The sequence below is a fragment of the Capsicum annuum genome, unplaced genomic scaffold (genome assembly GCF_002878395.1).
Source record: "Capsicum annuum cultivar UCD-10X-F1 unplaced genomic scaffold, UCD10Xv1.1 ctg81929, whole genome shotgun sequence".
NCBI lineage: Eukaryota > Viridiplantae > Streptophyta > Magnoliopsida > Solanales > Solanaceae > Capsicum > Capsicum annuum.
The window spans coordinates 277721-349809 of NW_025892684.1; the positions used below are offsets into that span (position 1 = coordinate 277721).

At 36.1% G+C, this 72089-nt stretch overlaps 1 pseudogene; it reads right to left on the reverse strand.

The window, feature by feature from the left end:
* Positions 1-11603: 11603 nt before the first annotated feature.
* LOC107849375 lies at positions 11604-44195 on the reverse strand (annotated as a pseudogene).
* Between the last annotated feature and the right edge of the window lie 27894 nt (positions 44196-72089).

The window sequence follows — 72089 nt, forward strand, 5'->3', positions numbered from 1 at the left end:
GTACACAACAAAACCCTATGTACCCTCAGGAAGTGTCAAAAAAGGTGAAGTAGTCAACTTGTCCTTCAATCTTTCAAAGCTATTCTCACAAGAGTAAATCCACACAAATTAACCTTTTTCTATGTCAACCTAGTAAGTGGAGTAGCTATCAAAGAAAACCTCTCTACGAACCTCCTATAATATCTTACTAAACCTAAAAAGCTCCGAATGTTGGTTGGAGTCATGGGTCTGGGCCATTTTCTCACTGCCTCAATCTTTTGGGGATCAACCTTAATTCCCTCACTAGACACAATATGCCCCAAGAAAGCTATAGTATTAAGCTTGAATTCACACTTGGAAAATTTTTGCATACAACCTATGATTTTTGAGGGTCTGAACAATAATTCAGAGATGATTGGCATGATCCTCCTCATTCTTAGAATAAATCAAGTTGTCATCAATGAAGACTATGACAAACAGATCTAGAAACTGATGGAACACTCTATTAGATCCATGAAAGCTGCAGGGGCATTAGTCAATCTGAAGGACATGACTAAGAATTCATAATGGACATATCGGGTTCAGAAAGCTATTTTGGGAATGTCAGCCTCCCTAACCTTCAACTGATGATACCCCGAGTAAAGGTCCATCTTTAAAAAACACTTAGCACCCTGAAGTTGGTCAAAGAGATCATCAATTTAGGAAAGGATATTTATTTTTTACAATGACCTTATTCAATTGATGACGTCTATACACATTCAGAGGGAACCATCTTTCTTACGCACAAAGAGTACAGGTGCACCCCAGGGAGAGACACTAGAATGAATTAAGCCTTTATCAAGAAGATCTGCTAGTTGCTCTTTTAACTCTTTCAATTCAACAGGAACTATTCTATATGACGGAATAGAAATGGGATGGGTTTCTGGAAATAAATCAATACCAAAATCTATCTCCCAATTAGGCGGTAAACCTGAGAGATATTTGGGAAAGACTTCTGGAAATTCATTTACTATGGGGACGGACTGAAGAGAAGGACTTTCAGTATTTGAATCTTTTACTTGAAAGATTTTCTCCATCCCATTTACAAACTCTTATGGATCCTCCTCCACCTTTGTACCAGTAAACTTAGGCGGGTTCATCCTCATAAACTGACCTATCGATGAAGCTTCAGATGTGATAGACGCAGGCCCAACTTTCTTTGACCGTTCAGCCTATGAAGCCACCAACTGTGTAGTCATATGCATCGACTATCTGAACTCAGCATTTGATATCTCTATTAGGGGAGGTTGGGTGTGGTTAGTCCCAAACCGGGGAGTCCAAGGTGCTCTGGGTGGATTGGTCTGAATAGGAGGGACTCCCAGAGCAGCAACAAAATCAAGAGTGTGAGCCCTATTACGTGTCCTCATCCTATGGGTGGGGCAGACATCTTCAGTCCAGGTATTCTAATCATTGGAGCAACGAGGAGGCATGATTGCTTTTCTGAAATACAAGAGACATCGATTAGGGGACATTTCAGACTCCACAACACAAACTAAATCATAAATAAGGGAAATATTCCTAAACGTTAGTAGCCTCCTGCCTATAAGTATGGCGCGCTACACATCCATAAATAAGAGTCTACCCGATGTAATTTTGCAGACACCCTGGGACCATGAACCGTGTTTTGATACCAAGTTTACCACGATCCGAACAAGGCCCTGATTGTGATAAGCATCCCGAGTTGTGAAGGCCCAAGCGCCCCTTTGTTAATTGGTAATGATATACACGTTCATACAATTATAAAGAGAATGTAGAAATGGATTCATAGGGAAACATGGTCAATAACATCATACGACTGAAAAGTCAAAGAATTCAATAAAACCTTCAACATCATCTAATATTTGTCTACGAAATCTCTAGTACATCAAAACCAGTCATCACAACTAAGACAGGGACAAAGCCCCCAGTGGACCTAAACCAAAATAAATAACATATGACAGTAAGAAATAGTCCTTTTGAAATAAAGAAGGCTCACCAACTGCACACACACTTTACTTCTGGCTGAAAACTCTACGGCTTTGCAGGACCTCTAAACTGAGCATCAGAACCTAGAATATAGGGGGTTAAAACAATTGTACTGGTATGCAGAGTAATCCAAAAATAAAATATAATTTTTATATAACATAGAGGAGAGCTATTTAAAATACCTTAATGCAAAATCATTTGAAAACACATGAGAATAGTATAGTGAGTTTTCAAAAAAATGCAGCACTCTACAATTTCATATTTTCACCAACTGGCAAGTCTTAGTTGCCGCCAAGATTAGAGTATTAGTGAGGAAAGGACACAGAAGATCACACGGGAGGGTGCCACAACCCTAATCAAGTAAATATATCGTGGTTGGGCTCAAGATCATAAAGCAGGGTTCCTAACCATTGGTCCCAATTTGGGATGACATAGTACTAGGTACACGAGAGCACATAGCTAGGTACACGAGAGCATATAGCAGGGTACCAAGTTCTCGTGTCGGCAATTCACAATTTCCAGCATAGAGTCATCTGACTCGTGCTTTCTTTGGATAACCATCTAACTCACATCAATTTAAGCTTCAAGTTTGATATAAGACAAAACGTGCATCATACTCACAAAATTCTCTTCCTTTTTTCATTCGAGGTAATTCCTCCACACGTTTTATGCAAGTCATTATATGAACACCAACAAGACTCTCATACACCTAACATATGCATATCGATTCCCCAACACGAAAAAGTCAAGAAACTTCAACATTTACCAAGTAGTACAACATTAGCCAAACATACATTTTTCATGATAGAAAAGGATTTTAAAACTCATACTCTCAATACTTTAACAATAGTATTATGTGGGGTTCATAAACATCATCATGGGGAATAAAGGATTCACAGCTCATGTTCATAACACCTTTTAAAATTCAAGTCACATGTCCACAAATTCAACAATTGAGATATATAAGCAAACAACCCCATGATCTTTCAATATTCTTCTCAAATCATATCACAATGAATGTTTTTTGTGTTAAAACGAAACCCCACTTATAATGACATACATACTTATATAATTATTAAAAAATCTTGTTTAAATTCGTATCAAAATCATGCCCATGAGATTTAGGATAATCCCACGTACTTTAGATTAATTAGTTTAGAGAGAAGAACTCGAATCTTGATTCGTTCCTTGGAAATCTTGAACTCAGAGGTTGGTTCTTGGAAATACCCCTAATTTTAATGCTATGGATGAATGAGGAGTTATGTCCTTTAATTTGATAAAAAAGTGGAAAAGACCCAAAAATCCCTTTAAAAACGGCTTTAGATCACTAAAGGGAGGTCCGACATGGTTTGGGCGACGGACCGTTACCCCAGGGATGGACCATCCACCAAACCATCGCTTTTTAGCCAGAAAACAAACTTACTACCTCAGTTGTGATGGTTTGAGCGATAGTCCATCGCTGGTGTGATGGTCCGTCGGCATTCCCATCATACTTTGGCTGTGCAGATAGCTCACTGTAAAATAGCCATAACCTTTTACCCCAAGATTGGATTTAGGCAAAATTAGTGGAGTTGGAAAAAGGACTCAAATACCTTTGATTTGATACATAGTAGGCCCTATAGTTAGATATACAAAAAAATTTATGTTCGGGTACCTCGCAAGCATATCTTCTACTGACTCCCAAGTAGCCTCCTTGGCTTTTTGATTTCTCCACATCACCTTGACCGAAGCTATTTCCTTACTCCTTAATTTTCTAACTTGGCGATCTAGGATTGCAATTGGTTTTTCCTCATATGACAAAGATTATTTCACATTGATCTCCTCTACATGCAACACTAGGGAATGATCTCTAATACACTTTTTCAACATGGACATATGAAATACGGATTAGACAAAAGCTAAACTTGTGGGCAAATCCAATTCATAGGCTACCCCACCTATTCTCCTCAAAATCTAGTATGGTCCTATATAATAAGGACTAATTTTCCCTTTCTTCCTAAATTGCATGATCCCCTTCATAGGAGAAACCTTTAGGAATACCAAATCATCCTCCTCAAACTCTAAATCTCTTCTCAGAATATCGACATAGGATTTTTGGCGACTCTGGGCTGTCGTAAGTCATTCTCTAATGATACTCACCTTCTCCATTGATTGATGAACAAGATCAGGACCAAATAACTAGGTTTCACCTATCTCATGCCACCCAATCGATGATTTACATCTTCTCCCATAAAGTGCCTCAAAAGGAGTCATCTTAATGCTAACATGGTAGCTATTATTGTAAGCAAACTCTATCAATGGAAAGTGATCTACCCAACTACCTTCGAAGTCAATTACACAAGCCCTCCACATGTCCTCAAGGGTCTGAATGGTGCGCTTATCATACCCATTCATCTGAGGGTGGAATGCAGTACTCAGGTTCACTTGGGTACCTAAACCCCTCTAAAAAATCTTAAAAATTGCTAAGAGAATTGTGTACCTCTATCGGATATAATGGATACCGGTGCCCTATGAAAACAAACTATTTCCTTAATGTACAGCTTGATATAATCATCTCCCGAATAGTTAGTCCTTACTAGAAAAAGTGGGTTGACTTGGTCAACCGGTCTACAATTACCCAAATGGAATCATACTGGTTTTGGGACCTCGAAAGTCCATTTATGAAGTACATATTGATCATCTCCCACATCCACATAGGCAAAGCTATCTCTTGGGAAGTACCACATGGCCTCAAATGTTCCACTTTAACTTGTTGGCAATTCAAACACTTGGAAACAATATCATCCACATCACGCTTCATATTATTCCACCAATATATGTTTTTAAGATCATGGTACATCTTATTAGATCCTGGTTGAGCAACATACATAGAAGTATGTGACTCATTAAGGATTCTTTTCCACAATCCATCTACATCTGGCACACATAACCTACCATGATATTTTAAAATCTCATCACCACTAATTTCAAAAGACATCATCTTCTATTGACCCACATCTTGCTTAATCTATATAAAGATGGGATCCTCAACCTTCTTTCCTTAAACTCTGTACAAAGGGAAGATTTAGCTATTTCATGTACAACAACCCCCCCATCTTCAAAATCCAGAAGTAGCACCCCTAGATTTGAGAGCCGGTGAATATCTTTTACTATCTCTCTTTTTTCTTCCTCTACATGTGCAAGATTGCCCATAGATAGTCTGCTGAGGGCATCGGCCACCACATTCACCTTGCCCGAATGATAGTGCAGGCTCATGTCATAATCCTTCAACAGTTCCAACCAACGCCTTTGCTTGAGATTTATCTCTTTCTGCGAGAAAACATACTATACACTTTTGTCGTTAGTAAATATATCAACAAGTACCCCATACGGATAATGCTGCCATATCTTAAGTGCAAAAACCACATCCGCTAACTCCAAGTCATGGGTAGGGTAATTTTGCTTGTGCACCTTCAACTGCCTAGATGCATAAGCTACCACTTTAGCATGCTGCATAAGTACACATCCCAGTCCCACTCAAAATGCATCACATTACACAACAAAACCCAATATACTCTTAGGAAGGGTCAAAACAGGTGTAGTAGTCAACTTGTCCTTCAATCTTTCAAAATTTTCATAAGAGTTAGCCCACACAAATTTAACCTTTTTCAATGTCAACCTAGTAAGTGGAGAAGCTATCAAAGAAAACCTCTTTACGAACCTCCTATAATATCTCGCTAAACCCAAGAAGCTCCAAATGTCGGTTGGAGTCACGGGTCTGGGCCATTTTCTCACTGCCTCAATCTTTTGGGGATCAACCTTAATTCCCTCACTAGACACAATTTGCCCAAAGAAAGAAATAGCATTAAGCTAGAATTCACACTTGGAAAATTTTACATACAACCTATGATCTTTGAGGGTCAAACTATAATTCAGAGGTGATTGGCATGATCCTCCTTACTCTTAGAATAAATCAAGATGTCTTCAATGAAGACTATGACAAAAAGATCTAAAAACTGATGAAACACCCTATTCATTAGATCCATGAAAGCTGCAGGGGCATTAGTCAATCTGAAGGACATGACTAAGAATTCATAATGGCCATATTGGGTTCAGAAAGCTATTTTGGGAATGTCAACCTCCCTAACCTTCAACTGATGATACCCCGAGTGAAGGTCAGTCTATAAAAACACTTAGTACCCTGAAGTTAGTCAAAGAGATCTTTAATTTTAAGAAGGGGATATTTATTTTTTATAGTGACCTTATTCAACTGACGGTAGTCTATACACATACGGAGGGAACCATCTTTCTTACGCACAAAGAGTACAGATGCACCCTAGGGGCGACACTAAAATAGATGAAGCCTTTATTAAGAAGATCTGCTTATTTCTCTTTCAACTCTTTCAATTCACCAGGAGCCATTTTATATGGTGGAATAGAAATTGGACGGGTGTCTGGAAATAAATCAATACCAAAATCTATCTCCCTATCGAGTGGTACCCCTGGGAGATCTTCGAGAAAGACTTCTGGAAATTTATTTACTATAGGGATAGACTGAAGAGAAGGACTTTCAGTATTTGAATCTTTTACTCGACAAATTTCCTCCATCTCATTTACAAACTCTTATGGATCCTCCTCCACCTTTGTACCATTAAACTTAGGCGGGTTCATCCTCATAAATTGACCCACTCGTGAAGCTTCAGATGTGACAGACGCAGACCCAACATCCTTCGACCGTCAATCTTAAGATGCCACCAATTGTGCAGTTATATGTATCGATTATCTGAACTCAACATTTGATATCTCTCTTTGGGGAGGTTGGGTGCGGTTAGTCCCAGACCGAGGAGCACTAGGTGCTCTGGGTGGACTGTTCTAAATAGGAGGGATTCCCGGAGTAGTAAAAAAATCAGGAGTTTGAGCCCTATTACGTGTACTCATCCCATGGGTGGGACGAACATCTTCAGTCTGGGTATTCTGACCATTAGAGCGACGTGGAGGCATGATTGCTTTTTTGAAATACAAGAGACATTGATTAGGGGACATTTCAGACTCTATAGCACGAACTAAATCACGAAGAAGGGAAATATTCCTAAATATTAGTAGCCTCTTGCCTATAAGTATGGCACGCTATACACCCATAAACAAAAATCTACCCGGCATAATTTCTCAGACACCCTGGGACTATGAACCATGCTTTGATACCAAGTTTGTCATGACCCAAACAAGGACCTGGCTGTGATGAGCATCCCGAGCTATAAAGGCCCGAGCACCCCTTTGTTAACAGGAAATTGTACACGTGTTCAAACAGTCATAAAGATAATGCAAAAATAGATTCATAGGAAACATGGTCAATACCATCATACAACTGAAAAGTCAAAGAATTCAATAAAACCTTCAACATCATCTGACATCTGTCTGCAAAATCTCATGTATATCAAAAGCAGTCATCACAACTAAAACTGGGACAAGGCCCCCAGTGGACCTAAACCAAAATAAATAACATATGACAGAAAGAAATAGGCCTTTTTGGAATAAAGAAGGCTCACCAACTGCACACACACTTCACTTTTGGCTGAAAACTCTATGGCTTTGTAGGACCTCTAGACTGAGCCTCAGACCCTGGAATATAGGGGGTTAGTGAAATTGTACTAGTACGCAGAGTAATTCAAAAATAAAATAGAATTCTTATATAACATAGATGAGAGCTATTATAAAATACTTTAATGCAAAATCATTCAAAAACAGATGGGCATAGTATAATGATTTTTCAACAAAAAGGCAACACTATTGAGCTAGATGGTACACCCTAAAATTTCACATTTTCACCAACTGCCAAGTTTCAGTTGCCGCCAATATTGGAGTATTAGTAAGGAAAGGACACACAAGATCACACAGCAGGGTGCCATAACCCCAATCAAGTCAATATATCCTGGTTGAGCTCAAGATCACAAAGCAGGGCTCCTAACTATTTATCCAAATTTGGGATGACATAGTACTAGGTACATGAGATCATAGAGCAGGGTACCAAGTTCCTATGTTGGCAATTCATGGTTTCCCGCATAGAGTCATCTAACACATGCTTTCTCTGGGTAACCATCTAACTCACATCAATTTAAGCTTTAAGTTTGATATAAGACAAAAAATGTATCATACTCACAATACTCTTCCTTTTTTCATTCGAGGCAATTCCTCCACACATTTTATGCAAATCATTATATGAACACCAATAAGACTCCCATACACCAAACATATGCATATCGATTCCCCAACAAGAAATAGTCAAGAAACTTCAACATTTACCAAGTAGTAGAAAATTATCCAAACACATTTTTTCTTGATAAAAAGGGATTTTAAAACTCAAGCTCTCAATACTTTAACAATAGCATTATGTGGAGTTCATAAACATCATCATGAGGAATAATGGATTCACAAATCATGTTCATAACACCTTTTAAAATTAAAGTCATATGTCCACAAATTCAACAATTGAGATATATAAGCAAACAACCCTATGATCTTTCAATATTCTTCTCAAAACCATATCACAATGCATGCTTTTTGTGTTAAAATGAAACCCCACTTATAATGGCATACATACTTACATAATTATTAAAAATTATTGTTTAAATTCGTATCAAAATCATGCCCATGCGATTTAGGACAACGCCACGTAGTTTAGATTAATTATTTTAGAGAGAAGAACCTGAATCTCGATTCGTTCCTTAGAAATCTTGAACTTAGAGGTTGGTTCTTGATTCTTTGTTCTTGAGGAAAATCCTAATTTTGATGATATGGATGAATGAGGAGTTATGTCCTTTGATTTGATGTAATTATGCATTAAAAAAAGTGTAAAAGACCCAAAAATCCCTTTAAAAACGGCTTTAGATCGCTAAACGGAGGTTCAGGACAGTTTGGGCGATGGACCATCACCCCAGGGATAGACCATTCCCCAAACCATCAGTTTTTTGCCAGAAAATGGACTTATTGCCTTAGTTAGGACAGTTGGGGTGACGGTCTGTCACTGGCCGACGGTCCGTCGGCCTTCCCGTCGCACTTTGGCATTTCGGATAGCTCACTGTAAAAGGGCCATAACTTTTTAATTCGATATTGGATTTAGGCAAAATTGGTGGCGTTCGAAAGAGGACTCATAGAACTTTCATTTGATATATAGTAGACACTCTAATTCGATATATACAAAAAGTTATGGTTGATTGAAATTTATCCAAGTTTAAACGCTCACCAAAACTCAATCGATAGGAAGGCTTTCAACTCGTCCTTGAGTTAAGAGACCTCTATGATCTTAATTCTTGCTCAACTAGATTCCCACACTTTATAGTTGATTAAAACATTACATTCACATTGGATTTATGGATTTTGGATTATTTACACATAGAAATAACGGTTTACGTCCAAGCCCGAAATATGGGGTGTTACAACTTTGTAGCTAATAGAAGAAAAGAGAACACAAATAGCAGAATTGTCCCAACCCGAACTAGGGCCTGGCCATGATGAATATCCAACCCATGAAGGCTCGGATGTCCCACTCTATCTGGTAATCGTGCACAACATTCATATAATAAAAGAAAAATGTGGAATTATAAATCGAATACGAAAACATTGTGATACTATGAAATTAGTTTAACAATGAAGGAAAACTCCAACAAAATCTAAAAAACATCTGACTCAGTCTGCGAGATCTCTACTAAATCTTGAAACAATACTATCTGAAGTCTGGGACAAGGCCCCCAGTAGACCAAAAATGTAGAATGATGAATATCTGTATGACATTAGGCCTTCTGGAATATAGAAGGCTCACCGTTGCACAATCTCTTCTGTTGTCTGAATTATCTACTTCTTATCTTGACCCCTAGACTATGCCTCAAAACCTGAGAGGTTGGAGGAGGGGTCAATACAAATGTACTGGTACGTAGAGCGAATCCAAAATACTCATTTATAATCAACATATATGAGAGCAATTTAAAACATTTCTTAAACATATCATATAGTAAGAAATCACAGGGGTATTTTAAAGACTTTGAAACATTTCTTTGAAACCATGACTCACTCTTTGTCTTACTTTTTAGCTAGATGGTACACCCTATAATCTATAATTCCACGGGCTATATGGAATCTGCCCTTGACTCGGCGGCCTAGCCCCCAATCCAAGTTTGCAGCAAGAATTGGAGTATCTATAAGGGGGACACGCAAGATCACACAACAGGGTGCCAAAATCCCTAATCAAGTCAATATGTCATGGTAGTGCACAAGACCACAAAGCAGGGCACCTAACCATAGTCCCAATTTTCGATAACATGAATCAAGGTACACAAGATCACAAAGCATGGTACCATAATCCCGTGTTAGCAAATCACGATTTCTAGCAAAGAGTCTTTCAACTCGTACTTTCTTTGGGTAACCATCTAAGTCTCTTAAATCAAACTCTAACTCTATTATGGCATACATTTATATGGTATCGTCATACCATTGGCTTGCAAGTCATAGTACCACATTAATTCTCTAACTTTTCATGCCATTTACAACATGCACATATATAAAACTTTCACACACATCAAACACATGCACCATGGTTCTCAACATGTAATAGTTTCAAGAAACCTTATCATTTATAAGTAATATCATGTCAATTGCAAAAACTCATGCTCTCGATGGTTTAAAACAAATATAGTGTGGGGTATAAAATATTATCATGGGGGATTTAAAGAATTCACAATTCATATACATCGCACCTTTTTGAAATTCAGATCACATGTTCACAATTCAACAATTGAAATATATGCAAGCGAACAACCCCATGATATTTCAATATTTCTTTCAAACCATATCACAAAACATGTTATTGATATTAAAACAAAATCCCACTTGTAAAAAGATATGTATACAGATAGATAGTAAGGTCTTGTGTAAATTCTTTTAAAAAATCATGCCCATGAAATTTGGGACAACACCACGTACCTCTATTTCGGAAAGTAAATGGATGATTCTTGGAGCCTACGATGCAAGGACTCAAATCTCCAATTATCTTCTAAAACCCACGGTTAAATCTTGAGCTATGAGGATTTTTAGTCTGAAATCTTAATGGAGTTTCTTGGGAGATTTTGATAAAAATAAACTTACTTTGGTGTTCTTGGGATTAAATCCCGTGTTAGAGATGAAAAGGGGTTGGAGAAGTACCATTTCAAACCTTAATGAGATGGAGTAAAAATATAACTGGTGCCCAATTTTATGGGCCACTGCGACACACCACAATCGCGGTGGCTCACTGGAAATCGCCAATTGGAAAATTGTCTCACTCCGTGATGTACCATGATCGCGTAGTCTCACTGGAAAATGATGAATACGAAATTGGGATCCTCCGCGATGCGCTAAACACCTGAATGATGATGTTTTACGACTAACATATAAAATAGCCATAACTCCCTCATCGGGTGTTCGTTTTGGATGAATCTTATATCAGCGGAAAGCTTATTCAGTCACCTACGTATATCAAAGAAAATTTAAAATTTAACAAATTCCACATGGAGTTGAGTATAATTAACTCTAGAAGCGCATGCTTGATACTTTTAGGGACAAATTTTAGCTTTGAAACTTTTGGGGCATTACAAGAATATTACCTATAGTAATTAAGATAAATTCCTGGGTTTGCAAGAAAGTACTGAAAAGTTTGGGAAGAACCTGGCCACTCTCCCACTAATATTAGATTGTTTGTTAGAAGAGGAGCAACTGGCTTCGAGCTTAGGATTATCTTTATACAACAAACGTAATCCATAATGCTTCTTTCCTCCCGAGAAGGTTAATGTAATGACCCCATAGTCATTTGGTGTTTTTCTATTTGCCTTAGATCTATCCCATAAGCTAGCAAAAGGTACCAAGAAAAAATTAAACTTGGGATAACTTTCTGAATGGTTGAATAAGGCAAGTTTTTGGGTGATACAAGACATCCCATCATCACATATTGGAGTCAAGTGAGCTGTGATGTCAATTAAGGGGCCAGGGCAACATACAACAAATCCCAAGAAGTTATCACCTACGTACCAATTTCCAGGCAAATTGATTGATACACTTGTACTAGTTCCCCGATGATAGAACCAACTTGGGCTGTCCTCCTCCCAACTTAAAAACACTCTTAACGACAAAGAATCTGAAGCACATATGTCATGTTGCAGTGATGAGATATTTTGAAACAACGAATTACATATCCAATCATTGGTCCAATCTGCATATATTGTATCTAACCACTTTGGAAATTCTAGCAACTGTGTAAGCCTCGTGCAATCTAATAATTTTAAGGATCGAAGAGCACCAAGTTGGTCTATGCTTCAAGGCAAATGTTCAAAATCATTTCATCTGAGATACAACTCTTTCAAAGAGTATAAGCATCCAATGTCTTCGAGAAGTCCTCTATCTATTAAATTGCAGTAACCAAGATTTTATAATTTAAGTTTTTTCAATAGGACAATGGAGGGCGGAAGCTATGAGATTAGAGTAAAGCTGGCATTAAGTTCCTTCAACATTCGTAAATCACCTATATTTTCTGGGAAGCTTTCAAGTGTTGAGCAGAATGACACATTAAGCTTCACCAAACCTGTCAACTTATAAATGCTGTTTGGAAGAGCTACAAGGTTATCCATAGAATTCAAATCAAGATCTGTACCACAAGATTGGTACTGCTGAATAATAGATAATGACAGTTCCCTTATCCAAGAGTCTCTCATCTTAATCTTTAACTTAGGATTCATTCTTTTGAGGATTTCTGGAAATTTCTCTAATCTAAAGCATTTCTCAAGATTCAGATATTCAAGAGACTTTGCTTTAACACATGGAAACCTCTCAAGGTTTCTAAAACCATACAAATTTAACTAAATGAGTTTTTTACCCTTAATGAGACGGAATAAAAATATAACTAGTGCCTGATTTTATGGGCCACCGCGATGCGCCATAATCGCGGTGGCTCACTACAAATTGTCAATCGGGAAATTATCTCACTCTGTGATGTGCCACTATCGAGGAGTCTCACTGGAAATTGACAAATGCAAAATTGGGATCCTCCACGATGCGCTAAACACCTGAATGACAATGTTTTACAACTAGCACATAAAATAGCCATAACCCCCTCACCGGGTGTTTGTTTTGGACGAATCTTATATCAACGGAAAGCTTATTCAGTCACCTAAGTAATGAAAAGTTAAAATTTAAATAATTCCATAGGGAGTTAAGTATAATTCACTCTAGAATCCCATGCTTGATACTTTTAGAGACAAATTTTAGCTTGGAAACTTTTTGGGCGTTACAATATTCCCCCTTGGGAACATTCGTCCCCGAATGTTTATGCGAAACACAAACAAGCATGACTTTAAGCATACTAAGGCATAGAAAGAATAAGGAAAGGATTGTACCTTCCATTTCTTCATCCATTGGGTCAAAAAGGTTTGTGTACCTAGTACTTATGTCAACTTCGGGTTCCCAAGTTGCTTCTTCAATTTTCTAGTTTCTCCATAACACTTTAACTGAGGCAATCTCTTTGTTTCTCAATTTTTTAACTTGGCGATCCAAAATTTCTATAGGCTCTTCTTTATAGGATAAGGAGTCTGTCACTTTGATTTCTTCGACAGGCAATACTAAAGAATGGTCTCCAATACAATTCTTCAACATAGATATATGAAAATCGGATGAACGGAGCCCAAACTGGCAGGCAATTCTAACTCATACGCGACTGTACCTACCCTTCTCAAAATTTGATATGGTCCTATGTAGCGAGGACTGAACTTACCTTTCTTCCCAAACCGCATGACTCCCTTCATGGGAGAAATTTTGAGAAACACCCAATCTCCAACCTCAAACTTTAAACCTCTTCTCCTAACATCGGCGTAGGACTTTTGATGACTTTGGGCTATCTTAAGTCATTCTCTAATGACTTTCACATCCTCCATTGTCTGATGAACAAGATCAGGCCCAAACATCTGCGTCTTACCCACTTCATACCACCTTATTGGTGACCTACATCTTCTTCCATACAACGCCTCAAATGGTGCCATCTTAATACTGGAATGGAAACTGTTATTATACGCAAACTCTATTAGGGGTAAGTGCTCCACCCAACTTCCTTTAAAATCAATCACACAGGCCCTCAACATGTCCTTAAGTATTTTAATGGTGCACTTAGCCTACCCATCAGTTTGAGGGTGGAAAACAGTGCTTAGGTTTACTTAGGTACCTAAGCCTCTCTGAAAAGACCTCTAAAATTGAGAAGAATACTGTGTACCTTGGTCGGATATGATGGACACAGGTTCCCCATGCAAATGAACTATTTTGGCAATAAACAACTTGGCCTAATCCTCTCCCGAGTAGTTAGTCCTGACAGGTAGAAAGTGGGCTTACTTGGTTAGCCTATCTACAATTACCCAAATGAAATCATACTAGTTTCGGGACCTCGGAAGCCCTGTAATGAAGTCCATATTAATTATCTCCCACTTCCACAAGGGTAAAGCTATCTCTTGGGAAGAACCACTTGGCCTCAAATGCTCTAGTTTAACTTGTTGGTAATTTAAATAGTTGGAAATAAAGTCAGCCACATCATGCTTCATATTATTCCACCAATACATAGATTTCATATCATGGTACATCTTAGTAGAGCCTGGGTGAACAACATACCTCAAAGTGTGAGCTTTATCAAGGATTCTCTTCCTCAGACCATCTATATCTGGCACTCACAACCTACCTTGATATCTCAAAATTCCATCACCGCCAATATGAAACGACATCACCTTCTGCTGACCCACATCACTCTTTATCTACATCAAGATAGGATCTTCAGCCTGCTTTTCTTTAACTTCTGCACAAAAGGATGATTTAGCTATCTTATGCACCATCACCCCTCCATCTTTTAAATCTAAGAGTCGCACTCCAAGATTTGCAAGTCAATGAACATCCTTCATCATTTCTCTCTTTCCTTCCTCAACTTGAGAGAGGCTATCCATAGACAATCTACTAGGGGCATCGGGTACCACATTTTCCTTACCTGGATGCTAGTGTAGGCTTATGTCATAGTCTTTTGAAAGTTCCAACTATCGTCTCTGCCTGAGATTCAACTCTTTCTGTAAGAAAGCATACTATAAACTCTTATGGTCATTAAATATATCAACATGCACCCCATACAAATAGTATCGCCAGATCTTAAGTACAAAAACCACAACCGCTAATTCCAAGTCCTGAGTAGGGTAGTTCCGCTCATGCACCTTCAACTGCTTAGATGCATAAGCCACTACATTACCGTGTTGCATAAGAACACACCCAAGTTCTACTCGGAATGCATCACAGTATACAACAAAACCTTTTGTACCCTCTGGAAGAGTCAAAATAGGAGCAGTAGTCAACTTGTCTTTCAGCTTCTCAAAACTATCCTCACAAGAGTCAGACCAAAATACTTCACCTTTTTTTGAGTCAACTTAGTAAGTGGTGCAGCTATGGAAGAAAAACTCTCTACGAATCTTCTATAATAACCCGCCAAACCCAAGAAGCTTTGAATATTGGTTGGAGTCGTGGGTCTGGTCCATTTCCTCATTACCTTAACCTTTTGGGTATTAACCCGAATCCCCTCACTAGACACAATATGCCCCAAGAAAGCAATAGCATTCAACCAGAATTCACACTCAGAGAATTTTGCATACAACTTATGATCTTTGAGAGTCTGAAGAATAATCCGAAGGTGATTGGCATGCTCCTCCTCATTTTTGGAGTAGATCAAGATGTCATCGATAAAAACTATGAAAAATAGGTCTAGAAACTAACGACAAACCCTGTTTATTAGGTCTATGTAAGCTGCAGAAACATTAGTCAACTCGAAGGACATGACCAAGAATTCATAATGACCATATCTGGTTCGGAAAGTTGTTTTAGGAATGTCTAACTTCCTTACTTTCAACTGGTGATAGCCCGAACAAAGGTCTATTTTAGAAAAACACTTAGCACCATGAAGCTGATCAAAAAGATCATCGATTCTAGGAAGAGGATATTTATTTTTCATTGTGACCTTATTCAACTGGCGGTAATCTATGCATATATGCAGGCAACCATCTTTCTTCTGCACGAAAAGTACAGGTGCACCCAATGGAAAAACACTAGGTCTGATAAAACCTTTATCTAGGAGATCTGCTAGCTATTCTTTTAACTTTTTTAACTCTGTAGGAGCTATTCTATATGGCGGAATAGAAATAGGATGGGTATTTGGCATACATCAATGCCAAAATCTATCTCCCTATCAGGTGGAATTCCTGGGAGATTATCTGGAAAAACTTCTGGGAATTCATTCACTATAGGAATAGACTAAAGAGGAAGACTTTCGGTGTTAGAATCTTTAACCCATATAAGATGATACAAGAAACCTTTGGAAATGAGTTTACGTGCCCTGAGATAAGATATGAAGTGCCTTTTAGGTACTAAAGAGTGCCCTTCCCACTCTATTGCTGGCTCATTCGGAAAACAAAAGGTAACCTTCCAGGTTCTACAGTCTAGTGTAGCATAACACGAATAGAGCCAGCCCATCCCTAGGATAGCATCAAAATCAACCATATCAAGCTCTATAAGATCTGCCACAGTATCCCGACTAAGAATAGACACTGCATAATTTTTATATATCCTCCTACCCACAATAAAATCACCCACTGGGGTGGAGATAGAGAAAGGATCGGTAATGACTTCAGGCTCAAACCCAAAACCAACAACCACATATCGGGTCACATAAGATAAGGTAGACCCGGGATAAAGCAACATATATACATCACGAGAAAAGATTTGTAACATATCGGTGACCACATCTGGAGAGGCCTCTGCCTCCTGGCGATTGGTTAAAGCATAGATCTGATTGCAACCTCTCTCGGCAGCCGAAGTGGCTCCCTTCTAAGGTACTGGTGCAGAAGAATTTGCCTATGAATTGGCTCCCCCAACATTAACTTTTGTATCAGGAAAATCTCTCTGAAGGTGTCCCACCTGACCACAAGAATAATAATTTCTCCTCTCGAAGTAACACTTTTGAGGATGATTCTTCCCATAGGTGTTACAACAGGGAAAAGATCTGGCGGGCTGCGCCACACTGGCCTACGACTGAGTGTCCTAAGCTCTGGGTCCCTGACTAGTCTGAAAACTCTGAGATCGCCTATCAACTGGGGGTCTGGGCACTGGGGCGCTAGCTGCAGACTGCGCCTTGCTCCAAAACTTCTTGTTTTGCCATTTACTGCCCCAGTTACCACTCTGTGGCTGACTGTGGTTCTAATTTGCTGTTCTGGCTTTCTTCACCTGGCTATATTTCTCTCTACATTCAGACATTTTCTTATTGTTCTCTTTTAGCTATTGCATATGGACTGGCAATCTAGCAAAGTCCACCTCCCTATTTAGCATTGCCCCTTGACATTCAAGTGCTAGATCATCGAAAAGGCCAAATGCAAATTTCCTCATCTGGGCCCCCATATTTCCTATCATTTCTGGTGTATAACGAACTAGTTGATTAAACTTCAGAGTGTACTCATGGACACTCATCTTCCCTTGTTTAAGATTCATAAATTCCTCTACTTTGGCTTCCATCAACTCTAGAGGAAAGAATTGGTCAAGAAAAGCTCCCAAGAACTCATCCCAAACTGTGGGTTCAGCACTCTCCCCTTTCGTATCCTCCCACTCATTGTACCATTGGTTCACTACATCCTTAAGTTGGTACACTGCTAAATCAACCCCTTCCACCTGATCCACATGCATAACTCTGAAAATCTTCGCTATTTCATCTAAGAACTCCTGGGGCTCCTCTTCTACTTTAGTGCCAGAAAATTTGGGCAAGTTTATTCTTATGAACTGGCCCACCCTAGTGGCCTCAAAAGTGACAGATGCAGATCCAGTATCTTTTGACCTCTGAGTCTACGCGGCTACCAGCTGTGCAAGCATGTGAATGGACTGCCTGAATTCTGCATTCTATATGTCCCTCTGAGAAGACTGGGGATGGTTAACATTTGTCCTCAGAGCTCGAGGAGGACTGGTCGGGACTGGAGGTACTCCCGGAGTAGGAACAGGTTCTGGGGTGTGGCTCTGTTAAGGGTCCACATGCCATGAGTGGGGCAGACTTCATCATCCTGAGTATCTTGGTTGCTGGAACGACGAGGAGGGATGACTATTTTCTGAAATACAATGGATCACTAATTAGGGGACAACTCTAATTCAGACTCTAAAGCACAAACTAAATCACAAAGAGGGGAAACACTTTCCTAAACGCCTATTAGCTTCCAGCTTATAAGTTGGGCGCGCTACACACCCATAAATAAGACTTTACCCAATGCGATTTCACAGACACCCTGGGACCATAAACCATGCTCTGATACTAAGTTTTTCATGACCCAAACTAGGGCCTGGCCGTGACGAGCATTCGACCCATGAAGGCCTGGATGTCCCACACTATCTGATAATCATGCACAACATTCATATAATAAAAGAAAAATGCGGAATTATAAATCGAATACGAAAACATGGTCATACTCTAAAATTAGTTTAACAATGAAGGAAAACTCCAACAATATCTAAAAAACATCTAACTAAGTCTGCGAAATCTATACTAAATCTTAAAACAATACTATCTAAAGTCTGGGACAAGGCCCCCAGTAGATCAAAACTGTAGAATGATGAATATCTGTAAGACATTAGGCCTTCCGAAATATAGAAGGCTCACCACTTCACAATCTCTTCTGTTGTCTGAATTATCTACTGTTTATCTTAACCCCTAGACTGTGCCTCAGAACCTGAGAGGTTGGAGGAGGGGTCAATACAAATGTACTGGTACGCAGAGCTAATCCAAAATAGTCATTTATAATAAACATATATGAGAGTAATTTAAAACAGTTCATAAACATATCATATAGTAAAAAATCACATGGGCATTTTAAAGACTTTGAAACATTTCTTTGAAACCTTGACTCACTCTTTGTCTTACTTTTTAGCTAGATGGTACACCCTATAATCTATAATTCCACGGGCTATATGGAACCTGCCCTTGACTCGGCGGCCAAGCCCCCAATCCAAGTTTGCCGCAAGGATTGGAGTATCTATAAGGGGGAAATGCAAGATCACACAGCACGGTGCCAAAATCCCTAATCAAGTCAACATGTCATGGTAGTGCACAGGACCATAAAGCAGGGCACCTAACCATAGTCCCAATTTGGGAAGACATGAATCAAGGTACACAAGATCACAAAGCATGGTACCATAATCTCGTGTCAGCAAATCACGGTTTCTAGCATAGAGTCTTTCAACTCGTACTTTCTTTGGGTAACCATCTAACTCTCTTAAATCAAACTCTAACTCTGTCATGGCTTACATTTATATAGTATCGTCATACCATTGACTTGCAAGTCATAGTACCATATCAATTCTTCAACTTTTCATGCCCTTTACAAAATGCACATATATAAATCTTTCACACACATCAAACACATACACCATGGTTCTCAACATGTAATAGTTTCAAGAAACCTTATCATTTATGATTAATATCATGTCAATTGCAAAAACTCATGCTCTCGATGGTTTAACACAAGTATAGTGTGGGGTATAAAACATTATCATGGGGGATTTAAAGAATTCACAATTCATATACATCGCACCTTTTTGAAATTCAGATCACATGTTCACAATTCAACAATTGAAATATATGAAAGCCAACAACCCCATGATATTTCAATATCACAAAACATGTTATTGATAGTAAAACAAAACCCCACTTGTAAAAAGATATGTATACGTATAGATAGAAAGGTCTTGAGTAAATTCTTTTCAAAAATCATGCCCATGAAATTTGAGACAACCCCACGTACCTCTATTTCAGAAAATAAATGGAGGATTCTTGGAGCCTACGATGCGAGGATTCCAAATCTCCAATTATCTTCTAAAATCCACGGTTATATCTTGAGCTATGAGGATTTTTAGTCTGAAACCCTAGTGGAGTTTCTTGAGAGATTTTAATGAAAATAAACTTACTTTGGTGTTCTTGGGATTAAACCCAGTGTTAGAGATGATAAGGGATTGGAGAAGTACTATTTTTACCCTTAATGAGACGGTGTAAAAATATAACTGGTGCCCGATTTTATGGGCCACCACGACACGCCAAAATCGAAGTGGCTCACAGGAAATTTCCAATTGGGAAATTGTCTCACTCCGCGACGTGCCACGAATGCGGAGTTTCATTGGAAATTGACGAATACGAAATTGGGATCCTCCGCGACGCACTAAACACCTGAATGATGATTTTTTACAACTAGCATATAAAATAGCCATAACTCCCTGACCGGGTGTCCGTTTTGGACGAATCTTATATCAACGTAAAGCTTATTCAGGCACCTACGTAATGAAAAGTTCAAATTTAAAGAATTTTGTAGGGAGTTGAGTATAATTAACTCTAGAAGCGCATGCTTGATACTTTTAGGGACAAATTTTAGCTTGGAAACTTTCGGGGCGTTACAAGAATATTACCTATAGTAATTAAGATAAATTCCTGGGTTTGCAAGAAAGTACTGAAAAGTTTAGGAAGAACCTGGCCACTCTCCCACTAATATTAGATTGTTTGTTAGAAGAGGAGCAACTGGCTTCAAGCTCAGGATCATCTTCATACAACAAACGTAATCCATAATGCTTCTTTCCTCCCGAGAAGGTTAATGTAATGACCCCATAGTCATTTGGTGTTTTTCCATTTGCCTTAGATCTATCCCATAAGCTAGCAAAAGGTGCCAAGAAAAAATAAAACTTGGGATAACTTTCTGAATGGTTGAATAAGGCAAGTTTTTGGGTGATACAAGACATCCCGTCATCACATATTGGAGTCAAGTGAGCTGTGATGTCAATTAAGGGGCCAGAGCAACATACAGCTAATCCAAAGAAGTTATCACCTACGTACCAATTTCCAGGCAAATTGACTGATACACTTGTACCAGTTCCCCGATGATGGAACCAACTTGGGCTGTCCTCCTCCCAACTTAAAAACACTCTTAACGACAAGGAATCTGAAGCACATATGTCATGTTGCAGTGATGAGATATTTTGAAACAACGAATTACATATCCAATCATTGGTCCAATCTGCATATATTGTATCTAACCGCTTTGGAAATTCTGGAAGCTGTGTAAGCCTCGTGCAATCTAATAATTTCAAGGATCGAAGAGCACCAAGTTGGGCTATGCTTCGAGACAAATGTTCAAAATCATTTCCACTGAGATACAACTCTTTCAAAGAGTATAAGCATCCAATGTCTTCGGGAAGTCCTCCATCTATTAAATTGCAGTAACCAAGATTCAATAATTTAAGTTTTTTCAATAGGACGATGGAAGGAGAAAGCTGTGAGATTAGAGTAAAGCTGGCATTAAGTTCCTTCAACATTCGTAAATCACCTATCTTTTCCGGGAAGCTTTCAAGTTTTGAGCAGAACGACACATTAAGCTTCACCAAGCTTCACCAAACCTTTCAACTTATAAATGCTGCTTGGAAGAGCTACAAGGTTATCCATAGAATTCAAATCTAGATCTGTACCACAAGACTGGTACTGTTGAATAATAGATAATGACAGTTCCCTTATCCAAGAGTCTCTCATCTTAATCTTTAACTTAGGCTTCATTCTTCCGAGGATTTCTGGAAATTTCTCTAATCTAAAGCACCTCTCGAGATCCAGATATTCAAGAGACTCCGCGTTAACACATGGAAACCTCTCAAGGTTTCTACAACCATACAAATTTAACTGAATGAGTTTTTTGCAATATCCTAAGGTAGGGCAAACCTCTTTAAGAATAGTACATTCCTTCATATTTAAATACTCCAAATTTGGCATTCCCATGAAATCTGGTGTTTTTTTCAGCCTTCTGGAGTAGCTGAGATCTAGCTCTTGTAGATACGGCAAATGCTGCTATTCGGAACACAGAAAGAAATTGAACTTTTTAGTTAAGCTTATGACGGGAAGAATATTTGAAAGAAAACGGCATAAAGATAATGAGTAATAATATGAGAACAACCTAAAATAATATAAAATATATTAATTTGGCATTATGAAACTAATAATATATTTCATTTTAACAGAGACGTCACAATTCTATGACAAGCCAAAATAGAATGTATCTCAAATAACAAGGTACATACCGGTCTTTTCGTCCATAAGTCATGCAGCAAATTCCACCGGAGATCAAAATGAACAAGCCTTTGGGGTTTAAAATTTTCAGGCAGTGCAACCCAACGATAGAGATCCCAGACAACCCACCGCAAGTTGTTGGACAAGTATTCAATGAAGTCGTTGGGAATGTCTTCCGAATCAATCGAAGAGGGGGGTGAAGATAAGTAGTTTCGCCGACCATCACATATGTATAATATCCTAAGCCTTTTCATATTTTGCATTGCCTCTTTATTAAAGTGGATTTGTTCAAAATAAGTAAATCAGATTGCTTCCATTTCCATGGTTCCCTGGTAAAAAGATCATCAGTCAACAAATCATAACTTAAGATGTCATGTACAATCAGCGTACCATTTAACAAAATTTAAGGTACAAAGTTAGTCATGTCTTTCTTAAGAAGTACATCGTTTATGAGAAATGTTATGTCAATTAATTCTATTTTCTAATGATACATTTTTTGGGAAGTTCTTTGGATTCGAGACAAAAAAAAGTTTCATGCTCTAATAAAACAAAACAGTGACTAACTTACCGTACTGTCCACCATCACTTCTTTGAAATCTTCAATGTCCCATAATCTGCTAAGCTCGCTTTGATGCTTTTGCAATTTCAGTATGTATTTACCCATATCTTGTATTAAGTCATGCATTTGAATCGTACCATAGTAAGAGATGAACGCAAGAGACCTGTCAATTAAGACACGTAATCCAGTTTTTTCTCCAGAATAACAACTCTCAAGAATTTGTATGATGTGATCCTGTTGTTTCCCTCGAAAGAAGCATGCTATATCTAGAAAAATATCTCTTTGTGTGGTCTCTAGTCTATCATAGCTAATTCTACGTTTTTCAATGATTTCTGAATTGGAGTGAATTTTCATTTGCTCTATAGCACTTCTCCACTCAGCTGCATCCCTCTTATGTAAGAAAGAACCCCACACTTTCAGGGCCAAAGGAAGGCCTTTAGCATGACGTACAATTTCCAATGAGAGCTTCTCAAAACATTCATCTGGAACTTCATCTTTGAACGCATATTGATTGAACAATGTAATAGATTGGCGATCATCTATTGTCGTCACTTCATATACTACATCATTCTTCCCAATCAAATGCTTGTCTCTAGTTGTTGTTATTATTCTACTGTGCTATTGCCATACCAACTGATATCCCCTGGTAGGTAATCCAAATGGTTTTTGAGATCTATGTCATCAAGCACAACTAAAACCTTCTTAAAACGAAGTCTTCGAGTTATCATGTTATTTCCGTCCTCCTTATTATTCACGTAATTGTCTTTCTTCATTAACAGTTCGGAAAGAAGGATATTTTGTAAAGAATGTATTTCAAATTTGTTTTCTTTAATATCCGCAATGAAACAAGCAGCTTCAAATTGTTATGAGAGTTTGTCAAAAATTGCCCTTGCTATTGTTGTTTTACCAATTCCCCCCATGCCCCAGATCCTCACAATCCGGACATCATTGATTTCTAGCTGTAGTTGGGATTTTACTTCCTTCAGATGAGTATCTATTCCCACAACATCTTGCAAATAAGATACTGAAGTCTTGCATAATTTGGACAAAATTTGGTTAACAATTTGTTGAATATTCTCTGATTCAACCCTACATAAGTAAGAAAATTAATTGTAGGTAATATAAGCATTTATTTACATAAAAAGTGCTGTAAAACACTTTATATGTAATAAGTATCACATTTTGATTGATGTGCTAAAACTGAAAATAAATTGATGATCTGTTTAGTAAAGAAATGTTGTCATACACTCTCTTAAAAAATGATTTAAATGCATAAAGAAATCAATACTTGATACAGAAGTTGTTTGTAAACACATAATTGCTGAGTTAATGTGGAGAACTATTTTTCCTATAACACTGATATATGCTGAGTGAAAGAGAGAATGCTGATAAAAACATGTAAAATAAAAGTATTGTGGAAAGAAAAATTATAAAATGAGATAACACATAAGCATGCCCTTTAACTTGGTCTCAGCTCACATCTATTCCCTCCAACTTTGAGCTAGACACTTAAACTTGTATAAAGTTGAAATAGTAGGCATACACGTCCTGTGACATTTACTTGGCAATCTTGAATTGCCACGTAAATACAACATAGGATGCATGTGTCTATGTTAGAGTTGTAACCCAAATTTTGTTGATCCGGCCCAAAAAATTTCGCAGTGTGACCCTTGTTTGTGATTTTCAATGGGACCTGTGGTGGTAGCGTAGGGATCAGGCCAATAGGTTCAAGGACCTTTACGTTTTTTGGGTCTAGAAATTATTTGTATACACATGTTATATAAGTGCATTTAGTGGGTTATTTTGTGTATCCAGAAAATACTCATTCTCCACATTGTACTCCTCTCCTTTCATTATAGTGAAACATCCTCTGCCTCTGCCTGTGGTTTTTTCCGTAAGGGTTTCCACATAAATCTGTGTGTTCTTGTTTTCTTTATGCTTGTGGTTTGCTTTATTTTTTCCCAATTCCTAACAAACTTGATACGATAAATACTTGAAAATACAAGAAAAGGCACAAAACATACACCAAAACAGTCCACAAGTTCAAAGAACAGAGGACCCTTTTGATGATCACTCTCAGATTCAACAAATACAACAAGAATACAAGATAAAAATAGTGTATTTCACACTAAAACAGCCAATAACACAACAATAACGTGAAGAAAAAGATGAACAACAATAACACAAGTTTCAGATTCAATAAAGGATCCAAAACAGTCCACTACACAAGATAACAACAACAAAAGTAAAGATAGAAAGTGAGACATATATTATTACAAGGCCTAAGAACTAGGGTGTGTATTAAACAACTAAACCCTTAGAAACATGTAATAAGAACACCTACACTCTTCATGGACACAAGAGGAACCTTAATCTCGCAAGCACCCAACGTTCCAAGCTAAGAACGAATAACATAAGTGATTCCACACTTGGAGTTCACCTAATTTCAGGTTTGCCTCTTGGAGAAGAGAAGAGTTGTGTTACCCACTCTCAAAATATCATCAACAACTAATGAATGAAACCCTAAGTGGTTCTATATATAGTATATTACAAAGTGGAAGTCAAAAATGACCAAAAGACCCTTTAATGAGTGGGCGCCCATAAAGTATAATATGTTGGCTGATTTTTGGTGCATTTAGGTCCTCTTTTGCACTTCAATTGCACACACCAAGTCTTGGATCCAACATATGCCCTCATGAGTCACTCTACGTGATCGTACTTGTATCATCCTCCCTTTCTTGAAAAGAATTCGATCTCAAATCCGCACCTTGGAAAATCAAGAGAAGATAAACAAATACACATCCTTATGACACGAGGGTTAGGGTTAGCAAAATAAACAATTAGCATTATCATGCCATGGTGGTACACACTTGAAGTACAACTAAGGATCATTTGTGTTAATTATGAAAATATTTTGTACAACATCACAAAGTAAAGGCCTCGGATGAACATCAAGAAATAAGGAACAAAAATTGAGACTACGCCTGTCATACAATGTATATCCAATAACATCATGAATATCATAGGTAGTGAAGAAAGTCACCAAATACACGATTCTCATTCAAGATGTATTCACGAGTAGGAACGCACAATGAGAGAAAGGAAAATTGTAAGCATGTAGGACCTATCTTTTTCTAATCACTTCCTGAGGGAAGGCATTCCATCAAGGGATTCATACCAATAGGGAGAATATAGAAACTAGCATGCATCAATCCAATCCAAGAAAAATAGTTTGCCCAAGAACTTGATTTCCCTCTACAAAGGAAGTTAAGCACGCTCCCAAGAGTCCCACAAGTTACTTTAATTTGTTCAACCCCATGAAGGTGAAAAGAAGCCTTTAATATCCTTGGACCCTTCCACAAACAAGAATACAACTTGTCATCCATAAGTTGTGATTCACATAACTTAAGTACAAGTGTGTCAAACATGGATGCAAGAATATGATGGGAAATACACCAAAGAGACAATGACATCTTTGTCCTAGGGTCCTCGAGAAGACACGAACCACCATTAACATCAAAGGGATCATAATTCAAGTCACCACATTTATTAAGAACGGGTGGGCTTTCATGCAAAGGAGTACAAGCAAAATTATTTTTCAAGGAATAATCACAATTTGGGTTTCCCAAGTAATTAAGAAAATTATGGTCATCTTTACCCGATTGACTATTCCTTTCCAAGACTACACATTCCCTACCCTTAAGAGTACTTTCATCTTCCAAGAAGAGATTTCTATCTTGAGGAGGAATGTTGTCACACCATAGTGGGTTAGCATATAGGCTATAGATTCTAAGACAAGCCATACCGTCCACATCACTTGCACCACTAGGTTAATTAGGAGTGAATAAACTATCTTTAAACAAGACATTGTACTAAAGAGTGAATGATCTAACCTGCGGACAGATTTGGAACTTTCACTCTCTAAGAAATCATTATCAAGTTCCAAAGATATGTCAAGTACATGATTAACCCTATGATCCAAACAAACATTAGAATCTTTACAACAACATAGGCTCACGAGTTCACTCCCTTTTCCTTGGCCAACATCTTCAAATTATTCACTCACTTAAGATTCATTAATCACATCACACATATCCTCAAGTGGCGGGAAAGTTTTACTCACAAGTTGCGCAACACAATTTTCACACAATGATGTACTTTCATTCAACACAATAGCTTCAACACTAAGTAGACATAAATCGATCTTACTAGAAGAGTCAATTCGGTTATCTATATGATCAACTAGTGTATCCACTCACACAATATGTACATCATCCATAATTGGCAAGGAATCAATATACTCATATGTAGGTAAGCTATTACTCACACTCAATGGCTTATTATCCTCGCGATCATCATTCATATGCACCAAAGTGTAAGATTTAGCTATTTTACCTTGACGTTCATGAGTATGTTCATCTTTACCTTGGTATAAGAGTCCTTCACAAGCTTGGGTAGCAATTGGCGTATAATTTTAATGTGTTATTTCATATATTCAATATTGTCATCGATGTGATCAAATGTGGCATTGAAATTATGGGCAGCCATTGTACCTAACAAAAAGACACAACAAACAAACTTGTTAGATCAAAAATGCCTCACCACACTCTCACTCTCAGTTTTACCTCGTACTTGGTTTCATAAGTGTTGAAAGCCGGCTTGTACTTCGTGAGTGCTTGAGGGTTGGGCCTACTCTTGTCCGGAATGGATTTTTGTTTGAAACTCAAACGAAATCTTGTAGGACTTGAGTCAAGAGCTAACAACAAATTCAAAATGATAAAAGCACACAACAAATGTAAACATGAACAAACGGACACAAAACTAACTTACAAGCTAGTAGGAGATTAGTAGGTTGTCAATTAGTGTTCGAACCAACAAACGAAACTAAGAGACAATAAAATAAAACTAAGAAATCTAAAATTTGAGCTTAATTATGTTGCGTGAATAGTAAAACATGATGACGTGATAGCCACATAATTGGTCACGGTCCTCGCATAATTTTTGTTGTCCAATTTCAAGTCTTGGTCAATTTTTCAATTTGAACTTTGGTGGAATTTGTTTAAGGAGGGAAATTCAAACAAGTCTTGGAGCCCTTTTTAAATTTTAAGTTTTCAAGACTTGACTTTCTTGTCCTTTCTCCTGAAAAAATGGAATTTGGTTTCCCTTAAATCATGGAAAGTTGGTTCAAAAGTGATGTAAAGTCTTTTAGTGGTTGGGGGTCTTTCAAGACTAACAATTACTTACACCTTTTTCCTTTACCTTTTAGGACCTATCACATACTTTATGTCATAACAAAAGATGAAGGTGGTGAAGACTTCAAGAACAAAAACCACCACACCAAGAACAATAACAACAATCTTCAAGAACAACAATAATTCCAAAGTACAACTCCGATCCACAACAACAATTCCACCAACACACGTTCAATCCTTTAGTGTTGTATTTTTTGTTTTAGCAAGAGATAAAGATTGTGATAAACTTCAAGAACAACAACAACAATCACCCCAAGAACAAAAACTAAATCCACACATCCAAGAATAACCAACAACAACCAAATGGCCAAAAGAGTCCACCACAACAATGTTCAACACAATCGGTCAAGTCTTTGGTCACAATAACAACATAAACATTTAAAGCTCAAACTTAGATATATACTCCATATGTTAGTGAAGAACAAAACTAACACTAGAAACACTTAATACAAGTAAAAATCTCGTCCAATACATAACAACAACACAATTTCTGCCACGACACAAAAATGGATAGATTGTTTTTTTTTTTTGGATTTTTCAACTAACGAGCCCAAGATTGATCTTGTGGAAACAATATCAATCCAATCTTTGATACCAAATGATACGATAAGTACTTAGAAATACAAGAAAAGATATAAAACATAGACCAAAACAGTCCACAAGTTCAAAGAACAGAGGACCCCTTTGATGACCACTCTCGAATTCAACAAATACAACAAGAATACAAGATAAAAATAGTATATTTCACATCAAAACAGACAAAAACATAACAATAACGTGAATAATAAGACGAACAAAAATAACACAAGTTTTAGATTTAATGAAGGACCCAAAACAATTCACTACAAAAGATAACAACAACAAAAGTAAAGATAGAAAGTGAGACATATATTATTACAAGGCCTAAGAACTAGGGTGTGTATTAAACACCTAAATCCTTAGAAATATGTAATAAGAGCACCCACACTCTTTGTGGACACAATAGGGACCTTAATCTCCCAAGCACCCAACGTTCCAAGCCAAGAACAAAAAACGCAAGTGATTCCACACTTGGTGTTCACCTAATTTGTGGAAGACAAAAATGACTAAAAGTCCCTTTAATGAGTGGGCACACATCAAGTGTAATATGTTAGCTGATTTTTGGTGTATTTAGGTCCTATTTTGCACTTAAATTGCACACACCAAGTCTTGGATCCAACATATGCCCTCATGAGTCCATCTACGTGATCATACTTGTATAAAAATTGGTATCTGATACAAGAATAATGGCTGCCTTAGCTTTCGACGACATCATTCAAAGTCACTATGTAAAGAATCAAGCTTTGGTTGCATGGAGGGAATGTTATCATACTTGGAGTGGATGTTTTGAGCCTACCATTGATCAAACCCGAGTGTGAAAGATTGCTTGGAGCCTTGAAGACTTAAGGACTCTCGGGTTTGGACCACCTTTGTTGGTTCACGGTTTTGGTTCCCTTTATTAAGGGAATTTTGGCCACTTAGACATAAGGGAATTTTGGACAATTCATATTATTTTCCAACACACCAAGGCCACTTTTGGTCATTAAGGGTAGTGTAGTCTTTTTTTTGGCTTTTTTTGTAATATACTATAAGTATGACCTTTTAGGTCTTTTCTCATTAGTTTATGAATGATGAAATGTTAAAACATTGAAAGTCCTCTCTTTGAGAGTAGAACACCTTAGTTTAGTCTTAGTTAGGGCTTGGAATATCCATTGTAGTTTAGGGCTTAGAAAAGCTAATATTGACCTTTGCTTGGAAATAATGGATCTTGAGGTCCGTTGGTTCCTTTGTCATTCATCGTAAGAGTGTGTTGTTGATTATTACATTCATTAGGGGTTAGTGTTGAAATACACTTGGTTCTTAATCTTTGTCTCACTATCTATCCTTTTCATTCTTGCAAACTTGTTGTGTTGTTCTTGTTCTCTACTCTCAGTTTGTGTTTTTTCTTGTTGGCTGAAATTATTGTATTCTTGTTCTTCATTTTATATTTTGTTAAGATAGTTTAGGTTGGCTGAAATAGGTGTCAAACACCTTGTTATCTTCTCATTCTAGTGTTGAGTTGTGAATCCGAGAGAGGTCTCCAATCAGTCCAAGGATCTTAGTGATTTATGGACCATTTTGGAGTGTGTTTTGTGTTCTCCTTATTTTATTGTATCATTTGGTATCATATAATGGCTTGATATTGTTTCCACAAGATCAATCTTGGGCTCGTAAACTTGAAAATAAAAAAAATGTTGAAAAAAAAACTAAAAAATCCAAAAAAAGTGTAATCTACCCGTGTTATGTTCTTGGCCGAGAATTGTGTTATTGTTGCGTCTTGGCCTATATTTTTATTTATATTGAGAGTTTCTAGTGTTAGTTTTTTATTTTAATAACACTTTGAGTGTAAATCAAAGTTTGAGCTTACATTGTTGATGTTGTTGTGAACTTGAAAACTTGAAAGTGTTTTGGACGTTTTTATTGTTGTGGCTTCAGTTTGGCCGTATGGTATTTACCTTGTTGTTGTTCTAGTCTTGAACACATGATTTTGTTGTTAATTGGTGGCCTAAGAACTATTTTTTTAAATTTGTAGTTGCCTTGGCCAAGTGTTGAAGACATTGTTATTGTGGAATTTGAAAGTGGCCGTGTGAAATTATTGTTGTTCTTGAAGATTTTTGTTGTTGTTCTTGGTGAATGTTGTTGTTGTTCTTGGTTTTCATCATCACCTACATATTTTTTTGAAGATAAAGTGAACTTTAGATCCATAATGATGAAGGAAAAAGGTGTGTGACTTTTTAGTCTTGAAAGACAATACAACCACCAAAGACTTTATCAACCAATTTCCAACAACTTTCCATGATACAAGGGTTCATGTTTTAAGGAAAGTACTAAAAAAGTCAAGTCTTGAAATTTGAAACTTGAAAAAAAGGCTTCAAGACTTATTCTTCCCTCCTTAAAATAATTTTCACCAATCCAAATTAAAAATGGGTCAAGGCTTCCATCTTTGGAAAAATAAAATTGTTAAAGAACTACAACCAATATGTGGCTGCCACATCATGTTTTTACTGTTCGCGCAACAATTTTAGGCTCAAATTTTAGATTCTTAGTTTTATTTTTACTGTCCCTTAGTTTCATTTGTTGGTTCGAATACTAATTAGCAACTAGTAATCACCTACTTAGTTGTACATTAGTTGTCCAGTCCGTTTCTTTCCTGTCTTTGTTATTTGTGTGCTTTTCTCATTTTTAACTCGGCGTAACTTCTTTTTTTCAAGTTCGTAAGTAGATTTGTTTTTGTGTCTTGAGTCGATCAAACAAGAATCTATTCCGGCCACCAAGTAGAATTGACATCTTATTGACTACCGAAGTATAAGAAACTTTCAATATTTGCCGCTCCAATTGTGAGGATCACAAAATTAAATGAATACGATTGTTGGTAGGGAGCTTTTACTACTAATCTTATTTGTTCATTTTGTAGGTTTAAAAGGTGATATAAGGGGAACGTGTCTTCGATAGCTAGAGATTATTATGAATACAACTTGGGAGACTACAATTGTAGTGAGGGGTTTTATGGATATGAAGTTGAGGGAGATTACGGAGGCTATGAAAATAGCCATGAGCAAATCTTGGGCAGATTTAAGAGTTACGGTTTTGAGGAAAAAAATTAGGTGAATGAAGTTCCTAGTACTTATGGGGAACTTGGAGATGATGTAGGACCTTATGATCGATCTTATGATGACGTTGGGGCATGTAAGGAGTCTTACAATTCTCACTCCAAACTAAGATTTGGTATAACCCTTTCGTTCGTAAATCTTATGAGAGCTACGATAAGAGTGCACGTGGGGAGTGTGAAGATTCATATTCTCCACCTTGTAGTGCTATTATCAAGGTCGATATAGTATGAATAGTTATACTAGCTCAGGTGGAGGTTGTCTAATGAGAAGAAGAGGGTATGCATCTCCAAAACTGAGGGGTACTTGTGTGCCTTACAATGTTGATCCAGGAAGGAGTGTACACTCCAGAAAGGTAACCATTTTTGGAATACCAGGATGCCTTGTTTTGTTAAATGATAGGTACTATAGGAACTACATCCTTCCATCCATGGTTGACTACTTGGGGTTGTTTCGTGAGCCTTTACTTGTTCCATACTTCTTGGATAGGTTTAAGGTTACTGAGAGGGTCAAAGTTGTCTTCTCCCAATTTGAATACCATGAGGAGGTGTTGTGCGATATTCTTTTCTTGACATACGGTCATGTATGCTTAGGTGCTAATTGTTTTGCACAACATAGAGTTCCAAATATACAAAATTGGCCTAGTGTTGTAAGAGATCGGTGAGAAAATCACCTCGTGACCTACATGCTGCCCGAGCCGCAAAGAGAAGTGAATACTTACTCCAATCCGAATGCTTATGAGAGACAAAATATTGAGAGGAGTCAGGGTGTGCAAAGTGGTAATCCGAGAGTGGAAAAAGGAGAGGTTGTATGGAGCGAAGTGAGGGGATTTCCACCAAACCAAGGTAACATTGTTTTTCCTTCTATTTCTAAGGACATTTATGTAGGTACCGACATGGCAAGTAAAGGAGAGAAATATAGATTTTCTGCCCAAGCTTGTGGAAGAACTTCACAACACAGCAAAGGAGAGTCTACTCAAGAACTTCAAGGTAAAATAGCTAACTCTTATACTTTTGTGCATGTAAATGATGATTGTGTGGATAGTATCCAATTGAGTGTGAGTAGTAGCTTAATTACTTGTGATTCTAATGATTATTTTCCTTTTATTGATGTTGTACATGTTATGAGTGTGGATACACTAGTTAATCCTATTGATGACCAAATTGACTATTCTTGTAAGATCAATTTATATCCACCTAGTGCTGAAGCCTATATGTTGAACGGAAGTACATCGTCTTCTGTAATTGGTGTTGATCAACTTATTTGTAAAAAGTATCCACAACTTGAGTATGTGTGTGATATGATTAATAGAACTTAAGTGAGTGAAGTGCTTGAAAATATTGGTCACCAAAATAGGAGTGAACCCGAGAGCCATTCTTGGGACCATCTTATGCTTGAAATCTCTTTGAAACATGATATTGATCTTTTAGAGAGTGATGGACATGTTTGTTCTGAATCTTCCTAGGAAATAGATCATGATTTTATTAGGTATAATATCTTATTTGAAGATGATTTAAATACTCCTAATAATCTTGGTATTTAGAATGATGGTACAGCTTGCCTTGAAGCTATAGACGATATGCTAACCGATTATGGTGTGGCAACATTCCTCCTAAAGATGGGAATCTCTTTTTGAAAGATGAGAGTACTCTTAAGGGTAAGAAATATGTAGTCCTTTTTGAAAACCCGAGGGCAAAGGTATCATTGACTCCTTGGGGTAATGTTCCTAAATGTGCATCCTTGTTTGACACACTTGTGCCTAAATTGCATGAATTTCAACTTGTGGATGCCAATTTGTCTAGTTATTTGAAGAAAAGAATGTGTAGGTTTTTAAATACTTATTCTTCACTCGTGAATGCCTATGCATGTTATTCTTTCCTATACTACCTCCTTGCCTATGATGACATCCATGCTAGTTTTGGATTTATTTTATGTCGAGGTAGGAAGTTTGTTAGTCTGTCTATGTGTGTGCGTAATAATGCTATATGGATTTTATGGACTTTATAACTAATCGAAACACCCCTCTTGGTGTATTCTTTTGACGAGATAAAGAAGCAATGGTGTCTTACGGCTCATAAGATTAAGGAAGTTCTACCATGTGGATTATTTGATGCCATTAGGACCTATGTAGTTTTTTTATCTCTTGGTGATTCACGTAACCAAATCCTTTGTGCATTTTTATTGAGCTTTTAATATTTAATTCAAAGAATCCTTGGTTATATTGCAAATATGTGCAACCTTGGTATGTTGAGATGATTTGTTATGCTAACCCTAACCGTCATTCCATGAGGAGTTTGTATTTGTTTGCCCTCTCTTTGGTTTTGTAAGGTTTGGATTCGAGGTGGAATCCTTTTCAGGAAGGAGAGGATGATACAAGAATAATGGTTGCCTTAGCTTTCGACGACATCATTCAAAGTCACTATGTGAAGAATCAAGCTTTGGTCGCATGGATGGCACGGGATCATACTTGGAGGGGATATTTTGAGCCTACCATTGATCACACCCGAGTGTAGAAGATTGCTTGGATCATTGAAGACTTAAGGACTCCTGGGTTTGGACCACCTTTTTCGGTTCATGATTTTGGTTCCCTTTATTAAGGGAATTTTGGTCACTTAGCCTTAAGGGCATTTTGGACAATTGATATTATTTTCCAACACACCAAGGCCACCCTTGGTCATTAAGGGTAGTGTAGTCTTTTTTTTTCTTCTTTTGTAATATACTATAAGTAGGACTTTTTAGGTCTTCTCTCATTAGTTTATGAATGATAAAATATTGAAACATTGAAAGTCCTCTCTTTGGGAGTAGAACACCTTAGTTTAGTCTTAGTTAGGGCTTGGAATAACCATTGTAGTTTAAGGCTTGAAAAAACTAGTATTGACCTTTGCTTGGAAATGGTTGATCTTGAGGTGAGTTGGTTCCCTTGGTGGTCATCGTAAGAGTGTGGTGTTGATTATTACATTCATTAGGAGTTAGTGTTGAAATACACTTGGTTCTTAATCTTGTAATAATTTTTGTCTCACTATCTATCATTTTCATTCTTGCAAACTACTTGTGTTGTTTTTTTTCTCTACTCTCGGTTTGTGTTTATAATTGTTGGCCAAAATTATTTCCTTCTTGTTCTTCATTTTACGTGTTGTTAAGATAATTTAGGTTGGATGAAATAGGTGTTAAATACCTTGTTATCTTCTTATTCTAGTGTTGAGTTCTGAATCCGAGAGAGGTCTCCAATCTGTCCAAGGATCTTAGTGATTTATGGACTGTTTTGAAGTGTGTTTCATGTTCTTGTTTTCTTGTATCAGTATCAGAGCCTCTTCAATTATTTTCTCGGGGATGGCAGCCATGAAGTATGATATTTTGATGTTGGATCACAACGCCAGATTTTTGTTATGGCAGGTTAAGATGTGGGTTTTAATCGCGCAGATGGATTTGGATGATTCTTTATTAGGGTTTGAGAATATGACCTCATCATGGACGGACGAGGACAAAAGACGTAAGGATTAGAAGGCTCTATCTCAGATCTACCTTCATTTATCCAATCAGATTCTACAGGATGTTTTGAAGAAGACCACTGCCGCTGCATTATGGTTAAAACTAGAATCTTTATGCATGATGAAGAGTCTAACAAATATGTTTTTTCTCAAAAAATGAATTTTTTCCCATCGTATGTCTGAGGGTGTTTCTTTGGAAGATCACCTATCTGTCTTTAAAGAAATCATCTCTGATTTAGACACTCTGGAGTTTAAGTATGATGAGGAAGATTTAGGGTTGATTTTGTTGTGTTCGCTGCCTGCATCATACATGACCTTTAGGGATACATTTTATATAGTCGTGATACCCTAACCATATATAAAGTCTATGATGCGTTGTTCTCTAAGAAGATGATGAAACATCTTGTGAATGGGTCGGAGACTAAATGAGATAGTTTTATTGTTCGAGGAAGGACCCATGAGAGAAATTCTGGGGGCGATGATAGGTTTAGGTCCAAATCCAAAAACAGAAACAAAACCTGTAATTACTGCAAGAAGAAGGGCCATATCAAATCCGAGAGTTGGAAGCTACAGAATAGAGAAAAAAGAGAAGCTCCAAAACCAAAGGAAAACCAACCAAAGAATTTTGGTAAAGCCAGTTTTATGGAAGATGGTGGTAGTGATAGAGAACTCTTAGTAGTTTCTGATAGTAACTCAAAACCTAGTGAGGATTGGATTCTAGATTCAGCTTGCACGTTTCATACAATCGGGATTGGTTTATAACATATGAAATAATCTCTAAATATGCTTTATTGATGGGAAATAACACACCTTGTAAGATAGCTGGTATTAGAATAATTAGGATCAGGATGTTTGATAGGGTTGTGAGGACACTTGGTGATGTGTGGTGTGTCCTAAACCTAAAGAGAAATCTTATTTCCTTAAGTTCCCTTGATTTCGAACGGTTATAGGTACACTAGTGAAGGTGGAGTCCTGAGGGTTACTAAAGGTGCTTTTGTTGTGATGAAAGGACAAAGAAAGTCTAAAAATTTATATGTCCTGCAAGGCTCTACTGTTACAGGTGATGCAGCTATTTCTACCTCCTCTCTATTAAAAAGTGACATTGCAAAACTTTGCCATATGCGCCTGGGGAATATAAGTGAAAATAGGATGGCTAAACTAAGCAGGAATGACTTATTGATAGGAAGAGTATTACCAAATTGAAGATCTATGAGCACTGCATTTTTGGGAAACAAAAGAGAGTCAGTTTCACTAGAGTCATCCACTCAACTAAGGACACACTTGATTACATTCATTCTAATCTCTGGGGTTCTACTGACTACCTTCTAGAGGAGGCACTAATTACTTGTTGACTATTATTAATGACTATTCCAGAAAAGTTTGGGTGTTCTTTCTGAAGCAAAAGAATGATGTGATTTCTACTTTCAAGGAGTGGAAGACTATGATTGAAAAGCAGATAGGGAAGCAGGTAAAATGCCTTCGGATTGTTAATGGTTTAGAGTTCTGTTCAAATGAATTTAATGCTTTGTGCAATTTAGAAGGAATTGTGAGGCACTTTATAGTTCGTCATACTCCACAAAAAAATGGTATAGTCAAATGATTGAATAGGACTATAATAGAGAAGGTACGTTGTCTGCTCTCTAATATTGGTTTACCCAAGTTTTTTTGGGCTGAAGCTACTTCCACAGCTTGCCTTCTTATTAATCACTTTCCCTCAATCGCGATTGATAAAAAGACTCCACAAGAGGTATGGTCTGGTACTCCTGCTAGTTATTCTTATTTGAGGATATTTGGATGTCCTGCATATGCTCATGTTGATAATGGAAAGTTGGAACCTAGATCTGTCAAGTGCTTATTTAAGATTTATAAGCCTGATGTTAAAGGTTATAAACTTTGGTGTCCAACAAGAAGAAAGGTTATAATTAGCAGGGATATTGTGCATGATGAAACTGCCATGCTTTGGAATCCCTCTGAATCTAGTGCTTTGCCCCCAGATAAGCTTAGTGACATGAATCAGCAAAAGTCAAGAACCCATGTTGAATTATATATTGGAGCAGAGTCTACACCAGTGCCTACTTCTCAGTCTAGCCCATAGATATAGAGTTATACAATTTCTTCTTCACCATTAGTGGGGCCATAATATTCTATTGCTAATAACAAGCCTAGAAGAGATATTAGACCTCCTCAAAAGTATGTTGAAGCTGATTTAGTTGCTTATGTATTGAGTATAGCAGAAGGTATTGATTCTAGTGAAGATCCTTCTTCTTACTTAATGGAAATTAGTTGTGATGATTCCGGCTGATGGATGATTGCTATGCAGGAGGAGATGGAATCACTTTATAAGAAGGACACATAGGATTTGATGAGATTGCCTAAAGATAAGAAAGATGTCCGTTTCAAGTGGGTATTCAAAATAAAATAAGGAACATCGGGAGTTGAAGATGCTAGGTACAAAGCAAGACTAGTTGCTAAAGGTTACAGCCAGGTTCCAGATATCGACTTCACAGATGTGTTTTCTCCAGTTGTAAAGCATAGTTTGATTCGAGCATTGCTTGGCATTGTGGCTATGCATAATATTGAGCTTGAGCAGTTGGATCTCAAAACTGCATTCTTACATGGAGAGCTTGAGGAGGCCATCTATATGCAGCAACCAAAGTGCTATCTTCCTTACGAAAGATTAGATATTTCATGAGAGGATAAATTACATCGATGTTCGGTATCATTTTGTGCGTGAAATTATTGCTCGTGGTGATATTGTGATAACCAAGATTAAGACCCATGATAATCCAGTTGATATGATGACCAAAACACTACAAGTGCCAAGTTTGAGTATTGCTTGGACTTGGTTGGTATTAGCTGTTAAGATGTGACCTTAGGGGCCTTTATGGAAGAGGTGGAGAGTTTGTCTTGAAATGGATTTGAGTTCTGAATTAGAATTCGTGTCAAGGTGGAGATTTTTAGAGTAGTGACCCAAATTTTGTGATCCGTCCCATAAAGTTTTGCGGTGCGACCTATGTTTCTGATTTTCAATGGAGTCTGTGATGGTAGCATAGGGATCAGGTTGATAGGCCCGTGGACCTTTAGGTTTTTTGGGCCTAGGACTTATTTGTATGCACATATTATATAAGTGCATTTAATGGGTTATTTTGCGTATCCAGAAAATACTCATTTCCATATTGTACTCTTCTCCTTTCACTATAGTGAAACATCCTCTGCCTCTGCCCGTAATTTTTCCAGCAAAAGTTTTCATGTAAATCTGTCTGTTCAATCTTTTTTTCTTTCTTCTTGTGGTTTACTGTATTTTTACCCAATTCGTAACAGTTTACTTGTTCAACTTTATATAAGTTAACGTCTCTACTTATGCACAATCAAAGTTGAAAGGTATAAATGCTAGTTGGTGCCAAGTTAAGGGGAACACTTATGTATTGTTCCTTATAAAATTAAATAAAGAATTTCTAACCTATAAACATATCTTGTTTACCCACCCTTGAGGGATGTCATGTCCTTTTAGATCTGCAACAACAGTTAGGGAAGTCCTCCATCTTTGCACCATCTCCATTCCGTCAACATCATCCTTATACTTTGATTCATGTTCAGCAAATGCATTTGAAAAGCTCTCCCTCTGGTTACGAACATGTGATGGATCTACTGTTAGGATCTATGGAGAGAATGAAGAAAACTATAGAGGAAGTTCTTGATGAGAGAGAGAGAGAGATACGTGAGAATGAATTACATGGTAACACCTGTGAGTAAACTCCACGGCGGACGGGCTATTTATATTAATGATTCAGATTATATACAGTTACACAGAGAAATGAGAATAAAAGGTACAGCTTAAAATTTGGAGACTGAACCGTGTGAACATTAATATATGACAGTACATCACTTATTAATCAGGCTCCACAACCCAACAATTCTCCCACTTGGAAACTGATTCTTTCATCCAAGAATTTCATTCTCAAAAAAAGAAAAAAATATTTCTCCATCATCAATATGTTCACCGCACCATAACATCTATAGACACAACTATAGAAGACCAACTAAGGTTTTGCACAACCTTAGTTTACCAACATCAACACATTTTGTAAACGTGTCTGTTGGATTCTTTTCACCCTCTGTCTTTTCCAAACACATATCACTTTCTTTCACTGCCCTGCGAGTTAAATGGTGTTGTCTTCTAATGTGCTTCGTCTTTGAATGATAGGTCGGGTTCTTCACCAACTGTATGGCACTCTGGCTATTTGTGTAAAGAATCTTCTCACGCTGTGTCTTGCCCAGTTCTTCTAGATAATCTGCCAGCCATATCATCTCCTTTTCATCTTCAGCTATTGCCACATACTCAACCTTAGTAGATAAAAAAGCAACGTACTTCTGAAGCCTGACATCCAACTCACTGCTATACCATCTATGGTGTAAATGTATCTAGAAGTGCTCTTGCTCGAGTACACATCCCCACCAAGATCAGCATCAACAAAACCTTGCAGAATTACTTTGCCATTGCTAAAACAAAGTGAAGTACTGGATGTACCTCTCAGACATCTTAGAAGCCATTTCACTTCTTTCTAATGCTCTTTCTCGGGGTTTTCCATATACCTGCTAACAACTCCCACTGTATGTGCTATGTCAGGTCTAGTGCAGACCATAGCATACATCAGACTCCCAACTACAGAAGCATATGGAACAAGTGCCATGTTTTCCCTCTCCTAAGCTGTCTTCGGTGACTGCTCCTTTGATAATTTTATGTGATTTGCCAATGGAGTAGTCTTGGTTTTAGCATTATTAACTATGAATTTGGCCAGCACCTTTTCAACATACTGATTTTGGGATAGATTCAAAGTACTAGCAGATCTATCTCAATAAATCCTCATCCCGAGAATCTTCTTCGCTGCACCTAAATCTTTCATCTCAAACTCAGAAGACAGACTTGCCTTCAGAGAGTTTATCTCCTTCATACCGGATCCTTTAATCAACATACCATCCACATACAATAGTAAAAATATATAGGAATTAGTGTATTTCTTGAAGTAGCAACACTGATCCTTTTTACTCCTGAGAAAGCCACTCTTTCTCATAAAGTAGTCAAGCTTCTTGTACCAATGTCTATTTGCTTGCTTCAGCCCATGCAAGCTCCCGGTGAGCTTGCACACCATGCGTTCCTTGCCTGGAACTACAAACCCCTCTGGTTGCTGCATATAGATTTTTGTATCCAAATCTTCATGTAAAAATGTAGGTTTTACATACATTTGCTCAAGATGCAAATTCTCCGATGCAACAATACTCAATAAAATTTGGATAGTATTTAATTTCACAACAGGAGAAAATATTCCAGCATAATCAATACCTTTTCTTTGTGAATATCTTTTAATTACTAACTGAGCCTTGAACCTTTTTTTGCCATTTGGTTCTGCCTTGATTTTGAACACCCACTTGTTCAACAAGGCTTTCTTCCCTACAGGTAACTCAGTCAACATCCACGTGTTATTCTTCTCAAGTGAGCTGATGTCATCATCCATGGCTTGCTCCCACTTGATTGAATCCCCCACTTGTAGGGCCTCAGTAACAGACTCTGGTTCCCCTTCATCAATTAGCAACAGATAATGTAATGATGGTGAATACCTATCTGGTGCTCCAATGGTCCTGGATGCTTAGGTATCACTTGTTCCACCTCTAGTTCCTTAACGACAGTCTCTGGAGTTTGTTGAGTTTTTGCTATAACATCTTTTGGTGTACTCTTTAGCAACTCAATCTCAACTCCCACTTTCTTTATAGTCTCTTGAACCTTTTGCTCTCTGTCCATGTACAAGACATTTTTATCAAATGTCATATCACAATGTCTTAGGATCTTCTTGTTCCTGTCATCCCAAAACCTGTACCCAAATATGTCGAAACCATAACCTATAAAGTAGAAGCCTATAGCTTTAGCATCAAGCTTATCTCTCTTCTCTGGATCAACATGAACATAAGCAATGCAACCAAAAGTTCTCAAGTGAGAATACTTGATCTCTTTTCCTATCCAACTTCTTCTGGAATCTTGAACCCCAGAGGAATTGATGGTCCCATGTTGATCAAGTATGCAGCTGTGCTTATAGAATCTGCCCAAAACGTCTTAGGCAGCCCACGGTGTATCCTCATGCTCCTTGCACACTCATTCAATATTCTGTTCATCCTTTTAGCAACTCCATTCTGCCTTGCCTTTCGAGGAGCTGTCCTCATCAATCTAATTCCCTCAGGTGCACAAAATTTTTTGAATTCTGACTTGTCATCTTCTCCTCCATTATCAGACCTCAGGCATCTGATTTTCAAACCAGTCTAATTTTCAACTTCAGCTTTCCACCTCTTGAAAGTAGCAAACACATCTGACTTATGTTTCCAGAAGTAAACCCATGCCTTCTGTTGAAATCATTAGTGAAGGTGACATAGAATCTAGATCCACTAAGTAATGAAATAGGAGATGGTCCCCAAACGTTTGTATGGATTATTTCCAGTTGTACTTTCTTCGGCTCTCTCGTAGTCTTTGTGAATCTTACTCATTTCTGTTTACCCATAACACAACTCTCATAAAGACCTATATCAAATAGATTTTAGCCCCTCTAAGGCTCCTTTTGCAGTAAACATATTCATTCTTTTGGTACTTATGTGTCCAAGTCTGTTGTGCTACATACATGAACTGGAAACACCTTCAGCAACAATAACAATGTTTATGCACCCTGCAGTAGTGTACAAAGTTCCAGTTTTTGTTCCACATGCTACAACCATAGCACCATTCACAATCTTCCACGAACCTTTCCCAAACTCTATTGTGTAGCCTGTACTATCCAATTGACCAACAAAGATCAGATTCTTCTTAAAGACTAGGAATATATCTGACATCCTCTAATGTCCACTGATTTTCTGGTAGAGTTTTTATGCAAAAATCCCCCTTTCCTTCAATTGCTAACAGCTTATTGTCAGTAAGCTACACCTTTTCAAAATTTCCAGACTTGAAATTTTAGAACAATTTCTTTCTTGGAAATGGATGAAAAGATGCACCAGAATCCAATATCCAGGATTCAACTGGGCTGTCCACACTAAGGATTAGAGAATCCCCAATGTCTTCTGCTAAATTAAAAGAATCATTATCATCTCCATATTTCTGATTCTTCTTCTTCTTGGGTTTCTTGCAATCTGTTCGAAAGTGTCCTTTCTCTCCACAATTCCAACATGTCACATTGGGTTTTTGTGGAGATTTTCCACTATTCTTTGATTTTGATCTGCCATGTGTATTCTGATCCTTCGACTGGTCTTTCCCCTTTCGGTCAACACTGAGAGCACTATAAGATGACTCCCCAATTTCTTATTTGTGAATGCTTTCGCTAAGAATAACATCTTGGATTTTATCAAACTTTAATTTCTCATATCCATGAGAACTGCTAATCACAGCAACAACAGTATCCCAAGACTCAGACAGAGATGACATCAAAATCAATGCTTTAATTTCATCTTCGAAATTAACGTCCACAGAACACAGTTGACTAACAGTCATATTGAACTCATTTATATGATTAGCAACAGATCCAATCTCAGACATCTGTAAACTGAACAATCTACACATCAAATATACCTTGTTCATCGCAGATGGTTTTTCGTACATATTTGATAGTGCCTTCAACAGATCAGACGTGGTCTTCTCCTTGACTATGTTGAACGCCACATTTCTGGACAAAGTCAACCGGATCAGCCCTAGAGCCTACCAATCGTTGAGCTTCCACTTTTCCTCCGTCATGGACTTTGGCTTCACCCCAATCAAGGGTTCGTGAAGATCTTTGTGGTACAGATAGTCTTCGATCTGCATCTTCCAGAAACCGAAACCGGATCCATCAAACTTCTCAATTCTAAGCTTCGATCCTTCCATCTTCAGTGATCGTGATGAATCTCCCAAGCTCTAATACCAGTTGTTAGGATCGATTTGTGTGCACACAGACTAGATCTATGGAAAGGATGAAAAAAACTAGAGAGAAAGTTCTTGAGGAGAGAGATAAGTGAGAATGAATTACGTGGTAACACCCTTGAGTAAACTCCACAGTGGACGGGCTATTTATATTCATGATTCAGAGTATATACAGTTACACAGAGAAATGAGAATAAAAGATACACCCGTGAGTACACTCCACGGCGGACAGGCTATTGAACCGCGTGAACATTAATATATGACAGTACATCACATATTAATCAAGCTTCACAACCCAACATCCACATCATAGAAGATCGGTATGAGTTTCTGTCCATTTTCGTCCTTGAATTCCGTGATCTTCAATAGTTCATTCAAGCACCACCTTGATGTAGCATAATTCTTTGAGAAAATGACAAGGGTTCTTTGATAGCTTTCAAGAGTTCTTCTGAGATCGAATCACCATTTTCTAGCCTTTTACCATCTTGAAAGGTGAATATTCCCCTATTTCTCAAACTTTCATACAAGTGACACGTAAATGTTCTACGAGTATCTTCACCTCTAAAGCTTAGAAAGACATCATACTTCCACTGAGGCCTAGCAGAAGAAAAAGACGATGTCATCGATTCAGTTAATTGATTTGAAAAACTCTGTGAATAGATTGCGGTTGTGGTATGAGATAATAGATGCTATATAAATATTTCCACAAATTTAAATATGGGAGAGCATAAATATGAAAGTTCCTATATACTACTGAACTATAGCATGTCGTAGGAAATTTTTGTGAAGTTTCTGAATGCTCTCCTATTTAATTAGTGGGTTTCCTTTGAAGTTTAATAGAAAGAAGTAGGAAATTCCTTCAAAGACCCAAAAGTTCAGTGTGCTATGTACATGGTGGATAGCTAAAAGTACAATCCCATGAAGATACAAATTAAAAGAAAAAAAAAAGAGGAAAAAGTGATAACTTGGCCCTCTCCTTAAACTAAATTATGTTAATGACTTTCTCCATCACCGAAAGCAAATGACTTGACTTAAAAAAATACTATGAATCCTACTTTTCTTTTGTTCAAATGGAAAGTGAAAACAAAAAGAATCAATTTATTAGGAAAAGAAGAATCAATAATAGAAAATCCCGCACACCTAATAGTTTAGGCATGAAACTCGAAAAACAGATATATTTTAGGTGTGTTTTATCCATCAACTTTTTTTTTTTTAAAAAAAAATGAATTCTTTTTTGATTTTGCGAAAAAAATAATATAAAATTAAGTGTAAATAGAAATGAAGAGAATACAAAATTAAAATGAAAAAAAGGAGACTTCTTGTTTCTGAAATGTGAACATGTTCTAATAGGTTTGGAAACAGGGAAATATGGTTATGGATGAAAAAAAAAATTTCCTTCTTTGGGATAAGCAAGAGGTTCAGATATTCAAACAAGAAGTTATGTGCATTGTCAGTGTACAAAATATTTTATACTATCATTTAGTTTAATCTGCTATTGTACGTTACCTAATTATTTACATAAAAATTAAAAAAGAAAAAATTAAATAGCCTACAATAACAAGTCAAGTTTACCTGATAGTGTAGAATATTTTGTAAACTAACAGTGCACAAAACTTAAATTCTGTTTTTAAAGGAGTTTAAGTTATTACATATGACTTATTTAGGTTAATCCGCACATTAAAGGAAGTGAGGTAATTTAAGTGGTTATCTTATTTACATAGGTGAACATTTTCTCATCATGTGTTTAAGTGTATATTATCATTCATATGTCGAAATGAAATTTACCACAGATTAAAGAATTGTTCACGTATTCTGCCTATAAATAAATTTTTTATGTTGAATTTCTTTAGCACAAAGGAAGTTTAATTTTTAGTCTAGTCAGAGCCGGCCTAAATTACACAAATCCCATATGCATGTTAAGGAGCTAATAATATTTTTTTATCACAATTTTGCTTAATTACATAAAATTCCATCAATCTCATTTTGTGATACATATTTTAAGCCTTGATACATATCATCTTTGATACATTTTAAATCAATCGATTAGTTAAATAAGAAAGTAATAAAATTACATTTATTCAAGAGAGTAAAATCATGGAAGAGAATCTCTAAAATATCTAAAATAGTAGCAAATTAAAATTTAAAACTTTTCATTAGATCTTATCATATATATATATATATATATATAGTACCGATTTTATCTGATACATATGCCTGATGCATGTATACATGATTTGTGATTGATACATTAATTGATTTTGATAAAATTGATCAACATTGATATAAAAAATAATATAGTTGTGTGCATAGATATTTATAGGCACAATAAATAAACATGCCCTTTAACTTGGTCTAAGTCTCTAAGATCACATCTATGATCTCCAACTTTGAGTGTGCACAAGTAGACACTTAAATTTGTATACAGTTGAACAAGTAGACACATATGTCATATGGCGTTCTACGTGGCCAATTCTTATCATACATGACGTCCTACATGTATTATGCCACATAGAACTTGTGTGTCTATTTGTTCAACTTTATACAAGTTTAAATTCTTACTTATGCACACTCAAAGTTGAAAGTCATAAATGTGATTTATGGCCAAGTTAAAGGGCATGTTTATGTATACACGTATCAACCTACTAGATATATAAACAATTTATAAATCTATTACATGAGTATGTAGATGCATTCATATATCTATCGCGAATAAAAATGTACATTCTTTTTTAATATGATGCATATTTACGCATGCAAGTATATTTATATATATTATAATAAAAAATTATATTCTTTTTGTTGGATGAAAATATAATCAATCATAACTATTTTGAATCTAATGACTCTTAACTCAGTTTTAATTCATCCAAATCTAATCCAACTCGCCCATTTACCATCATCACTAGAGGTAGGAAATCAAGTTGTTACAATGATCGCCACTCAAACGTATTGGTACTTAATTCTTGCCTCTCGTGTCCAAACGTTTAAATTTTTTCCCCGCTGCTCATTTAATCAAAATTTATGGACTAAAGTACCCTTCTGTATACAGATCTAATTCACCGACGTAAGTTTAGTGTTTTTATCTTTTGAAACTGAATTTTTTCCTCGTTGGGCATAAGTGTTTTTTAGGAATTAAGCCACGCAACATAAGTCATCTACCTAGTATTTTCCGAATTTGTTGTAGTGTTCAAAAACTGGAGTACACTTTTTGTGGCAGATATTCTTTATCCTTTTTAGAGAAAAAAATATTTGGTAGCTAATGTGGGATGGAGTATATGTGCCGGTCTTTGTGTGTGTTGTGTTTTGTTGGAAGTACATTGCCCTCATACGATAAAACTTGTGGAATATTATGGTTTGAGCATTTAAACTAACATCATTTGTTATTTTCGTTGTTAGGGGGCATAAATTGTTAGGCTTTTACGATATAATTTGTGGAATATAATGATACAAAAATAAAAATTTTTGCTCTCAATAGAGTTATTTGTTATTTTGATGTCAGAATATTTTGATTCACTAAAATGCTGAAAGATAAAAACTAAAAAAGATTAAATTTGAGGAAAAAATGTTAATACCACTCCAAAATAGGGGTATTTGTGTGAATGACGTGTAGATCATCACCATCAGTGGAATTGATTCGATAGATTTTTGGAAGGCATAATACATAAATATGTCTTTTAATTTGACTTGGTTTGAGGGGGGCTTTCCATAGCGGAGGTCGTGGGTTTGATCCATCCCTAATGCTTTCTCAATCGAGCTCATCGCACGGGGTTTACTTAGTGCGGTTTATATCTCCTGTGTGGTTTGCGAATTATTGCACAGTGAGGGATTTACCCAATGCGCACACAGTGCTCACTACAGAGTGGTCACCCGAAGGGAAGAGGCTATGGCAAAGGGTGTTAGCGGCTGCGGGTTTTCCTAGAGTTTTAAAAAAAAAATTTGGACTCAAATCATATTTATTACCTTAAACTTTGGGTATGCACAAGTAGACACTTAAACTTCTATAAAGTTGAACAAGTGGACACATATGTCCATGCGACGTCCTATGTGGCCAATTTTTGTCCTATGTGGCATCCTATGTGTATTATGCCACTTTATACAAGTTTAAGTGTCTACTTGTGTACACCCAAAGTTGAAGGTGATAGATGTGATTGACGTCAAGTTAAAGGACATATTTATGTATTATATATTTTTTAAATTATTTGGGTTTTGGGGAGACCAACTATAAGTCTTTAACCATACTAGTTTAGCCAAACATGTCTTGTACATGTAAATTTTGATTATTTCAAATTAGATGATTTTATCTATTATGAAGACTTTTAATGAAGTGTAAAAAGTTCAAAATATATATTTTATTATAAGCACATATATATTTTACCATCAAAAGTTTCAATGGTTAATGGATTTAATATATTGTACATGTACATGTAGATGCAGATTTATAAACTTTATAAATCTTCTTAAAATCAAATTTATTTGATTTAGAATTCATAAACCAATGAAAAAAATATTAGTTGTCATTAATCCTGATGCTTCTAATAAGGAAATTTTTTATCATAAATATATTTAATTAATTTTTAACTCTTAAATATTAAGAAAAAATAGTGAAAAAATAATTTTGTCTAAAGCAAAGATTTTTAATGAAGGATAAAAAGTTCAAACGACATTTCTAAGGCCTTCACACTTTTAATATATTAATTAAATAATTAAATTATAATTATTAATTATAATTATAAATATAGATATAGATTATGGATTATAAATTATAGATTATAGATTATAGATATAGATTATAGATTAATTAATAATATACGTACTTTACATGTGTGCTTCATGTCAAGTCATATGTGAAGTATTAGTATCCTAATCGTCTCCGATGATGTGAACTATCACATCCCGGATAATAACAAAAAAACAGATAGTAATATATCAGAAATTACAACAAAATAAATTAATTAAATCTAATTTTTATACAAAAATTCCTCAAAGTCTGACCGAATATTCATCTATCACTATAAATTCAATAGAACAATACGATAATCGAGATATCATAACAATGCGATTAAATCCTAACCTTAAGAAAAAATCTCAAAACTCTATCATACGTTAACCTATCACTTGAAAAAAAAAAACAAATAATAACAAAACAAAAACTACTGTATTCGAGAATATTACAACAATATCATCAAACATAACCTTAACGCAAAATTTTTAAAGTCCGACCAAACATTCATTGCAACATAGACTTGAACATAACAGAAATTACAACAAAATAATACGATAGTCGAAATATTAGAATAATACAATTAAACCTAACCTTTTGTGATTGTAGATGACACCTTTAGAGCTCATAAAAAAAGAACCTATTAGAATATCTCCCCCAACAAATTTTACATTGTGGATGTTATCATATTATTGTAGAAAAAAAGAATTCTCCAATACCTTTTCCTACAAAAAGAATCATATAAATATAAAAGTTTTTTATTTTTATGTTGCCAATGGGAAAAATTAATTATGGTATCAAATTAAAATATGGAAGATTTTTTTTTATGTTGCGAAATGGAAAAAATTAATTATGGTATTAAATTAATGAAAAAAAGAATTCTCCAATATCTTTTCCTACAAAAAATAATTATCTAAATATGGAAGATTTTTATTTTTATGTTGTGAAAAGAAACAAATTAACTATGGTATCAAATTAATACTACAACATAACTTTAGGAAATTGAAATTTTTTCCTCAAAAATTTAATTACGTGTTTTCTATTTTTTTTTCCTTAAAAAATAATAATAACTTATCTTCTTTTTTTATTTTATTTTTATGTTACAAAAAGGAAAAAATTAATTATGGTATCAAATTAAAATATGAAAGATTTTTATTTTTATGTTACAAAATGAAAAAAATTAATTATGGTATCAAATTAATGAAAAAAAAAAATTCTACAATACCTTTTCCTACAAATTTTTTTTACCTAATATGAAGATTTTTATTTTTATGTTGCGAAAAGAAAAAAGTTAATTATGGTATCAAATAAATACTACAACAACTCTTTAGGAAATTGAAAGTTTTTCCTCAAAAATTTAATTACGTGTTTTTATTTTTTTTCCTTAAAAAATTAAAATAACTTATTTTCTTTTTTTGTGGAACTTTAGGGCATTTTTTGGTTTTTGTGTTTTTTAAGGAAAATTTTTCAAAGTTTTTTTCTTTTTTACCATATGTTATAGAAATTCTTATATTTAACTATTAAAATATAATGATATAATAAATAAAGAAAAATAGTTAGAAGACGATTTTGTCTAAAGTACAGATTTTTTAATGAAGGACAAAAAGTTTAAATCACTTTTCTACGGATATTCACACTTTTAATAGATTATATAGATTAGTATTGAACCCTCTACTTCCTGAAATGTAAAAGAATGACAGTAGAGATCAAGTGAAAGCATGAAATGCATTTTTATATAACTCGTTCAAATTGGATCCAACTCGATCGCTCATTTAACACCACTATTTAGTGAATGTTCCTACGATTCAATAGTTTTATCCTTCGAATTATTGGGTTACATAAAATAGGCGCAGACGGACTGCAAGCCCGCAAGCAGCAGCATATATCAAGATTCTGGCAGGGCATTGAGCACTGCTTTGTTGGGTATGCAAATAAAAGTACTACATTGGCAAGTGAAAAGATGGTGAAGCTAATAGAAGTAGGATCTCTTACTAGTGGAAACTTTTGGTAAACATCGTGCAGCCCAAAGAAAATAATATCTCACCATGTAAGAGTAAGTTTGGGCACACTGGAGCACCAATAACTTTGCTCCAATATTGATATGAAATTCAAGAGTGGGGGTGGGGGGGGCGAGGATGAGTTGAAAACTTTTTCACTGATCAGTCTTGACAGTCAACTCACCTGCAGGTTAGTATACAGAATAAAACAGAGTAGAATAAATGTGTGAATATGCTAATAAAAAATATAAGAATTTATCCTGGTTCGGATCACCGGTGTGGTACTTACTCTAGTCTCCTTGGATCACAAGGGTTTCCGTTAGCTTTGAAAGTGAGAATTGAATTACAGATGTGAAGAATGATTTTTGAATATTATTTTGCTATTCAGATCTTGTGACATTACCTCTATTGGTATAACTAAGTTGACTCGATCTTTCTCTTTTGTAACTATTGTAAGTCGGTAATTACAAAGTGTTATTGAAACTAAAGATTGAGAAATACTAAGAGTTTCCTTTGAAATTGCGTGATGTCTTCAGTCTTCAGTCCTCTCTTTTATAATTAATCTTCACCTTTCTTTCTCGGGTATAAAACACAACCATACATGTCCATATCAGATATGCCCATGTAGAGGGTGTGATCTTTCTTCCTTCCATGGTTCCTTGTAAGATCTTCTTTCCATGTTGTTCTGTAATTGTTGATTATCTTTCTTGTAATTTGGGATTTAATGAGATATTAACCTGATGCTTTTCCAAATCCATCTCTAACATCCTTGTAGTTAGGGATCACATGAGATGGTCCTCCAAGCTTTTCTCCGGAATGATTGTAACGATCTGAAAATACACCCTGGTTTCCACACGGCGCTAACGGTTCCGAAAGACCACAAGCTAATCCATGACTGGTACCTGCTGTGAGCACTGAATAAAATCTCAAAGAAAGCCTGTACGGAATATAACTGAAATGACATAAGATTTTAAAAACTGTAATCAATACTGAAACATGATGTTAACGTATGAAAACATACTAAAAATTGACTAATTGTCTGGACTAGTCTGAATGCCTCTAACTAAATAACTGAGAAGTTGATGGGACAAGCCCCCACAACTAACTCCGACTATCTACTAAAACTGAGAAACTAAAATAACATAACTGGTCCTCAGAACATGAGGACTCACCAATGCTATTGATACTGGTGCGCTGGGATAAATAGGTACGGTTGGGAACCTGAGCATCCGAACCTATGATATGAAACATCATAGTGCAAGAAACGAGTATGCGATCAATACTTTGAATGTACTGGTATGCAAAATGAGTTAGGCTAATATGCATGGTTTCATGTGCATGAGTAATAACTGTCTGAATAAATAGCATGGGATAACTGAGAATGAAGTAATGACTAGCTGAACAATATGAGATAACTTAGTGAACATGTATGAAGCAAAGACTGAATGGTTAGCATGATATTACTAAATATCAATGCGTGAAAGCTGTAAAATCTGAGAATGCATGACCAAGAGTATAATATGTTTCTGATAGAGTCTGTAAACTAAAATACTGAAATTTGATAACTAAATAATTGATAAGTTGTATGCTATGGTCAAGAAAACTGAACTGAGTTCTGTACTGAATACTAAAACTAAAACTGTGAGAGGTATCGTCTAACTGATATGCCCCAGTCTAAGCTGATTGGGGTCCAACCTGTGACCCCAGTTGGAGGGGTACTAGTACCGTGCCATAAGTACTAACAATGACTGTGAGTTAACCCTAACTGGCAGGAAAACATTTTGTCAGCCCTCACTGGCAGAAAAACTCATGCGAGATGGGTCAACCCTTATCTGGTAGGAAGTCATCTCAACCTACGCTGGCTACGTAGTTATGTAACTCAGGGATTTCTACTAAGGGTCAAACCCTCTACTAACAGGAATGCTCCCATCCCTGGGTTCGGTTGGTACTGAATCCTACTCCCAACTGAACTAATACTGATTATGGGACTAAGCAAAGCTTAACTAAAGAGAAATTGGCTTGGATAACTGAACTGTTCTAAGTTTGACTAATATGACAACTGACTGGACTGATAATGCTCATATGTTTCTGAAACTATTCTGAAACTACTGGGACTAAGTAAACTGCTAAATTTTGGGCATTCATAACCTTCAGGACTCGATAACAATAACAATAGGGTAACATGAAATCTTTGAAACCATGGAAGGAAATTATTGTTCACAATTATTCACTTAAGCATTTCACCAAATACATAGGGGCCAAGACTTTAATATGAGAATATTTCTAGACATGATGAGATAGCACGATCACATGACAAAATTATAAACTGAGGATTTATTCTGAATTCTCATGAACATAATAGTGAAACGACAATATTTAAAACATACTATAATGCATTCCACTTGAAAACACATTCCAAAATCTTAACTTGTAAACATGTAATAAGTAGTCATTGTTCAAAACCCAATCATTTAGGCATTTCATCGAACACTTAAAATTCAGGGTTTAAACTAAGCATGGGAATAGTTTTAAAACTCGTAGTAATAGCATGATTTCACTTTTAAGATTACCAATTAGGGTTTAAATTCAACAAACAAACCATTCAAACATATAAGGTTTAATATCACCAATACTTTTATGGTAACATGATAAAAATTTAAAATTCATGTAAGTTCATGGACAAAATTCATAAAATATGTAATAAGGTCTGCTTTCAATAAAAATAGATTGTAAACATCATGTATAATCAAAATCCATAAAAGCTTCATAGAGAGAAATCATTATAAACATATAATTTCATGATTTAATACATAAAAGATGGATTCTTGAACTCCATGGATGAAAAGGGCCCATGGATGAACATCTAACATACTTTAACGCCTTGATCTTGAAAGAGAATTAAATTTACTTGAATGACTTTGGATTGGAAATTATAATTTCTTGATTTTCTTGAAAAAAGGCTTGAATCTTGTTCTTGGGAGATGATCTTTTGAGAAAACCTAATTTTCTTGTTCTTGAGAGTGGAGAGGAGTAAGGGCTTTTAAAAATGATTTATGATGGTCATGTACGTGTTTTTGATGATTTAAGCCATGGGAGGTGAGGGAAAAAACCAAAATAGCCCTCCGAATTCGAATGGGAATTGTTGAATTTCATGGGTGACGACTTGGGCTTATAAGTCATCACTTAGGTGACGGCCCGTTACCCCAGGTCGTCACTTAGAAGCTGGAACTGATGATTTTCTGCCTAAGGCTGATGACTTGTGCTGATAAGTCATCACATAGGTGATGGCCCGTCAGCTCAGGTCGTCACTTTGTTGACGGGCTGACATGATGGAGAAAAATGGGCATAACTTCTCGCTCTAATATCGAACTAAGGTGAGACCAGTTGAGTTGGAAAGAGGACTCAGAGATATTTCTTTTTTTTTATATAGTATGAAACCTAAATATAAAAATGCTAAGAGATACACTCATTTAAAGTTCACCCTTGCTGGAGCATTTGTCAAAACTCAATCGGCTCAACTCGTCTTTGAGTTAGGAGGATATTATGACCTCGATAAATACATGAAGATATTCTCATATCATATATTTGATAATCACACATATATAAACGTAAAATCATTGGGTTTGGGTCAGTATACTTAGAAACAACGGTTTGAATTCTGGTAAAAAAATGTGGGGTGTTACAATGATCTTCCTTGCCTTGATTACATCTTCAGTGTATCCTGCATGTTTTTCTCTTTTAGTTTTTCATTATTAAAATATATTATGTTAACACGGGAGGCTAACAATCTCCCCTTTTTTTATAATGTCAAATAATAAATGTCAATTAACTTCTCTGTTCTTGTAGTTGACTGGTTTCCCTTTTCTTGCTGACTCCTATTCCTTCATCAGAAGTTGGCTCCTAAGTACCTATAGTCGACTGGATCTTTTGGAGATGGATCTCCCCTACTTGGAGTCATATATAATGTTTCCTTCTCCCCCTGTATACATAATCGAAAAGAGTAGAGCACAAAAAACAAGAAGAGCACACAACAAAAAAATAAACACCAGATAACTAGACAATGTATCATGCAAAAAAAAGGAAAAAAAGAGTGTGGCAGGACAAGTTAAAATATCGGTTACAGACCCAAAAGAAAGGAAGGGTTAGAACCTCTTTTGAATAGTAGTCATGAAATCAACCTTTGGCCATACAATAGGTAATAGTGTTGTGCATATTGTAACAGAAGTACTCATAGGACTTTTTAATATTTTTTGAGAAATCGGAGTAGAAATTCTGGAATGATATGACAAGCTTGTTATTAGCAGAGTTGGTCTTAGATTTTATGGAGTCCACAAGAGCAAATAGTCTATTGAAAAACTCGACACCCTCCTGCTTAAATCCATCAATATTTAAGAGCACCTTGTACACATCAGTACTAGTTTCCCTAACCAACTTCACCAGCCTGGTAGTCAACTTTTGAAGAAGTAGTAAACCTTCTTCGATCTCCTTGATTCGATCCTTGAGTTTCTCTACTTCTTTCATCACAGGAAGCACAAGATTAGAAAAAGTTTTTCTTACCTTGGAGAGATCATTCCGTGCTTTGGCAGAGTCCTTCTTTCATCATTAATTATCGATCAAGACATATCCCATGCTAGAAAAAGTTTTAGAATCATAAGTGGCTTAGACTTCCACCGCATGGTACTCAGAGAGATCAATGGAGTAGTAGAGAAGTATTCTAGTGATCAATGGTCTAGACGTTAAGCTAGCAGAGGCATGAGCATTTGTAGCATTCTCCAACATATATTCTCAGAACCAGACAACCCAATTAATTTTATACTTTTTCACCATGCAATACAACACAAACACATCACTACAATCCACATTACAAGGAGAAACTTTTCGAGGTATTAGAGTGGTAGCGATAATATGAGCCAGGATTCTATACTTAAGGCAGAGTGATAGAGGACCAAAGTTGGATAAACTAATATCTGGATCAAATCTAACCTCAAAGTTCTCAGGCCATATACCATTCATAAAGGGAATGACCCTAGAGAACTTAGTATCAAAAAATTTTTCAAACAAAAAATCATTAAGAATGATTTGTGTCCCAAGCATAAGAGTTTCCAACACGCTGTTATCTTAAGAAAGGAGAAGATTTACATAAAACATGAGCGCAGGATCCTCATAAACTTTCATATCGCAAAGATAAAATACTAGAGATATGTATCAAGCTTTCAGAAAAGGAACTTACATTACAGTGAGATTCCTTTAATTGAGAGAGATTCACAATTCTGCCGAGCACAATCGAGCGACTTCTGAAGGAGAAAAACTTCTCCCGCTGTGAGCTAGTCCAAAATTTATTAATCCCCTATGGTGGAAGGAAATTAAAAGGGGAAAGATGAGTTTTCTTGACAAATAATTAGGGCTAAGGGCTGAGCATTTTTTATGAATAGTTAAGTGGAGGGAATGAGAAGAGGCTTCCTTAGAGGAGCTGAAGATGAGAACGGGATCATGATTGTCAAAATGGAATTCTGGAGGAGTTTTTGTAAGATTGGCCATGGATCTTGTTTGGGTCATTGAGGAATGAAAGGAGATAGGTTTGGAGAGAGTATAAAAAAGTAGTGAAGAAGATGAATCAATGGGAAGTGGAAAAGAGGTGAAGTGAACTAAGGTGACTTATGAAGTGATGGGATGATTGATGTCTAGGAAAGCAAAAAGGGTAAAGTAGGAGTAATTAAAGGGAGAGAGAAAATGGAGGCATAAAAAGATGGATAAAAGGATAATGATGCTGAGTCAGAGGGGCAAAATAATAAATAAAATATTGTGTCATATCATTAATATAAGTTAAACTAAGACTTATCCTTAAGGAACAAAATCTTTATTCTAACAGGGGTTTAGTAAAAAATATCAGCAAGCTAATTTTAAGAATCAATAAATTTTAAGGAATAATCTCCATTTTCTACATGATCTCTAATTAAATGTTGCTTAGTGTCTATATGCTTAGAACTGGAATGATGCATAATATATTTTGATAAACTAATTGCACTTGTATTGTTACAAATTATAGGCACAGATTCAAAATATAAATTGAAATCAAGTTATTGATGCATAATCTATAGAATTTGAGTACCACAATTTTCAATGGCTATGTATTCAGCTTCGATAGTTGATAGATCAACTGAAGTTTGTTTTTTGCTATGCCATGAGATTAGGGCATCACCAAGAATCTGAAATGTTCCACTAGTACTTTTTAAGTCATTTTTGTTACCTGCAAAATCAGAATCTGAATAGCCAACTAAGTCAAAATTTAAGGAGTGAGGGTACCATAGCCCAATATCTTGTGTCCCAATGAGCTAATGAATGTTTTTAGGCGGTATTCAGGTGGTAATACAAGACTAAGTGTGTATCAAGAGATTCAAGCCAACACAAGAGCAACAAGATGAACAACAAGGTTCTAGTGAATCAATATAGGCCACTCACGGCTTCACTAGACTTTAGATTTAGTTTTGAGCAAGAAAAAAGATGAACACAAGAACAACAATGCTAGTGAATAGAAAGAGCCCCACACGGCTTCACTAGACTTCAAAGACCAACAATAATACAATGTTAACAAAAGAGATAGATAGATAGTTTGACATATAATATTCAAGAATCTAAGAACCCTAACCACATGTAAGGACCCTAAGATTAATGAATGTTAACACCAAACTCTTACGTTGACAAAAGAGGGACTTTACCTCCCTAATCACCAACGTAACAAGCCAACGATGCAACACAAGTGATACCTACACTTGGGCAGCCCTAGTTACGGATTGGTGGCTTTTCCAATCCCTACAACTAAGGGGTGTTACACTCCTCACACTAGAGAGAGAGTTTGTCTTCAATCAATAAACAAATAAGTCCTAAAACGCTATCTTTTTCTATTTATATTACCTTAAGAAAGAAGACAAATGACTACACTAACCTTAATGAGAGGGGTGGCCATAGAGTGCATTTTGGGCTAAGTGAAGTGACCAAAATTCCCTCAATAAAGATGGCCCAAAAATCGTGAGCTATTAAGTATCCAAAATCATGAATCCTCAAGTATGCAATGCTCCAATCAATCTTCCACTCACGGCCTTGAGGAATGATATGCTCAACGGTAGGCTCAAAATGGGTCTTCCTTGCATATTCTTCTGCCCTCGGGGTGACCAAGTGTTAAGCCTTTAAGTGATGGTCTCCAATCATGTCTTCAAAAATTAAGGTGGTCATTTGACTTGTATCATCCTCTCCTCTTGAAAAGGATTCGACCTCGAATCCAAACCTTACAAGAACAAAGAGAAGACAAACAAACACCACATCCTCATGACATGCGGGTTAGAGTTAGTACAATAAACAACATCAACATGCCAAGTAGGTACACACTTGAGATATAGCCACACATCCTTGACTTTAATCACGAGGGGCTTTGAAAAAATATTACAAAGGAGTGGTGCCCTAATTGAAAGTAAAGTCCATGCAACACATATAGCAATATCACTCAAACAAGTGGACCGACCAAAAACTATCCATCTTTCACACCCTAAGAAGTTATCGGTGTCAAATGGAAGACTTAACCAAGGACTTAGGTCTCGTCCACTCTCATTCTCCCTTAGGGTGCCATCCTCAAGGTTAAGTAAGCCCTCTTTATCACCATTGGAAATATCATGCACAAAAAGAGGATTTAGAAAGGTGTTCCACAAGCCAACTTCAAATAAAGGGTTCTCATACATGCACTTACTACTAGTTTCAAAATCTCCACTAGGAATATGCCCAACATAAGAAACACTTAAAGAAGAAGTAGATGGAATTTCTAAGCACACGTCACCTTCTCTTTCAAATGATCAATCCTCACTTAGACACAAACCACCACGGGTAGCCAAGGGATCACAAGAAAAATCATATTTACCAAGGAAATCACAATTTGGGTTTTCTAAACAATCAAGCACATCAAGGTCTTTTCCACCCGATTGATCATTGTCCACATTCTCACTAGTTGTTGGCAACTTATACACAAACGTAGACTCACCTTGTTTTTCACAAGTGTCAACTAGTGTGTGAATACTCTCGCCACTTCGTAATGGAATCTTAGTCAAGTTATAAGTGCTAGCACTAGATGGACACAAATAATTCTCATGCGGAGAATCAATTTCATCATCTAAAGGATCAACTAGTGCTTGCGTACCTACAACAAGAGTTTGGTCCTCATGTGACCTAACAATACCAAGAGTATCACAAAAGGGAGACTCAAGAACCTCTACCCTAGGCAAAGATGCAACTACACCCACTTGGCTCCTACTAGCCACAACAAAACATTCTAAGTCTATAGGAGTGTAGGGAATAGTGTTTTTACCTCGTAGCTCACATGAGCTATGGACTTCCTCTTGAAGTGTATCCGGACAGCCCACTTGCACCCTTTGACCTACCATACGATCTAACCTTTCATTTTCCATAGCTAGGTCTTGGGACATAGTGTCAAGGTAGGCCAAAATGATATTTGTGGCATTATTGTCCATGGGTTGAGAGGTTGAAGCTGCAGGTTCCCTTGCAATTGTTCCCAAAAAGAAAAAAAAAGAACAAAACTACAAATCAAAACACAAGTTAGTTTGAAAAAACCTCACCACACTCTCACACACTTGATCATCTCACACTTGGATTCACAAGTGTTGCAAGTCATTTTGTAGTTCGTGATGAGTCGAGGGGTGAGTCTACTCCTTGGTCGGAATGGATTCTTTGTTTGAAGACTCAAGGAAAGTAATGTCCAAACTTGAACCAAGAAGTACTACGATTTTTAAAATGGCAAAAGAACAAAAGAAACGTAGACATAAACAATGGATTCAAAGGACTAATTGACAATCTAGTAGGAGTTTACTAGTTTGTTAATTAGTACTAGGATCAATTAAACGAAACGAAGGATCAACAAATAAGAAACTAAGAAATCTAAAATTTGAGCTTAAATATGTTGCGTGAATAGTAAAACATGATAACATGGAAGCACGTAATAGTTTCAATTTTAGACAAGTTGTTATTTTCCAATTTGGAAATCTTGGTCAATTTTCAATTTGGGGAATTGGGGAATTTGTTTAAGGAGGGAAATCCAAACAAGTCTTGGAGCCTTTTTAAACTTCAAGTTTCAATACTTGACTTTCTTGTACACCCTTAAAACATGACCCCTTGTATCATGGAAAGTTGATGATGGATAGTAGTTGTTAAAGTCGTTGGTGGTTGAGAAGTCTTGCAAGACTAACAAATTCTTACACCTTTTCCTTCACCTTTTTGGATAAAATAAGCACTTTATTTTTAACAAGGTATGAAGGTTGTGAAGAACATCAAGAACTATAACAACATTCACTAAGAACAACCAATAATTTCCACACAACTCCTCCCAAATCCACAACAACAATATCTTCAACACTTGGCCAAGACAACTACAACTTCAACAAAGATGTTCTTAGTCTACCAATTAACAACAATATTACGTGGTCAAGACTACAACAACAATAATTTGAAGACCACATGGCCAAAATAGTTCACTAAAACAATGTTCAACAAGAAGCAACCAAGTCTTATATTCACAACAACACCAACACTTCAAACTCAAACTTAGATATAGATATAATGTGTTAGTGAAGAAAAAAAATAACACTTAGAGACAACAAATACAAGTAAAAATCTTGATCAATACACAACAAGAACACAATTTTCGGCCAAGAACACCAGATGGACAAATTGCTCTTTTTGCTAGAATTTTCAGTTTTCAACAACAATTTTATTTTTTTTTGAATTTTTTAAGAAAGCTAACCCAAGATTGATCTTTTGGGAACAAAATCAAGACACGCTTTGATACCAAATAATACAAGACTAAGTGTGTATCAAGAGATTCAAGCCAACACAAGAGCAACAAGCTGAACAATAAGGTGCTAGTGAATCAAAATAGGCCACTCATAGCTTCACTAGACTTTAGATTTAGTTTTGAGCAAGAAAAAAGATGAACACAAGAACAACAATGCTAGTGAATCGAAAGAGCCCCACACGGCTTCACTAGACTTCAAAGACCAACAACAATGCAATGTTAACAAAAGAGATGGATAGATAGTTTGACATATAATATTCAAGAATCTAAGAACCCTAATCACATGTAAGGACGCTAAGATTAATGAATGTTAACACCAAACTCTTACGTTGACAAAAGAGGGACTTTACCTCCCTAATCACCAATGTATCAAGCCAACAATGCAACACAAGTGATATCCATACTTGGGCAGCCTTAGTTACGGATTGGTGGCTTTTCCAAGCCCTACAACAAAGGGGTGTTACACTCCTCACACTAGAGAGAGAGTTTGTCTTCTATCAATAAACATCTAAGTCCTAAAACTCTATCTTATTCTATTTATATTACATTAAAAAAGAAGACAAATGAATACAATACCCTTAATGAGAGGGGTGGCCATAAAGTGCATTTTGGGCTAAGTAAAGTGACCAAAATGCCCTCAATGAAGATGGCCCAAAAACCGTGAGCTATTAAGTGTCCAAAATCGTGAATCCTCAAGTCTTCAATGCTCCAATCAATCTTTCACTCATGGCCTTAAGGAACGATATGCTCAACGGTAGGCTCAAAATGGGTATTCCTTGCATATTCTTATGCCCTCGGGATGACCAAGTCTTGAGCCTTTAAGTGATGGTATCCAATCATGTCTTCAAAAATTAGGGTGGTCATTTGACTTGTATCAAGTGGGACTCCTTGGGAGCCGACTAAAACCTTGCCCATCAGCAAACACTGAACATAATATTTAGTCGACTTGCATTCAAGTATAGTAGACATCTAATCATCCCTAAGTATATTTTTTCATCAACGTCCTTTTTGGATTTGTCTGAATCAAGACATGTTAAGGGACTCATTGGAGTTTTGAATGCCTTTCCTTTTTCATTTTCAAATTTATTGATAAACTCCTTTGTATATTTGGCTTGACTGATAAAGGTACCTTTGGGAGTTTTCTTGATTTGTAATCTCTAGAAGAATTTTAGTTCTCTTATAAGACTCATTTCAAATTCTTCCTTCATCAGATTTGCAAAATTCTCGCACATAGGACTACCAAAAATAATATCATCAACATAAATTTGTACAGTGAGTAAATTAGAGTCTAAATTTTGAGTAAAAAAAGTAAAATCTATTTTAGCTCTTTAAAAGTTATTGTTTAACAGAAAAGTACTCAACCTTTCGCACAAGTCTTTGTGGCCTGTTTGAGATCATAGAGTGATTTTGAGAGTTTGAAAACATGACTTGGATAAGATGGATTTTCAAAATTGGGAGGTTGTTTTACATAAACCTCCTCAAGAATGAAGCCATTAAGAAATACACTCTTAACATCTATTTGATATAACTTAAAACATTTGAAAATAGCAAATGGCAACAAAATTTGAATTGATTCTAACCATGCTACATGAGAAAAATTTTCGTGGTAATCAATACCTTCCTATTGGGAGCAGCCTTAGCTTCAAGTCTAGCCTTATTTCGAATTATCTTACCTTCTTCATCGAATTTATTTTTGTAGACCCATCTAGTTCCAACAACTGAGTATTTCTTAGGTCTCTTAACTAGATCCTAGACTTAGTTGCATTCAAACTGATCTAGTTCTTCTTTCATGGACTTAACCTAAAAATTGTCTTTGAGGACCTCATCAACCTTTTTGGGTTCAATTTGAGAGACAAGAGCAACTAACACTTGTTTTCTTAAAGACACTCTTTTCTTCATCTGATCATCTAGGTTTCTAATGATAAAGTAATTTGGAAAGCTTATACTGTGTCTCTATTCTCTTGGAACATAAGTTTTTATTGTTTCAGTAACAGGAGCTGACTCTGATTGAATCATAGTTGACTCGTAGGTTGTTTTCTCAGGAGTTATGTCTGGTCTGGCTCTTGACTGTAGATCATTCACCTAGATTCATCAAATATAATATTAATAGATTTTAGAGTTCATTTATTATAAGCTTTATAGGCTCGGCTGATGGGAGAATACCCAAGAAAAATACCTTCATCACTTCATGGGTCAAACTTTTCTAAGTTATTTTTATCATTATTTTAGATGAAGCATTTGCATCTAATGGGATGAAATAATTGATATTTTGATTCTTTCCTCTCTACAGCTCATAAGGTGTCTTCTTTAGGATTGGTCTGATAAGATATCTATTAAGAATGTGACATGCCATGCTTACTGCCTTTGCCAAAAGTTATCTAGTAGGTATTGTTCTAGAAGCATGGTTCTTTTTGTCTCTTGGAGAGATCTGTTCTTTTATAAAAATACGCTATTTTTTTGAGGAAATCAAGGAGATGCGGTGTTTTGAGAATGTTTATTTTGAGCACAGTATTCCTTGAAATCTTTATTTTTAAATTCTCCTTCATGATCGCTATGAACATAGGTCATGAAATACCTTGATTCTCTTTGTACTTTTATACAAAGATCTTATAATTAGTGAATGTTTCATGCTTGTGAGAAAGAAACATTATCCAAGTAAAGTGAGAATAATCATCAACAATGACTAAAACATATCTTTTTCCATTGATGCTTGCATTCTTTGTGGGCCAGAACAAATCCATGTGGATTTTTTGAAGGGTCTTGGTGATATACTAACAATATCTTTGACTTTAAATAAAGTTTGAGTCTATTTACCAAGTTGACAAGCATCACAGATGTGATTCTTTTCAAATTTTATCTTTGGAAGACCTTTCACCAATTCAAGTATAAAAAGTTTTTTGAGGGTATACATGCTAGCATGCTCAAGCTTTCAGTTACACAACTATGTGGCATTGGTTTGTGTAATAATGTATGTCAGTCTACCAAAAACAGGTATGTTTAGAATAAAAATATTATCAACACGATCATAGAGAAGAGAAATATTTCTTTTTTCGTGCTTAATTAAGCAGTTCTCAGCTTTGAAGAATACTTTGAACCCTGCATCATACAGCTGACTGATTTCACTAAGTTGTGTTTGAGTTCATCTATGAGATATACTTTAACGAGTTTGCAGAAGGAGCAAATTTTTACTAAGTCGACTTCGATGATGTCACCCTTGGCATTGTCTCCAAATTACTCATTTAATTTTCATTAAGAACATATGCTTTTTTTGGTCATGTGTCTGGAACATCCTCTATCTATAACTACATTTCATTTCTGCAGCTTTTAAGGTTATGTTCTGCAAAACAAGGAGATTAGGTTTTCTTAGGTACCCAAATGGTCATGGATCCTTAAGCGTTAGATATGATTCCTTTTATTCTCCAAACTAAAACCCCTTTATACCTTTGTTTATAGTTATGTGATTTGTGTCACTTTTACCACAGGTGTAGCAGTTAGATCCATGAAAAGAAAACAAAGTTTTAGCAGTGTCGAAAGAGTCAAATGAGGATCTTAAATTAGCCATGACAAAATTAGATTTTACAAAACTATGACTTGGTGATTTTCTAATATTATTCAACTGCATTTTTATATCATCAAATTCTTCTTGAAGTAGGTCAATTTTAATTTGACTTGCTTCAAGTAAAGCGAGAATAATAATAAATATTGACACAAACATATCTTTTCCCATTGATACTTGCATTCTTGGTGGACCCAAAGAAATCCATATAGATTGTTTGAAGGGTCTTGGCGGTACTGATAATATCTTTGACTTTAAACGAAGTTCGAATATGTTTACCAAGTTGACAAGCATCACAGATGTGATCCTTTTCAAATTTTAGTTTTGGTAGACCTTTCACCAATTCAAGTATAGAATGTTTTTTAAGGGCATGCAGGCTAATATGTGTCATTGGTTTGAATAGTAACGAATATCAATCTACCAAAATCAGGTCTGTTTAGACTGTAAATATTATCAACACTATCATTGATAAGAGAAAGATTTCTTTTTCCATGCTTAATTGAGCAATTCTCAGATTTGAAGGATACTCCAAACCCTATATCACACAGCTGACTGATATTCAGTAAGTTGTATTTGAGTTTATCTATGAGATATACTTCAATGAGCTCATAGGAGGAGCAGAGTTTTATTGAGCCGACTCTGATGACATCACCCTTGGAATTGCCTCCAAATTCCTTCTTTAATTTTATTTAAGAACAAATGCTCTTTTTCTGGTCATGTGTCTGGAACATCCTCTATTTATGACCATATTTCTTTTCTATAGCTTTTGTGGTTATGTTCTTGCAAAATAAGGAGATTAGTGTTATTTAGGTACCCAAGTGGCTTTGGGTCCTTTAGGGTTAGATATGATTCCTTTGAGTCTCTAAATCCACACACCTTTAGACCTTTGTCTGTAGTTGTGTGATTTGTCCCACTTTTACCATAGGTGTAGTAGATAGATCCATAAAAAGAAAACAAAGTTTTAGCAGTGTCAAAAGAGTCTGGTGAGGAGCTTGAATTAGCCTTGACAAAATTAGATTTTACAAAACTATGACTTGGCGATTTTCTAATATTATTCAAATATATTTCTATATCATCAAGTTCTTCTTGAAGTAGGTCAATTTTAATTAGACTTACTTCAAGTAAAGCTAGAATAATCATCAACAATGCTTAAACATATCTTTTCCCATTGATGCTTGCATTCTTGGTGGGCCCAAACAAATCCATGTGGATTGTTTGAAGGGTCTTGGTGGTACTGACAATGCCTTTAACATTAAACAAAGTTTGAGTGTATTTACCAAGTTGACAAGCATCACAGATGTGATCATTTTCAAATTTTAGTTTTGACATACCTTTCACCAATTCTAGTATAGAAAGTTATTTTAGGGCATGCATGCTAGCATACCTGAGCTTTCTTTGCCACAACCATGTGTCATTACTTTGCATAGTAATGCATGTCAGTCCTACCAAAATTAGGTTTGATTAGAATGTAAATATTATCAACACGATCATCGATAGGAGAAGTATTTCTTTTTTCATGCTTAATTTAGCAATTCTCAACTTTGAAGGATACTCTGAACCCTGCAACACACAGTTGAATAATACTCAGTAAGTTATGTTTGAGTTTATATATGAGATATACTTCAGCAAGTTCGAAGCAGGAGCAGAGTTTTACTGAGCCGACTTTGATGACGTCACTCTTTGCATTGTCTCCAAATTTCTCCTTTAATTTTATTTAAGAACAGATGCTCTTTTTGGTCATATGTTTGGAACATCCTCTATCTATGAACACATTTATTTTCTATCACTTTTGTGATTATGTTCCTGCAAAACAAGATTAGTTTTGTTTGGCCTTGGGTCCTTGAGAGTTAGATATGATTCCTCTGAGTCTCCAAACACACACCCATTTAGACCTTTGTATGTAGTTGTGTGATTTGTGCCAGTTTTGACTATAGGTGCAGTAGATAGATCCATGAAAAGAAAACAAAGTTTTAGTAGTGTCAAAAGGGTCTGATGAGGAGCTTGAATTAACCCTGACAAAATTAGATTTTACAAAACTGAGACTTGGTGATTTTCTTATATTATTAAACTGTATTTTATATCATCAAGTTCTTCTTGAAGTAGGTCAATTTTGAATTGACTTGCTTCAAGTTTAATTTTCCAGTTCCTTCTTTCCTCTTCAAGCTTTTATTTTAATAGAGTGCCAATTTTTCATTTCTTGATCAATTTTATTGTATTCATCAATAATTATTTGAAGATCGCATGTTCTCATGTCAAGATATGATTGAAGAAGGTTGCAATTATGACAATTGGAGGGTCTTACAAAACTTGATTCACCATTTGCCATGAAGAATATATTGGTTATTTCTGTATCCTCTTCAGTTTTATCTTCATCACTCTACACCTTAAAGTTTTTATTTTTCTTAAATGAACTTCTCCTTATTTTTGGAAAATTCTTCCTTATATCTCTAGGTTAACTACGGTGATAACAATGATCATTATTCCTTGTGAATTTAATATTCTTATAGCCTTCGGGTTTCTGCTGCCTTTGTCCTAAAATTTTCTTTATTCTGTGAGTTATGAGAGTCATTACCTCACCATTAGTTGTCACGACATTGAAAGCCACATGTTTCTTTTTCTTTCTTTGTTGTACCTATTTATATGATTTTGTTCATAGGCGATGAGGATACCTTTCACGACCTGAGACTATGCTTGGAACCACAAGTGATCCCAAACCATCCCATGTACTGGCATACTATTAAGCAACTAACTTATAATATATTAAATAGTTGATTCTGCTATGCAGAAATATAATCATGACAAAATCTGGGAAAATTATAATACTGATATAATTTATAATCTGATAAAATTTAAGAGAGAGCTGAACTTACATGACTGACTCTGATTGACATCTACGAAGCCTCTACTATACTAACTATATATAGCTGGGACATGCCTCCAACCACCACTAACTAATACATATGAATAATAAAAATAAAGTACATGAACAATATCTGGAGTCCCCGAAATAGGAGAACTCATCAACTACTGGCTGAAAACTGCAACTTTCTGATCATGATGTGTGAGCTACAATTGGTACGTACATTATGAAACAATGTTGCCACACAGACGTATATATGGATCAATACTTCTGGAATGTACTGAGTAAGTGGGGTTGAATGTCATAAGTAAAATTGAGTAGGTACATAATCTTAAAATATGCTTGCTAAGTGCAAGTAGACTCACCAAGAGACTGAAGTCAACTGAAATCTGAAGTAGCTTAAATCATGAGTAACAAACATAATCTGATAAGCTGGTGAATCACTACACTTAGTTTCTTAAAATCGTACTTGTAGAATAAGTAGAATTGAAGCTAGGAAACAGTATAACATTGATACTCTATGGATACTGAGTCTGAAACTACGTGATGGAAACTGACATAACTCGACGATTTGAATATACAAATATATTGTGAACGGATGGATAAAAAAACAAAACCAAACATAATTTATACTAAGCTGATTTGATTAACTGACTGACTGATAGCTGAATACTGATCATGTAAAATTGAATTATACTTAGTCTTAATTATTAGACTTAAATAGTAGGGTACTGTGCATATGAGATAAGGACTAATTAAACAATATGAGATCTCCCATCTAAACAAATTACTCATTACCACTATCATTTCATAAGGAGAGGTCACCGAAAGGTTAGAACATGATGACCTGGAGCATGAAAGGATACTATACATGATATGACACTAAATTGAGGCCTGAGAAATAGAGTATCAACGAAATGAATCCATTACAGAGATCAAAACTGAGGGCATACATAACATAATCTGAATTTCACAAGTTATTAAGAGTGCACCATGAGTTTTGGGAACTGATTATACCATAAAGTATAAGTGTATAAGTCATGAGCTGCATGACCAGTGTTTGGAGTTCATAAATTCCATGGAATATGATTCATACTACTGAGTGAACTGGAATTCCTCATACGAGGAACTAGAAACGTACATGATTCTATGGAAAGTGCATGAATATGAGCTATGACCATAGAACGGATATGTAAGGCATGCATAGTTATTGTGATGACTAAAGTATAACACTTTGTACTGAGATAAGAATGGGCCGGGCATCATCCTCCCTTACTATTGTTCTACAACATAGTACACCACTACTGGACTCTGAGAGCCTGACTTAGTTACTTATTCTATCATCTCCCCCTTAGCTTTAAGCCATTATTCTAAGTCTATAGGGCCCTTTAAATAAACTCTAAACTGAACTACAACCACTTTATTCTAGATCCCGAGATATAACAAAACACATAAATAATAAACTCAACCTGATAGACTACATCTAAAAGTGTAGAACCCGTTCCTAGTACTTTTTTATAAGATATAATTCTAACTTTCTATATCCCAATATCCATGTAACGCCCTGAAAACGGGTTCCAAAATGTCACACGGTCTCCGAACTACAAGTAGTCCCGAGCTAACCCTGAAATCCTATTACTCATTCTAAAAATCAAGTAAAGAAAATATAAGCCTGTGAAACACTAAAATACTGAGATATAGTCTGAACTGAATTGAGTTTAACTGGTCTTAAAGTACTTAACTAGGAAATCTGAACAACCAACATTGTAAGACTGAAATGTATCTAATAGTCGGACAAGCCTCTAACACTACTATCTAGAGAGTCACTAGGATAGACCCCTAGCTGACTCAATCTGAACTAAAAGCAACTAATCAAATACTACATAAAGCTGAAAATATGAATGACTGGGTCCCCAAACTATGAAGACTCATTAACTATCAGGATGTAGATAGAGATTCCCGCGGTCAATAACGCTGCTGGAACTGAGCACTTGAATCTACATTATTAAATAATGTTGCACATAGATACATATGTGGATCAGTACTTTTGGAATATACTGAGTATATAGGGATGATGCACAAGTAAGACAATAATACAATATTTAAGCAAATCTTTCAAAGGATGCAAAGGATATACTGGGTTTGTTGTTGTTGTTGTTTCAAAAGATGCACGCTAAATGTAATGACTCACCTCAGCTCGAATAAAACATATACTATAAAAGAATAAAACATGAATATGTAGAACATAGAAATTCTTTATGAGTCATAACACTTAGTTCTGAGAGTTGTATCTTTACTCTTTCTAGTGGGAGTTTCTTTTAACCGACATAAACCATGTGAGCTATCATAGAGTCCGGCATCTCTTACCCATGTTGGTAGATTTGTTCTACTCTTGCCATCAAAATAGAACCTAGATAGAGTGATCACTAAATTGAACCCACTAGGGGTGTTAAAACCTATGGTGGCGCATAGTTCTGGGGCATGAGACCTAGGAATCGTACCCAAATCAATACTAAATACTACTCCCCTTAATCTGTATGCTCATTCTGAATGAAATCCACCTTAAAGTAGCACAAGGATTTATAATGAAAACCATTTATGTGTCTGTCTGTTTTAAACTATAATGAAAACTAACCGTGTGGATTCCATATCATAGCGGAGGATCATTACATCAAAATCTTGCTTAAAATCTGAATACATGCTTGTCAAAGAATGCATAAACGTCATCTTTCTTGTAATATCAAGACTAAAACTTAGGGCTTGAAAACCCTTTCTTGAAACACATGTAGAATCATCACAATCCATGTTAAATAATGAAAATTTTGAAATGCTTTAACAATTCTAGTCAAGATAACAAAATTCAATGCTCAATATACAAAATCAAGTCACACGCAAAAGTATGTGAAAATAGTCATGCAATTAAACTTTTAAATCACTAGTAACATCATAATCTTCAAATAATGATAATTGGGTATGAGCCCTAAATTGAAACTCACATAAATTTGACATTAAAAACTAGTTTTGGGAACAAGGATGAAAGGAGCATCCTTGTTCATAACCCCACATACCTTGTTGGATTAATTGAATGTCATATCTTGAACTTTTGAATCTCTAATAGTGTTCTTAAAGATTCTTCTTGAAGTTCTTGAACACGGAAGCTTGGATTATTGACTTTCTTGGAGGAGTAATGGAATTATTCTTGATTTCTTAGAGCTAGGGTTTTGTTATTAGAGAGAAAGATTCTGAATAATGGAGTATCTATGCTATTTAGGGCTCAAATTATGTGTTTTGGGAAGATTTGGGTGAGGATAAATGACTCAAATACCCCCATGGACCCATCATTTAACAACACAAAATTAGGCACCAATGATATAAGTGATGCTTCGCATCGCTCACTGCGATATAATTAGCGATGCATCACATTTCCCTCCTTGATGTGACCACCGATACGGTGCATCTATATCACGTTGACATGTGGTTTCGGCCATCCAAACATGCCCCAAACCTTTTTCAAAAATTTTAAAACTCACTCGAGAGGTACTATAGACTACCCTGATCCTGAAACAACTTAAAAATTTTCATTCCATGGTTGAGAAGGTCAAAAATAAAGTCATTAAAGCTTCGAGATCAAAAATGAGACTAAGTTTCCAACCCTTAGCTAAAATTTTAGGTCCTAAGTCTCTAATGCGCCCATTCTGAGTTGAATTGAACTGGGGAGAATACGGTGTGTCACAATATCTCCCCCTTGGGAATATTCTTCTTCGAATAAGGCTAGTTAAGCTAAGAATTCTGAGGAACTGAAACTATATACTAACGGCATAACTAAAAACATAACAGCATGGTTGAATCTAAATCATGATGAATGGCTGAACTACATGAAGATATCACATGGCTGGAACTAAGGATGGAAATGAACCGAGGAAAATAAGGTTGTTACCTTAGGCTGAGTCGGAGTTTGTAGAGAAAATCTGAGGGTACTTCATTCGCATGTTTGCTTAAGCTTCCTAAGTGGCACCCTCAACTAATTGATTCCGCCAAAGAACTTTGACTAAGGGAACTTCTTTATTCCTTAGTCTGCGAATTTGATGATTAATAATCTTAACTGGAAGTTCTCATTTGAAAGGATATCTCGAATATCTGAGCCCTCTAGAGGTACTGCAATAGCTGGATCACCAACTCACTTCCTTAACATGGAGACATGAAACAATGGATGAACAAATGTCAAGTCTGCAGGAAATCCAAGCTCACATGCTACCTTCCCAACATGACTTAAGATTCTGAAAGGGCCTATATATCAGGGACTAAGCTTTCCCTTCTTGCCAAATCTCTTCACCCCTTTCATGGGTGAAACCTTCAAACAAACTAAGCCATACACCTCAAACTCAAGATCCTTTCTCCTCACATCTGCATAGGATTTCTGATGACTCTGGGCTATCTTTTTCACCTCATCAAGGTATAGCTGTGGGTCCTCACCTACTTTTGAAACAAAAAATTCAGGCAGTTCATTATCATAAAGTCATGAATTCTTCTGTAGCTAAATCACTATTATACTGAAAAGTCACCACAGCCTAATGGTTAACCTGATCACTGGCAGTCACATCTTGGGCTAATGCCTAAAAGACATCCTAAAATTCAGTATAGGATACATTATAATTCAAAGGATCAGCAGGCTGGGGTGACTGGTCATTATTTTTGTGTGCATTAGCTCAACGAAGAGGTATATTCTGTCACATAAGAGCATTAGTTAAAAGCAGATAAAGGTAACTGAAAGTACAATAGATCATGAGAGAAAGGGATGATTTTCTAAATTGTTCCGTATCCTATTGCTCATAAATGTGGCACGCTTCACACCCATGATTAATGCTATACGTAATGTGTCTTATCTGAGTCCCTAGGAATCTTTGAACCTGGCTCTGATACCAAGTTTGTAATACCCTAAAAATGGGTCTCGAAATACACACGGTGTTTCAAACTACAAGTAGTCTTGAGCTAACCCTGAAAGCCTGTTACTCATTCTAAAACTCATATAAACAAAATATAAGCATGCAGAACACTAGAATACTAAAATACTGTCTGAACTAAACTAAGTTTAACTGAACTGAGTTTAACTGAACATAAAGTCTAAAAGTACTTAACTAGGAATTCTGTACAACTAACACTGTAAGACTGAAATGTATCTAATAGTTGGACAACCCTTTAACAATACTATCCAGAGAGTCCCTAGGATAGGCCCCCAACTGACTCAATCTAAACTAAAAGCAACTAACCAAATACTGCATAAAGCTGAAAATATGAATAATTGGGTCCCCGAACTATAAGGACTCACCAAATTTTAGGATATAGATAGAGATGCTCGCGGTCAATCACGCTACTGGAACTGAGCACCTGAACCTACATTATCAAAAAATATAGCATATAGACGTATATGGGATCAGTACATTTGGAATATACTAAGTATATGGGGTGAATGCACAAATAAAACAATAATACAATAATTAAACAAATCTTTCAAAGGATGCATGCTAAATGTAATGACTCAACTCAGCTCTAATAAAACATATACTACAAAAGAATAAAACATAAATACGTAGAACATAAAAAATCTTTGTAAGTCATAACACTTAGTTCTAAGAGTTGTATCTTTACTCTTTATAGTGGGATTTTCATCTAACCGATATAAACAAAGTGAGCTATCATGGAGTCCAACATCTCTTACGTACATTGGTAGAGTTATTATACCCTTTCCATTGAAATAGAACCTATCTAGGTTAATTACTATACTAAAACCACTAGGGGTGTTAAGACCAATGGTGGCGCGTAGTTCTGGGGCAGGAGACCTTGGATCATACCCAACTCGATGTTAATACTACTCTCCATAATATGTATGCTCATTCCATAGGAAATCCACCTTAAAACTAGCATAAGGGTTTATAATGAAACAACAGTTATGTATCTGTCTGTTTTAAACTATAATCAAAAGTAACTTTGCCAAATCTATATCTTAATTGAGGATTATAAGATCCAAATCTTGCTTAAAAACTGAATACATGTTTTTCAAAGAATGCTTATGTAACGCCCCCAAACTTTTCCTAGCTAAA